Here is a 69,772-nt window from a genome sequence, read left to right as displayed (position 1 = left end):
TTGCTCCCTCCCGCCCCTACAGCTTCATCATCTGAAAAGATTACAGTCAAAACAATGGCATACACAAATAAAAGTCAAGAGTTGACATAGTAACTCCGGGATTTGGGTATCAACTGTCCGAGAAATCAGAACACCCAGGCTTCACAATGTGCCCAACATCGAGCTGTGCCAAGGGGGGCGGAAGGAAGAAGCTTTCCGTTTAAGCCTTCAGAGCATCGCTCCATCACTACGTCAATTCACAGCCACCACAGCGTGCCGATGGACATCTTTCTGTGCCAAAAGAAACAAGTGCTTTGTCCTCTTGATATCAAAGGTAGCCACCTGTAGTTACGGAACCATGCACAAGACCTTAACTCTGACCAGCAGGAAAACTTAGGACAACTGAGTGCAGATCCTGCCAATTTCTACCAGTTCCAACTGTGCTTTAAGTCTCATTGCAAAGCCTCAGTTAGAAAAAGGATCACCTCGGGGTATCCAACAAGAAGAAGAGTTGTTTTTTTTTTTTTTTTTTTTTAATATACCATAGGACTATGCAGTTCAATCATCAATCATCTTGGAAAGCTCAAGGAGGAGGTCATCCTCATCCTTCCCTGGGTCCAAGTCGAGCTCGGCTTCCAGTATGCCGTCTGAGAGTTCCCAAAGTAGCATCTCTAAATCCTCGTCTACAGATACGGGCGCGTTGCCTGTGGAACTCAGCCGGCGTGTCCTTGCTTCTTCTAGCTGGGAAGAAGCTGAAGTCGAGCTTGAGAACTCCATTGGCTCCACGGATTCTGCCTGGCTTCCAAGATGTGCTTGAGGTCTTGGCAGAGCAAGGAAGAGAACAATCAGTATATGCCATTTCTTAACGGGAAATCCCTTTTCTGCAAACCGGCTCTTAAAACCGTAGCCAACCCCTCCTGCACTTCAATCTTACCCAGGGATTGTTATTCAATTAACCCAGGGCTACATTTAGAGCCCAATATATTAGCAGGTACATTTTTCAGTTTGGGGGTTTCTCTGTGAAGCCAGAGCACCCGGAGTCTAGCAAAGATGGGAAACCAACATGGCCTCCCGGAAGCCCAGTGTCCGAGAACTACATCTCCCGGCATGCTCTGGGAAAACAATATGGACTCCCGGAAACCCGGTGGCCAAGAACTACATTTCCCAGCACTCCCCAGAAAATTGAGCCTCGCACCTTGCCGTAGGACGCCATTTTTTGCTCTGTTACATTACCGGTTTCGTGTTTATGGAGGGTTTTCCCGCCGTTTTGGGGGGTTTCCCCTCAATTTCGGGTTTTCAGCTCTCCATTTCAGAGTTCTTCCCCGCAATTTTGGGGTTCCTTCCCCTAATTTGGTGCTTCGCCCCCCCCCCCACTTTTGGGGTTCCCCCTCCATTTTGGGGATTCCCCCCAATTCCAAGCCCCCCACAATTTTGGAGGCCCCCACCATCCTTTCTTGGCCTGCCACCCTAATATTAAGGTTCTTTCCCCCAATGTTGGGGTTCTCACCACATGTTTGAGGTTCCTTCCCTTAATTTGGGGCTTAGCTCCCCGGGATCTGGGGCTTTAACCCCAATTTTGGGGGTCCCCCCCAAGTTTGGGGATTCCTCCCCAGGTCTGGGGGGGGTCCACATTCAATTCTGGAATTTCACACTTCCATTTAAGTCTTCTTCCCCCCAATTTGGGGGTTCACCCACCCAATTTTGGGGGTTCCTCCCCTAATTTGGGGGGACCCAACCAATTTTGGGGGTCCCCCCCAATTGTAGAGTCCCCCACCCTCCTTTTTTGGGTTCCCCCCTAATATTAAAGAGTTCTTCCGCCCAATTTTGGGGGACCCCACAATTTGGCCGTTCCTTCCCCTAACTTTGGGCTTCAACCCTTCGATTTTGGGGGGGGCTCCCCCCCTCTTATTTTGGCCTTCCGCCCTAATATTAGGCCTAACCCCTAAGAACCTTGACCCCTAAGCCTATGGCAACCACGGATCTAACCCTAACCCCTACCCCAACAAACCCTAGAAACCCTAACCCTAAAAACCCTTGCAGCCCTAACCCGATAAAATTTACCACACTAAACCCCTGAAGACTGTTCTGGGGGGTCCACATTCAATTCTGGAATTTCACACTTCCATTTAAGTGTTCTTCCCCCCCAATATGGGGGTTCGCCCACCCAATTTTGGGGGTTCCTCCCCTAATTGGGGGGGACACAACCAATTTTGGGGGGGACACAACCAATTTTGGGGGGGACACAACCAATTTTAGAGTCCCCCACCCTCCTTTTTTGGGTTTCCCCCAATATTAAGAGCTCTTCCGCTCAATTTTGGGGGACCCCACAATTTTGACGTTCCTTCCCCTAACTTTGGGCTTCAACCCTTCAATTTTGGGTGGGCTCCTCCCCTCTTATTTTGGCCTTCTGCCCTAATATTAGGCCTAACCCCTAAGAACCTTGACCCCTAAGCCTATGGCAACCACGGATCTAACCCTAACCCCTACCCCAACAAACCCTAGAAACCCTAACCCTAAAAACCCTTACAGCCCTAACCCGATAAAATTTACCACACTAAACCCCTGAAGACTGTTCTGGGGGGTCCACATTCAATTCTGGAATTTCACACTTCCATTTAAGTCTTCTTCCCCCCAATTTGGGGGTTCGCCCACCCAATTTTGGGGGTTCCTCCCCTAATTTGGGGGGGACACAACCGATTTTGGGGGGGACACAACCAATTTGGGGGGGTCCCCCCAATTTTAGAGTCCCCCACCCTCCTTTTTTGGGTTTCCCCCAATATTAAGAGCTCTTCCGCCCTATTTTGGGGGACCCCACAATTTTGACGTTTCTTCCCCTAAATTGGGGCTTCGACCCTTCAGTTTTGGGGGGGGCTCCCCCCTTAGTTTGGCCTTCCACCCTAATATTGGGCCTTACCCCTAAGAACCCTGACCCCTAACACTACGGCTCCCACGGATCTAACCCTAACCCCTACCCCAAAAAACCCTAGAAACCCTAACCCTAAAAACCCTTACAGTCCTAACCCGATAAAATTTACCACACTAGACCTACGCCTAAAAGCCCTAACCCTAAAAATTAAGACCCTCTAAACCCTAACCCAAAACGTAAAGATTCTCAAAGCCCTAACGCTGGAGACCCTAACCTTAAAAAAAAAAAAAAAAGACCTTAAAACCCTAACCCTAAATACCTGACCATAACTAAAACCCTAAGACCCTAACCCTAAAAACCCTATCAACACTAAAACCACAAAATACTTTAAAACCTTAACACACTAACCCCCAAACCCTAACCCTTATAACTCCAACCCTAACAACCTTAAAATCCTAACCCTAAACCCTGGAAACCCTAACCCTGAAACCCAACCCTAGTGCCTTAGCCCTGAAACCTTAAAACCCTAACACCTTATTAGAAACACTCTGTAACCAATACCATAGGCTCAGGCAAGTATCTCAGTGAGGTAGCATTTTTATTCACGATTGCAATGGCAGGCGTCCCACAAGCCACCTACTAGTTCCATAACACAGTTTATATAATTTTTTTTTTCCTCTCGGTGACCAGGACCCTCCCCAGTTTCCCCATTGACTGAGTAATCCATGTTCACGATCTATCCAGTGCTTCACAGAAAATACACAGCTGCTGGCCTGTTACTAGTCAATTTTATTTTTTTCTTGACTGTTTTCCTCTTTGAGGTGGTAATGTTTCTTACACCGTGATTTCCACCCAATTGCTCTAAGGATTCTGGTTGTCTGCATTTTACAAGGTTGTCTGTTAAGCTTTCTTATCACTGCAAGCATATATCAATACCACCTTCCTTCCCTCTAAACGATGTAACTCTGTGCAAAAACATTTTTATTCCCACAACCTTGATCCCCTTACCCTAAAATCCTTATTCTCTTTAACCGTAACAACTCTAACCACAACCCTAACCCTTCATATCAACCCCCCGACGCTAATGACACTGACTAATGATCCAAACCCCAAACCCCAGGCAACCAACAAAGAAACAGACACAAAGCTGAAAACTACAAAAAAGGCAAAACCCTGGATACAGACCCCAAATCACAAACACGCTACCAAAATGCTACAGAAAAGCCCCAGACGCAGGCCCCAAGCACTACAGCTAGGCCCCAGAAGCTCTAGACACATCCCAAAGCCAAAATGCAATCCCCAAACACTACAGAAAAGCCCCCAAACACCAGACACAGGCTGCAGAAGTCTACAAGCAGGCCCCAGCCACACCCGGATGCAGACCCCAACTGTCCACAAGCAGCTCCCAACCCACCCCCCCCATGAACTGGACCCCCCCCCACCACCACCCAGATGCATGCCCCAGGCCCCAGGCCTCAGCCCCAGCCCCCACACCCCAGACTCAGGCCCCAAAGGTGTACAACCAGCTCCCAACTGCCCCCCTCAAAGGGAGGCCCCAAAGCCTGCCAGAGGACCCTAGAGCGTACAAGCAGCTCCCAACCCCCCCGGCACAGGCCCCAACCCCCCCCCCAGACACAGGCCCCAAAGGTGTACAAGCAACTCCCCATCCTCCCCAGAGGCACGCCCCAAAGGTGTACAAACAGCCCCAACCCCCCAAGACCCAGACCCCTACAGCTTAGAAGCAGCTCCCAACCCCATGCCCCCAAGGCACATGCCCCAACCCCTCCCCCAAGGCAGGCCCTAACAGTGTACAAGCAGCTCCCACCCCCCCCCAGACGCAGGCCCCAAAGGTGTACAAGCAGGCCCCTACAGTATACAAGCAGCTCACAACCACCCCCCCCAAAGGCAGGCCCCAAGCCCCTCCAGATGCAAGCCCGAAAGGTTAAAACCAGCTCCAACCCCCTAACCCCCCCCGCCCCGCGCAGACGCAGGCCCCAAAGGTGTACAAGCAGTTCCCAACCCCTCCAAGGCAGGCCCCAAAAGTGTACAGGCAGGCCCCTACAGTGTAGAAACGCTCCAACCCCCCCCGCTTCCACCTCGAGGGAGGCCCACCCCCCCAGTATACACGAAGCTCCCAACCCCCTCTCAGAGGAATGCCTAAAAAAGTATACAAGCAGCTCCTAACCCCCCCCCCCCCCCCCCCCAAAAGAGGCAGTCCCCAAAGGTGTACAAGCAGGCCCTCAAATCCCTTAGGTGTACAAGCAGGCCCTTCAAATCCCTTAGCCCCTGCGCCAGCTTTATTGGCGAGCAGCGAGGCTGGGGGGGGAGGGGGGCAAGACAGCCTTAAATAAAATACAAATATAAAAAGTGTTATAAATGGCTGTTATAAATCCAAATAGGATTACAATCAAAGTTTACAATTTATTAAACGAATAGAGGCAAGCAAGCAGCGCTGGGTGCGCCGGGAGTCTCTGCTCCCCCAGGACGCACGCCTGTTACGTAAGGCGGCTGGTTTTGATGCTCCCAGGCTAATACATATTCATTACTACTTCGAGAAGAGGCAGGGTTATTAGAATTGGTTTCCGGAATCCGAAACCCCTCCCAGGGGCGCCTGCGTACCAGTCTCTGGTGGTCTCTCGGGGCTTGCTCGGGCTGAATGCTGGTTGTCTTCCTCTCAGGCTTTTGTCCTTCAATTGTCCTTCAGCTCCCCCTTCCTCCTCGTTTGGGAGCCTCTGCGCCGGATTTCAGAAACTCTAGCAACATCCCCTGCAGTAGTCAGCACTTTTCCCTAAAAACCCCTTTGTTCTCTTATCACCTAGACCCGGGCCTCGATGGTAACCCTTCAAATCCCTTAGTGACACGAATTGCTGGACCATTCCTTACAAAAGGAAGGATAAAATATGTAGAGGAGCAATGGCACCCGCGAAAGCCCGGCGCCGCGGGCAGAGGCAGCGAAGGTTGATGGCAGAACAGTGCTCGGTTTGAACACGGAGAGGGAAAGCGAGGGGAAGGTGGCCGAAGCCGGCCGCAGTCTCTGAGCTCTCCTCCTCCTGATTGTTTTCTCTCAAAGCCATTTCTGTCTGTGTGCGGGCACCCGGAGCCGGCAGAAGTCCCCGTGAAGTCCTTCGGCAGGACGGAGGGCTGCGTGGGCTCCAGTGAGAGAGGGAGTTAGGAGAATCTTATCAAGTAGAGATAGAGCGCTGACAGCGTTAAACTAGGATGCTACTTAGTGTCTTTGCTAACTATGGTGCATTGTGCCAATTAACTAAAGCAAGAAGCCCTGGGCCCCTTACCAAGGTCAGTCTCCTAATAAGAGAGTGAGCCTGTCTTAAGAAACTGGGAGAAACTGGTCCTGCAGATGGACAAGAGCCAAGGAGCAACTGAGTCTGTGCAAAGACAAGAGGTCAACTAGTGGTGACGAGGAAGAGTCATCAATCTTCATGCCCACGACCTCCCGTGCTGCCCAGCGCTGAATAAACATACCTGCTTTACAATCTCACTGATTGTGGAGTCCCTTTTCCGCAAGTCACTAGCAGCGGTTTCTTCCGCAGAGGTTTTCCCAGAGCCGCTTCAAAGCTTCCCTCGCGGAGCTGGGGCGTCGCAGGGGGTCGTCAAAGCACGCACACACACACACACACACACACACACACACACAGGCGTTGTTGTCCAAACAGAAAGTATTTACAACAAATTCGACAAGCGGTTTTCCTCTGCCAGCAGCAAATGCCTGAGGGCCCCTACAGCTTCACAAATCATAGCACAAAGAGCCTAAAGTTCCTCTAAAATTTAGGGAAATGATTCAAAATAGATCTGCTAGGGGAAAACGATCACTGGCGGCAGGGTACACAATACACGCGAGTCTCAGCTCTCCTCCGCAGGGTCAGTGCCCACGCCCAAGTGCGACGCTGACGGCACCCGAACATTTGCTGTAGCAGGCAGCAGAGCCAGCAGCTCAGGGGAGCAATTTTAAAAACCAGGAGGCACTTAAACCAACCCTTAATTGACCCAGTTACTGCAGGAGAGTCCCGACTACTCGCCCTGGAGTCCTACTGTCACCAGCAAAAAGCACCAACCAAAGCTTGGGGGAACTTTGGTACAGCACAAGAGAAGGGAGTGGGGGTAGCGTAGCCGTATCGCAGAGCTGCTGCTTTTCACACCATTTTATCATCCCTGATAATTGAAAGTAAGGCCAGGTGGGCTGACCCCACCACCACCACTCCTGGCAGCATGTTTGGTCCACAACGCTAGAATAATTATTTTGCTCCCTCCCGCCCCTACAGCTTCATCATCTGAAAAGATTACAGTCAAAACAATGGCATACACAAATAAAAGTCAAGAGTTGACATAGTAACTCCGGGATTTGGGTATCAACTGTCCGAGAAATCAGAACACCCAGGCTTCACAATGTGCCCAACATCGAGCTGTGCCAAGGGGGGCGGAAGGAAGAAGCTTTCCGTTTAAGCCTTCAGAGCATCGCTCCATCACTACGTCAATTCACAGCCACCACAGCGTGCCGATGGACATCTTTCTGTGCCAAAAGAAACAAGTGCTTTGTCCTCTTGATATCAAAGGTAGCCACCTGTAGTTACGGAACCATGCACAAGACCTTAACTCTGACCAGCAGGAAAACTTAGGACAACTGAGTGCAGATCCTGCCAATTTCTACCAGTTCCAACTGTGCTTTAAGTCTCATTGCAAAGCCTCAGTTAGAAAAAGGATCACCTCGGGGTATCCAACAAGAAGAAGAGTTGTTTTTTTTTTTTTTTTTTTTTAATATACCATAGGACTATGCAGTTCAATCATCAATCATCTTGGAAAGCTCAAGGAGGAGGTCATCCTCATCCTTCCCTGGGTCCAAGTCGAGCTCGGCTTCCAGTATGCCGTCTGAGAGTTCCCAAAGTAGCATCTCTAAATCCTCGTCTACAGATACGGGCGCGTTGCCTGTGGAACTCAGCCGGCGTGTCCTTGCTTCTTCTAGCTGGGAAGAAGCTGAAGTCGAGCTTGAGAACTCCATTGGCTCCACGGATTCTGCCTGGCTTCCAAGATGTGCTTGAGGTCTTGGCAGAGCAAGGAAGAGAACAATCAGTATATGCCATTTCTTAACGGGAAATCCCTTTTCTGCAAACCGGCTCTTAAAACCGTAGCCAACCCCTCCTGCACTTCAATCTTACCCAGGGATTGTTATTCAATTAACCCAGGGCTACATTTAGAGCCCAATATATTAGCAGGTACATTTTTCAGTTTGGGGGTTTCTCTGTGAAGCCAGAGCACCCGGAGTCTAGCAAAGATGGGAAACCAACATGGCCTCCCGGAAGCCCAGTGTCCGAGAACTACATCTCCCGGCATGCTCTGGGAAAACAATATGGACTCCCGGAAACCCGGTGGCCAAGAACTACATTTCCCAGCACTCCCCAGAAAATTGAGCCTCGCACCTTGCCGTAGGACGCCATTTTTTGCTCTGTTACATTACCGGTTTCGTGTTTATGGAGGGTTTTCCCGCCGTTTTGGGGGGTTTCCCCTCAATTTCGGGTTTTCAGCTCTCCATTTCAGAGTTCTTCCCCGCAATTTTGGGGTTCCTTCCCCTAATTTGGTGCTTCGCCCCCCCCCCCACTTTTGGGGTTCCCCCTCCATTTTGGGGATTCCCCCCAATTCCAAGCCCCCCACAATTTTGGAGGCCCCCACCATCCTTTCTTGGCCTGCCACCCTAATATTAAGGTTCTTTCCCCCAATGTTGGGGTTCTCACCACATGTTTGAGGTTCCTTCCCTTAATTTGGGGCTTAGCTCCCCGGGATCTGGGGCTTTAACCCCAATTTTGGGGGTCCCCCCCAAGTTTGGGGATTCCTCCCCAGGTCTGGGGGGGGTCCACATTCAATTCTGGAATTTCACACTTCCATTTAAGTCTTCTTCCCCCCAATTTGGGGGTTCACCCACCCAATTTTGGGGGTTCCTCCCCTAATTTGGGGGGACCCGACCAATTTTGGGGGTCCCCCCCAATTGTAGAGTCCCCCACCCTCCTTTTTTGGGTTCCCCCCTAATATTAAAGAGTTCTTCCGCCCAATTTTGGGGGACCCCACAATTTGGCCGTTCCTTCCCCTAACTTTGGGCTTCAACCCTTCGATTTTGGGGGGGGCTCCCCCCCTCTTATTTTGGCCTTCCGCCCTAATATTAGGCCTAACCCCTAAGAACCTTGACCCCTAACGCTATGGCAACCACGGATCTAACCCTAACCCCTACCCCAACAAACCCTAGAAACCCTAACCCTAAAAACCCTTGCAGCCCTAACCCGATAAAATTTACCACACTAAACCCCTGAAGACTGTTCTGGGGGGTCCACATTCAATTCTGGAATTTCACACTTCCATTTAAGTGTTCTTCCCCCCCAATATGGGGGTTCGCCCACCCAATTTTGGGGGTTCCTCCCCTAATTGGGGGGGACACAACCAATTTTGGGGGGGACACAACCAATTTTGGGGGGGACACAACCAATTTTAGAGTCCCCCACCCTCCTTTTTTGGGTTTCCCCCAATATTAAGAGCTCTTCCGCTCAATTTTGGGGGACCCCACAATTTTGACGTTCCTTCCCCTAACTTTGGGCTTCAACCCTTCAATTTTGGGTGGGCTCCTCCCCTCTTATTTTGGCCTTCTGCCCTAATATTAGGCCTAACCCCTAAGAACCTTGACCCCTAACCCTATGGCAACCACGGATCTAACCCTAACCCCTACCCCAACAAACCCTAGAAACCCTAACCCTAAAAACCCTTACAGCCCTAACCCGATAAAATTTACCACACTAAACCCCTGAAGACTGTTCTGGGGGGTCCACATCCAATTCTGGAATTTCACACTTCTATTTAAGTCTTCTTCCCCCCAATTTGGGGGTTCGCCCACCCAATTTTGGGGGTTCCTCCCCTAATTGGGGGGGACACAACCGATTTGGGGGGGGACACAACCAATTTGGGGGGGTCCCCCCAATTTTAGAGTCCCCCACCCTCCTTTTTTGGGTTTCCCCCAATATTAAGAGCTCTTCCGCCCTATTTTGGGGGACCCCACAATTTTGACGTTTCTTCCCCTAAATTGGGGCTTCGACCCTTCAATTTTTGGGGGGGCTCCCCCCTTAGTTTGGCCTTCCACCCTAATATTGGGCTTTACCCCTAAGAACCCTGACCCCTAACACTACGGCTCCCACGGATCTAACCCTAACCCCTACCCCAAAAAACCCTAGAAACCCTAACCCTAAAAACCCTTACAGTCCTAACCCGATAAAATTTACCACACTAGACCTACGCCTAAAAGCCCTAACCCTAAAAATTAAGACCCTCTAAACCCTAACCCAAAACGTAAAGATTCTCAAAGCCCTAACGCTGGAGACCCTAACCTTAAAAAAAAAAAAAAAAAAAGACCTTAAAACCCTAACCCTAAATACCTGACCATAACTAAAACCCTAAGACCCTAACCCTAAAAACCCTATCAACACTAAAACCACAAAATACTTTAAAACCTTAACACACTAACCCCCAAACCCTAACCCTTATAACTCCAACCCTAACAACCTTAAAATCCTAACCCTAAACCCTGGAAACCCTAACCCTGAAACCCAACCCTAGTGCCTTAGCCCTGAAACCTTAAAACCCTAACACCTTATTAGAAACACTCTGTAACCAATACCATAGGCTCAGGCAAGTATCTCAGTGAGGTAGCATTTTTATTCACGATTGCAATGGCAGGCGTCCCACAAGCCACCTACTAGTTCCATAACACAGTTTATATAATTTTTTTTTTCCTCTCGGTGACCAGGACCCTCCCCAGTTTCCCCATTGACTGAGTAATCCATGTTCACGATCTATCCAGTGCTTCACAGAAAATACACAGCTGCTGGCCTGTTACTAGTCAATTTTATTTTTTTCTTGACTGTTTTCCTCTTTGAGGTGGTAATGTTTCTTACACCGTGATTTCCACCCAATTGCTCTAAGGATTCTGGTTGTCTGCATTTTACAAGGTTGTCTGTTAAGCTTTCTTATCACTGCAAGCATATATCAATACCACCCTCCTTCCCTCTAAACGATGTAACTCTGTGCAAAAACATTTTTATTCCCACAACCTTGATCCCCTTACCCTAAAATCCTTATTCTCTTTAACCGTAACAACTCTAACCACAACCCTAACCCTTCATATCAACCCCCCGACGCTAATGACACTGACTAATGATCCAAACCCCAAACCCCAGGCAACCAACAAAGAAACAGACACAAAGCTGAAAACTACAAAAAAGGCAAAACCCTGGATACAGACCCCAAATCACAAACACGCTACCAAAATGCTACAGAAAAGCCCCAGACGCAGGCCCCAAGCACTACAGCTAGGCCCCAGAAGCTCTAGACACATCCCAAAGCCAAAATGCAATCCCCAAACACTACAGAAAAGCCCCCAAACACCAGACACAGGCTGCAGAAGTCTACAAGCAGGCCCCAGCCACACCCGGATGCAGACCCCAACTGTCCACAAGCAGCTCCCAACCCACCCCCCCCATGAACTGGACCCCCCCCCACCACCACCCAGATGCATGCCCCAGGCCCCAGGCCTCAGCCCCAGCCCCCACACCCCAGACTCAGGCCCCAAAGGTGTACAACCAGCTCCCAACTGCCCCCCTCAAAGGGAGGCCCCAAAGCCTGCCAGAGGACCCTAGAGCGTACAAGCAGCTCCCAACCCCCCCGGCACAGGCCCCAACCCCCCCCCCAGACACAGGCCCCAAAGGTGTACAAGCAACTCCCCATCCTCCCCAGAGGCACGCCCCAAAGGTGTACAAACAGCCCCAACCCCCCAAGACCCAGACCCCTACAGCTTAGAAGCAGCTCCCAACCCCATGCCCCCAAGGCACATGCCCCAACCCCTCCCCCAAGGCAGGCCCTAACAGTGTACAAGCAGCTCCCACCCCCCCCCAGACGCAGGCCCCAAAGGTGTACAAGCAGGCCCCTACAGTATACAAGCAGCTCACAACCACCCCCCCCAAAGGCAGGCCCCAAGCCCCTCCAGATGCAAGCCCGAAAGGTTAAAACCAGCTCCAACCCCCTAACCCCCCCCACCCCGCGCAGACGCAGGCCCCAAAGGTGTACAAGCAGTTCCCAACCCCTCCAAGGCAGGCCCCAAAAGTGTACAGGCAGGCCCCTACAGTGTAGAAACGCTCCAACCCCCCCCGCTTCCACCTCGAGGGAGGCCCACCCCCCCAGTATACACGAAGCTCCCAACCCCCTCTCAGAGGAATGCCTAAAAAAGTATACAAGCAGCTCCTAACCCCCCCCCCCCCCCCCAAAAGAGGCAGTCCCCAAAGGTGTACAAGCAGGCCCTCAAATCCCTTAGGTGTACAAGCAGGCCCTTCAAATCCCTTAGCCCCTGCGCCAGCTTTATTGGTGAGCAGCGAGGCTGGGGGGGGAGGGGGGCAAGACAGCCTTAAATAAAATACAAATATAAAAAGTGTTATAAATGGCTGTTATAAATCCAAATAGGATTACAATCAAAGTTTACAATTTATTAAACGAATAGAGGCAAGCAAGCAGCGCTGGGTGCGCCGGGAGTCTCTGCTCCCCCAGGACGCACGCCTGTTACGTAAGGCGGCTGGTTTTGATGCTCCCAGGCTAATACATATTCATTACTACTTCGAGAAGAGGCAGGGTTATTAGAATTGGTTTCCGGAATCCGAAACCCCTCCCAGGGGCGCCTGCGTACCAGTCTCTGGTGGTCTCTCGGGGCTTGCTCGGGCTGAATGCTGGTTGTCTTCCTCTCAGGCTTTTGTCCTTCAATTGTCCTTCAGCTCCCCCTTCCTCCTCGTTTGGGAGCCTCTGCGCCGGATTTCAGAAACTCTAGCAACATCCCCTGCAGTAGTCAGCACTTTTCCCTAAAAACCCCTTTGTTCTCTTATCACCTAGACCCGGGCCTCGATGGTAACCCTTCAAATCCCTTAGTGACACGAATTGCTGGACCATTCCTTACAAAAGGAAGGATAAAATATGTAGAGGAGCAATGGCACCCGCGAAAGCCCGGCGCCGCGGGCAGAGGCAGCGAAGGTTGACGGCAGAACAGTGCTCGGTTTGAACACGGAGAGGGAAAGCGAGGGGAAGGTGGCCGAAGCCGGCCGCAGTCTCTGAGCTCTCCTCCTCCTGATTGTTTTCTCTCAAAGCCATTTCTGTCTGTGTGCGGGCACCCGGAGCCGGCAGAAGTCCCCGTGAAGTCCTTCGGCAGGACGGAGGGCTGCGTGGGCTCCAGTGAGAGAGGGAGTTAGGAGAATCTTATCAAGTAGAGATAGAGCGCTGACAGCGTTAAACTAGGATGCTACTTAGTGTCTTTGCTAACTATGGTGCATTGTGCCAATTAACTAAAGCAAGAAGCCTTGGGCCCCTTACCAAGGTCAGTCTCCTAATAAGAGAGTGAGCCTGTCTTAAGAAACTGGGAGAAACTGGTCCTGCAGATGGACAAGAGCCAAGGAGCAACTGAGTCTGTGCAAAGACAAGAGGTCAACTAGCGGTGACGAGGAAGAGTCATCAATCTTCATGCCCACGACCTCCCGTGCTGCCCAGCGCTGAATAAACATACCTACTTTACAATCTCACTGATTGTGGAGTCCCTTTTCCGCAAGTCACTAGCAGCGGTTTCTTCCGCAGAGGTTTTCCTAGAGCCGCTTCAAAGCTTCCCTCGCGGAGCTGGGGCGTCGCAGGGGGTCGTCAAAGCACGCACACACACACACACACACACACACACACACACAGGCGTTGTTGTCCAAACAGAAAGTATTTACAACAAATTCGACAAGCGGTTTTCCTCTGCCAGCAGCAAATGCCTGAGGGCCCCTACAGCTTCACAAATCATAGCACAAAGAGCCTAAAGTTCCTCTAAAATTTAGGGAAATGATTCAAAATAGATCTGCTAGGGGAAAACGATCACTGGCGGCAGGGTACACAATACACGCGAGTCTCAGCTCTCCTCCGCAGGGTCAGTGCCCACGCCCAAGTGCGACGCTGACGGCACCCGAACATTTGCTGTAGCAGGCAGCAGAGCCAGCAGCTCAGGGGAGCAATTTTAAAAACCAGGAGGCACTTAAACCAACCCTTAATTGACCCAGTTACTGCAGGAGAGTCCCGACTACTCGCCCTGGAGTCCTACTGTCACCAGCAAAAAGCACCAACCAAAGCTTGGGGGAACTTTGGTACAGCACAAGAGAAGGGAGTGGGGGTAGCGTAGCCGTATCGCAGAGCTGCTGCTTTTCACACCATTTTATCATCCCTGATAATTGAAAGTAAGGCCAGGTGGGCTGACCCCACCACCACCACTCCTGGCAGCATGTTTGGTCCACAACGCTAGAATAATTATTTTGCTCCCTCCCGCCCCTACAGCTTCATCATCTGAAAAGATTACAGTCAAAACAATGGCATACACAAATAAAAGTCAAGAGTTGACATAGTAACTCCGGGATTTGGGTATCAACTGTCCGAGAAATCAGAACACCCAGGCTTCACAATGTGCCCAACATCGAGCTGTGCCAAGGGGGGCGGAAGGAAGAAGCTTTCCGTTTAAGCCTTCAGAGCATCGCTCCATCACTACGTCAATTCACAGCCACCACAGCGTGCCGATGGACATCTTTCTGTGCCAAAAGAAACAAGTGCTTTGTCCTCTTGATATCAAAGGTAGCCACCTGTAGTTACGGAACCATGCACAAGACCTTAACTCTGACCAGCAGGAAAACTTAGGACAACTGAGTGCAGATCCTGCCAATTTCTACCAGTTCCAACTGTGCTTTAAGTCTCATTGCAAAGCCTCAGTTAGAAAAAGGATCACCTCGGGGTATCCAACAAGAAGAAGAGTTGTTTTTTTTTTTTTTTTTTTTTAATATACCATAGGACTATGCAGTTCAATCATCAATCATCTTGGAAAGCTCAAGGAGGAGGTCATCCTCATCCTTCCCTGGGTCCAAGTCGAGCTCGGCTTCCAGTATGCCGTCTGAGAGTTCCCAAAGTAGCATCTCTAAATCCTCGTCTACAGATACGGGCGCGTTGCCTGTGGAACTCAGCCGGCGTGTCCTTGCTTCTTCTAGCTGGGAAGAAGCTGAAGTCGAGCTTGAGAACTCCATTGGCTCCACGGATTCTGCCTGGCTTCCAAGATGTGCTTCAGGTCTTGGCAGAGCAAGGAAGAGAACAATCAGTATATGCCATTTCTTAACGGGAAATCCCTTTTCTGCAAACCGGCTCTTAAAACCGTAGCCAACCCCTCCTGCACTTCAATCTTACCCAGGGATTGTTATTCAATTAACCCAGGGCTACATTTAGAGCCCAATATATTAGCAGGTACATTTTTCAGTTTGGGGGTTTCTCTGTGAAGCCAGAGCACCCGGAGTCTAGCAGAGATGGTTCAATTTTTGTAGCAAGAGGCACTTTGCCACCTTGCTTAATTTTCCTGTAAAAATGTTAAGAAGTCTCCATCTGCAAATATCTGTTTACTAAGTTAGTCATTTTTCCCACGGCACACTCAGCAGAGTTTGCTCCCCACTACAGGAAGCTGATCTGCAGCCATCACTTCCCTCTGCTCTCCCTGCACTCTTGTCACCTTGTATGTTTGTTCGGGTGGCATTCTTGAGGACCAAAAGGCAGAGGACACTACTCATCATTTATCACCTCACGAGGAAGTAGAAGAACTTCACCTCATCCTCATTTAGGTATTCAGACAGAGCAAGAAGTCACTGGAAAGCTGTACCGACTTGCAGCATTTAAAGAAAGTAAGTCTAATTAAGCATTCCTTCTAGCTGCTAGAAAGTCATTTCACGTGACTTATTCCTCTGATGGATTTGGGCTTTAATTATCTCAGAACCCTCCTTTTTTCCCCACCTGTGACAGAACTTATGTTTCACTGGGGATATACACCGATTGAGAAAAAGAACAAGTTGTGGTCATCACCTGTTTTGGGGATTTTCTTCAAGTCTGGTGGCTGGGACGTGCTCCAGCGTGGCTGGAACAGCCTAGAAAGCAGCAAAACAGTGTTTAGGACTCATGGGTAAAAGATTCCTTACTAGCTTTTTCCTCCATGCTGCTTCTCCTCTGGCATTGCGGAGCCTTAGCCAAAATACAAAACCAAGGTGCTCCTGAAGAAAGTTAATATTCACTTGGAGGTTACTAATGATCTTGTGTCTTTTAAGAACACAGCATTAATGGACAAAATCCTCCACACCAGAGAAATCACAGAATCACAGAGGACTAAGTAAATAGTGCCATTAATCTAATAAATATGGAAGGGTACTACAAGAATTCTGTAGGCAGCTACCGGATTTAAAAGGAAACAGAAGGCCTGTAGAACATTTGAGTTTTCCATCTTTTCTCCTAGAGGAGGGTATAAATTTTACAAGGGATCCATTTCTGCATTAGCCCCTGTCCTTACCATAGCTGCTTTTTTGGCTGGAGGTCCCATTGTGTCAGCGTCGGAGGCAGTCCGTGGTTTCACAGCTGCTACAGCAGAGGGAAAACTGCCAGGTGCCTTACGTTTCAGTGCCTTCTTCTTGGGGGAAGCGACTTTCCCATCCCAAGGCTTCGCAAACATGTTAAAGTTGGCTAGAGTAAAAGGAAGAGAGAACTGATACAGTCTTGCTCTGCCTCATGAAAAATCCACGTTCTCTTCCTCATTTCCACGGCCCTTCTACACAGTTAACTGTATTTGGCCAGCAGAATTACACTGCCATTGCCTGGATTCTCAGCAATATCTTCCACATAGTAAACTCCGTCTACCAACAATCCATACAAAGGAACAAAGAAAGTGAATGGCTACAGTAAATCATAATCCAGGACGAGGGAAACTCAGACACAGAGCGATCCCAAGTGCAAGCAATACTCTAAGACGTTGTATGAAGTCTAGTAAGATTCACAAATGTTGACAGCTTTTGTATTTAAAGTCTTGCTCCCTCTAGGAAAGGAAAAGCAGCAGGTATAGTAAGACAAGAGAGTGTATGCAACTGTTGTACCAGCTTCCTCTCCCCTGCAGTGATGTCCCACAAAATTTATTAAGTTGTTCTACAAAATCCAAATTTGTAGAGTCATATTCTAGTCTCCCATTCCTGACCTAACGTCTGGCTGGCAGGAGAAGAAACGAAAGAAAGCTGGGTACTTGTTTTCTTTGTGTGTTTATTTCCTCGTGTCCCGTGAGACAGAGAGAAAGGCTACAATGTGCAGTGCATGCAGCCTTTAAGCCCTCCTTATCTCCCTCACACAATCTCATTTTACAAAGTTGATATAATGTTAACAACGAGGCCTTTGATCCTCTGTCATTTTTGACAGAAACTGGCCCCCCACATTAAGATGCTGATGCATGCTTTACAAACACATACATGTGTCAAGCTAAGCAACACATGCCAAAGAGGAAGGTGAACTTGAACTCAACACAGGGAGGACTTCATACCATAAACAGATGGCAGAAAAAAACAGAATACCAAAATTAGACTAAAAAGCCCCTCAATGTGTTAATTTTCTAGTGGGAAATACAGAATACCATCACGTAATTAACGAAAACAGACATGGTTGCACGTTCTGGCCCTTCTTTGCCTTTGAACTTTGTAGCCTTAAACTCTTTTATCCTCCGCATTGAAGGAAAAAGCAAAGCAGATCCTGAGCAAATGGAACTTGCTCAATATGGGAAGCACCTCACCGGGGCAGGTATTAAAGCATCTTATTACCTGATAGCTTTGTGTTCCATAACGATTTCTGCCCGGCTGGGGCAGGTCCAGGTTGTGCTGGGGGAGCTGGCACATTTCCTCCACTCTGCTGCATCCGCAGAGCTTTCTCGCGCTTTATTTCTTCCAGGGTTTTAACACGCACTTCTCCTTCTGGCTTGGCTTTACCTGCCGGCTCCTTCGACTGCACTTTGCTGGGCCCGGAAAGAGTGAGCACGCTCTGCTTCTTGGGCTCACCCTCAATTTTTGCCCCTGCGCTGGGATCTTTGGTTTTACCATGCCATTCAGCCTGGGCTTTGGCTTGACTTTCTCGAAGAGCTCTCTCACGATGGATTTCCTCCAGTGTTTTCACATGGATCTCTCCCTTTGGCTTAGCAGCCTTCCCTGTCATCATCAAGAAATGAGAAGCACCAGCATTTAAAGAGAGTCCAACAATAGTTTAAGTCTCCAAAATTTGTCACAGTACTAAGGAAAACTAAGCCTGAGCGTTCCCAATAACCCATCTTAGGACAATAGCCTAACATTCTCCTCCTCCTCTGAGCCACTTGTTGTATTTTGAAGACCAGCCCTATCCAGAGAGAGTTGCTACACAGAAATGCTAGTTTACTTGATTACTTTTTCAGACTGCATTTCAAATTCCTGCTCCCGGCAGTGGCTCTATTCTAATTGTATATGATGGTTCACAGAAGCAGCTTAAAACCTTGACAAGGCACAAGCGGAAAATAAACACACACCTAGAGGCAGATTTCTGATAGTGGCTGTCAGAAGAGCTTCAGCACTCGAGCAAGAGGAACCAGTTCTTTGTTTTCATTTGAATTCCTTTTTAGGGCTGTATGAAAACGGTCTAAGTTCACGGAAAGGAAGAAGGAGAAAGTATATTTAATAGCCAGTTGTTACCTTTCGCAGTACTAGTCCGTTGAGAAGGTAATCCTAGTCTCTCCTTCACAGACTTGGGAACTTGAACTGCAAAACAGAAAAAGACCAAATTAGGGAGGCTGCATAAACGTCAACTTTGTGTTCACATTCGAAAACAAGGCAGGAAAGGTAACTTTGAATCCCGGTGATTAAGACCTCAGCCAACATGCAAAAAGAAACATCGCAGGAAAAGGACAAACAGAGAGCCTAAATACAAAACCCGTGAATCACATCCAGATGCCTGTTTAGTAGCTGTACCTCTCTTTGGTGCTTTGTCAGCATTTCCCGGAACCTCCACCTTCTTCCCCAGCCTTTCAGCAAGGCTGCGCTTCATGGGAAGGGCGCTTACATCAGCTTCAGACAGAGAAAACAAGGAATATTTTAAGAACATTTCTTTGCAGGAAGATTTGAGAACAGTCAACCACAAGCTTCTATTTTTCAAGCATATTTTCATAAAATTGCCTTTCAGCTGCTAAATGGTTTTTTTTGCCATTTCTGCAGTCAACACAGATCTCCACTGCAACGCATTTTCCTCTCACACGTCAAAAATACTCTTCGATGCAGTCATATAGAGAAGGCGGCACCTAAATAACAGCTCATAAAAAGTTCTTACCCACGGAGGCTTTCCGTTTTCCTTGTTTCTCAGCAAGATCTAGTCGAACCACAGGTTCCTCCCCTAAAACAAAAGTAAAATTTTTCTATTTCATAGAGACCAGTAGCCAATAGAAATAGTATACTGTTAGCCCATGTCCAAAAAAACCCAGCAAGACACTGTTTTGACAGCTAAACCACACAAACTCATATTACAACTATAATTAACTTAGAAAAAGTATCCATAGTCTCAGTGTTTGCCTCAAATTCCAGCTGAATGTAGTCGAGAATGAATCTGAGTCTGCTTGACAGCTATACTTTGTGCAGAACAGAGCTGCATAAGCAAGCAGAATATTATTAGGTACAAATGCTGAGAAATATTCCTTTCTAAGGTGAATGTCTATGAGTAAAAGTACTTCTTCACTTCTTTCCCTTTCAAAGGAATTTGCACAACTCTAAACAATATAATTTATACACAGACTCCTATCGCACTACTGTCCACACGTGCCACTGTCAGCCTCTTTAAAGCTTCAGAAATTGCTTCTTACATAGCACTGTCCTCTAGAGCTCTTTCTTCTCGTTACTCTCCTGTTTTTCAGTTATCCCCCTATTTGCATACTGACACATTTTTTTCTTTCTCCTGCTACTGCACTTAACCTGAGCACCAAAGCTTTCCAGTACAACCAGGGACTTTCAGCATAAAAGCATGTTTTGAACAGAAGGCGGCAGCACCAGGAGGCTAACAGGGGTGAATTGCCTTCCTTCTTGCTTAACCTTCCAGTTTAGGAGTAATGAAATCAAAACAAAAGCATTAATTATTACCTTCCTCTGTAGACAGTGTCACAGTTCTCACCACTGTCCGGACATTTTCCTTTTCCGGAGCAGGAAAAATCATAGAATCGACGGGAGGAAGAGAAGATCTTGAAGGACCTTCTGCTCAGAGCAAGCAAAACATAAGGAAGTTTACCAAACAGAAAAAACTATCACGAAGAACAAAAAACTGTAATTATTCATTACTGTCAAACATACAGTGACCAGAGCATGCAAATAAGAGAGGTGACTAATTTGCCTCTGGTTGCCCTTGGAATTCCCATCTAGAATACCAGCTGGCTGAGAATCAGGTTGCTCGATGCCCCCAGCTAAACATGGAAGTCTATCCCTCAAGCAGCTCCCAGCCACCATCACCTGCCATTCTGAAGCCAATCAAATTTCACTTCTTTGGCAAATAGTTGGATTCACCAAAGCATAGCCAGCTACCCGGTATTACTGGAAGAATTTTTTTTTGAAAGAAAAATCATCACACAGGATGAAGGTGAAGAGGGTAAGAAAGTAGGGAATATTAACTCACCACCGTGTCTCTTAGTTTTTTCCTTCATTTTCTGCAATTTGATTTCTTCAAGTGTTTTTATTCCAAAATTCAGACCGTCCTCTGAAAACAGAAAACAGTTAATGAGACTAAGGCTTAGAGGCACTCACTGAGGACCACAGATCCTCAGGCTTCTTAGTGCTCAGGAACTTTCAGAAGTATTTAGAATAAAGCCTGTCAACACTCCTCACAAGTGAAACAACCATAGAATCAATGGCATTTTGCCCCTCCTTTCACCCTTCAGGGTAAAAACTGTAGTTTTAATTTTAATCCATTTACGTGATATTAGATCCCTCTATCGTTAGATATGGCTTTCAACAGTGGTTGCCAGGCTGCACGTGCAGCCATTTAAACTCCATGCTGTGACCCTGTTTTGTTCTCCAAAAGGAAAGAAAAGGAGTTCAACTTTCTGACCCAATGGGCACATGATGGTATCAGGGAGAAATGAGATCATGGAAATAACCGAGTCCATTCAGCACCCCTACATTCTGTTGTGTTTTTACGCCACATTGCTTTTGAGTTAATTGTCAAGTTCTCCTTCCGATTTATCCTACTACAGGTGCTGGAATACCTTGCTTAGCAGTAGTAGCACTGGCTTTCCGAGTGGAAATCATCCGTAATCCATTTTGGCCTTCCTCAGCTGGTTGCTGGACGGGAGTTTTAGTTTCTTCTCCTTCCGCAGAAAGCTGGTCTGAAGGGGAAAAATCTATTCAGTTATGCATAGGCCAGATTGTTCGTGATTATGTAGCTCATGCAATGACACTTCAGTCCATGGTTCCTATAAAAAAGCTTTTTTTTTTTTTTTTTTTTTTTTTTTAATACAGCTACACTGACCTGATGAACTCGTAAGTAGACTACCCTAGGACAAAACATCTAGGACTCTAGATTCTCTCTGCAGCTTTAACTACTACACAACATATTACTCTTCAGACAAAAAAAAAGGAATTTCCTTCCTAGTTTCACATAGAGCTTTACACAACAGACCAACTAAAGCCAAGAGTGGTTCTAAGCTTTCCTCCAACATTTCAGGTTCTGTCCACTGACTGCCAGACAAAGCCACCAGTGACCTGACCAGACTGCCTGCCCTATCGCTAGTCAGACCTCAGGTCATCTGTGATTTATACATTGATTTACAGCACAAATTCCTTCCAAGAACCAAAGACTTACACAATCATTTACAGCACAAATTCCTTCCAAGAACCAAACCATGCTCACCATCATCATCTTCATCATCATCTGCAGCATTGATTACAACTGGAGGGTGTGTAGGGCTTGGGACATTTTCCGAGTTTTCCACTACTTCAGGCTACTTCAGCAGGTTATTTATTTATTTATTTATTTTTAACTGTATTGAACCTCTCAAGTAAGCTAGGAGCAGACTAGGAACAACTGAGGACTTGTTAGAGTGTGCCTTTTCACCTGGACTCATGTTACTTTGAATAAATTAACAAGGATAGCTGGTGATAATTTGTGATTTAAGGAAAATCCAGATACGTGAGAGAAAGAGCAGCGTTAAAGCAGTTAAATTCCTGCATTCCTAAGTGCTCTCTCTAGCCAGTTTCTGAACGCTTCTGTTCTGTAGCTAGGATTTGGTCCGCTTGACCACAAGATCACTAGTAAAACAAGGATGCCGTCCAGTCAAACCTTCAAATGAATGTAACTTACCTAAGGTCTACCGTTTGCTATCAAAGCAGGTAGCTTTGTCCTAATATTCTGTACAGTTGACCAATTTTAGCACGGAACTGAAATGCAGTCAGTTTAATGGGAGGGCTTTGGAAGCTGCCTTCAACAGTCAGTTCAGCCCTGTAGTCAGAGAGCAGATCAAGCCATGTGCAGGGTTGTGACTTCTCTCTTTAGAAAGAAAACCACTGAGCCAGACAGTTCCATGTTGAGTATCACAACAGGGAATGACATTTCTTCCCTTTGTCTTTCAGATGCAGAGCTTACTGATGGAAGCCTTCAATACTCAGACTAAACCTACCATCAAAACGGACGACCTTTTTACCATCCAAACCAACCATTTTTCCATCAAACCCAACAACTTGGGTTTTGAAACGAAACTGGTAAGCCACAAGTCTTTATTGAATCTATTTTGCAGTGAAAGGGTTTTCTCTGTAACCTGATCATTTAAACTGTTGTGCTTAAAAGAAGGTCACTTGCAAGAGCGGTTATAATCCATGCTATAAAATCGAATCATCCTCTGGAAAGGGAAAAAAGGAGCAATTATCTTGCATGCACTCTTGATAAAGGAGGAGCTACACAATGGTATATAGTTTCACACTTTGTTTTTGAGAATGTCCAGGCTTAAGTAACAGCTCTTGATGATAAATGAAAAGATTAATACGCAGTGGATTTACACAGAACATTACGTTTTTAACAATGATCGATACAGAGTATTTGTCATGCATATCACCTGTGTACACCAAGAAATACTTATTTCAATATATATCTGTACAGTATTTACATTTTATATTTAAACTCTAACTCAAAACTTTTTCCAAGAAAATACAGAAATGAAACTGGTAAGCCACAAGTCTTAATCTGCAGCATTTGGTCTACAACAGACCTGGCTTTTCCAGCAAGCGTATCTACATAGATATGTAACAAATCTTAAAAATAGGCATTGTTTTTATATATGAAGCATTATAAATGCTGCTTGGTTTATAAAGCTTCGGTTTTGTACCCGTTTAAAACTCTTCAAAATGTCAAGTGATTTAGAGCTTACTTTGTCAGAATATTTTATAATGTAAGTCAGTCCAGGGGAGTTTAACTATTATATACAGTTCTCTCCCTAGATTGCACTGGCAACGGGGCAGCAATTTAATGCTAGAAATAATATACTTCCTGCTACGATCTCCTCAGTTACATGTTACTCTAAATAATTATTTCTGCAGGGTATAAGAACTTCAAATACAGCAAACGAACTCTCAAGGCATTTCCTTTGTGCTTACAGGTAGACACCGTCGCCTGGCTGGATAAACAGATTTTCTTGAAGGTGTTATTTCAGCATATAAGAATTGATTAAAAAAAAAAAAAAAAGTGCTTCATGGCTTATTGGTTTTGTAATCTCACAGTTCTCCAGGAACACTTGATTTGCTGCATTTCACCATTACGCTCGTCAGTAGCACTGATTCTGGTTTATCACTATTTGCATTACAAATCTCCTTGTCCAAAGCCTAAACTGATGTATGCACTGCTTGAAAACAAAATCTGAAGTTGCAGAGCAGAAGACTCAAGTCATTAGGTTAGCAGCTGCGTAACCATACTGCTTTCCAAATATAAGATGTAGAGCTTATTGAGTTTCTATGAAGAGTTTAAATGGCTCCCATTAAGCAAAGATGTCCCCACACTGATACTTCCTCTTAAGCAAGGATTCTACCTCCTTTGGCTGAGGCTTGCTCCCTTACATTCGAACATTCATCCAAGTAGCCTGCAATTCCACATTCGTGGGGGAAAGTCTATAGAATAGAAAAGGTTCCTCCAGTCTCTTCCTCTCAGCCTTTTTTTGAAGCATGCAATAAAGCAAAACATTCACAGGCTGACCTTCCATGCAAAACAAGGCAACTTAGTAAGACAGGAACCGCAAAACTGATTGCTCTTTAAAGTTAAAATGAGATTTGAAATAGATCAAGTTAGCAAGTGGTGTTAAGTCTGTAAGTAAGTCTGTTTTTGCCAGTGCAGCACAGTTCCCTATCATGTAGCCAGAGCTGCTTCTGTAGCTCCAAGAAGCAAAACTGCTTTGACAAAATACTGTGTCATGAAAGCATTCGTTGGTGCGGTAGGCACAGCTCAGGTTCAACAAGTTTCTGAAAAAATGAGTACTAACAGAAGCAGCAGCGTCCAAAGAAACACTTTATGTCCCCACTGCAAAATGAGGGGCTTTACCTTGAGTGTTATGCACACTGTCAATAGAAAAGCACCGTAACAGAATCTGCCACGGCAGTTTGTATGTTACTGAAAGACCATCAGAGTGGGACTGCAGAAAGATCTTTCAGAAGTTCCAAAAAGCATGTGGGGGTGGGAGTATAGTTGTGTTAGATAACACAATCTTAGATAAAGATTTTGGTCTTAACGTAAAAGTAAGGGCGTCTACCGATTTCTTCAACTCCAACAACTGAAGCACAAGTCTGAAAAATCGCCTTTAAGAATGCAATGAAAATATTTAACTCTTCTGTATGTTCATAGTTTGTTGTCAAGCAAAGGAATGAATGCTGATGCCTTAACTATCAAGAGCTGTAGCTTACAGAAGGACTACACCTTCCTGGTTTTTTCCCTTTAAAAACGTTAAATGCATGTGAAATTATTTGGGGGTGTTTTCACATGCAAAGCCTAATGCGATGCGTGCAAGCCCTGTCATCTTCTTCCTTTAGTAGTGTCGCATTAAGGGGTGTAGCCGATTGACCGTTACGGGTGCGGTCGGCTTCAGGGTACTGAACTATCACGGCCACGGATCCACCACCAACGCAGCACGCCCTCGCTCTAGTCGCGTTCAAGGAGAACTGTCACGGCCAGGAACAATGCAATTAAGTGCAGTTTATTACGGCAACAGATACACAGGTCCTTTGGATTGCCAGTGATAAATTCACTGTCTGCAAAAGCAAGCTAGCATGCATGAAATGCACAGGTACACGGCCTAGGTATTAAGACGTTAAAAAGCATAAAGACGCTAGAGATTTCTAAGTTTCCGTGGAGACGCCTGGTATAACCAAGCGTTCAGATCTTACCTCGCAGCATCCCAGTGGGCGGGGGGGGGGGGGGGGGGATGAGAGGCTCAGCCTGTCGACTGATGTCAGAAGGTATCCTTCGTGACAGTATCTCCCCCAACATTCCCTTTCTCTTAAGCCAATTGATATTATTTTCTATCTTTTAGGTGGAGCTTGAGTGACTCCAGTCATGCGTATCTTGGTTGTGATTGGTAGAAATTACCTCGCTTGCGTTTAAAGGTACAGGCTCCGAGAAATTCAGAGGATGTGCTCAGTGAGGGGTGGTTGCACCTTGGAGGCGGGTAGCTTTTGGGATGGAGGGGTGCTTATAATGCCTAGTCATTTAAGGCAATTACTCCACAAGGAGAAGCAAGGAAGAGAAGGGATAAAAGGGAAAAAACAAGAAGGAGAAAACCAGCTCCAGACTGACCTATAGTAACCTTTTGCTCATTAAGGGTCATTAAGGGTTAACACATTAGAAATCACACCTGTCAAAATGCTAATCCTTGCTAATGTGGGATTCGGTGTGTGTCCCCCTCCTCCTGTACCCCCTCCCCCCCGGTGTTCCTCTGTAATGCGCAAGCTCAGTAGAGATAAGTTAGGTGAGCTGTAATAACCAATCAAAAGGAGCCAAAGAGAGAGTTTTCACAAATTTCCTGTGTATGAATGACAGTGATTCGAGTCAGAGGTGTGCTTGCTTCGCGAAAGATAGCCAAGTACCTGACTCTGCAGAGTTCTGTAATTAATTATGTAATTAAAAGACCTTGGTGTGCATTCCAACTCTGGGTGAATAATTGGCGCGGTGCACTGGGCACGAACCTGCGGATAACATCTGTACTCAGTGTGATGCCTACAGACAATCCTTTACTGTTGGGACCTGCATATTTTTCTGTGCGTTCAACACAAACCCTTTGGCACAACTAGTTCCCTACGTAGCTGCCAGTTCACCACTCAGTTGCACTTCTGAAGAGGAAAAGCTATTTCCATCTAATGTAGGAGCACATACTCTAAATGCAAGCTTCACTCAGCTGGTCATTTACTGCAGGACAAGATTTGAAAACTGTTGTGGAGATTCTGTTGGGTTTTCTGCTTACAGAAAAATTAAGTGCTAGATCGCCCTCTACTCCACTTTGTAGTGCTGCGTTTAATGGAGATTCAAAGAATTTCATTTGCTCCTCCGTTTATGGACAATGAGCTGAAGGAACAGGTACAGCACGTTAGCCTGGAATGCCTTCCCTCCCAACCAAAGTAAACTGGAGCTGTAACTAACACAAGCAGAAACAAGGCTTCCACGTTTTCAGCTGAATAAAGTTCCAACAAAATCATCCTCTGGGATTTGAAGCTTACTTCAAATTACATGCCAACAACTCTTTTCCCTGAAAGGTCTTGCCCAGTTCTTACGTCATAGTAAAGTGTGTACCTATAAAATTTACAGTTAACGTCTTCACTTAGTTTGTCCAATTTTTGCATTATCGCTCAGCTGTGTGCTCATTTATAAATTGATGCATGTATACAAGCTGCTGCTCAAGTCCTACGTCTTGTTTGCAATTCTTTGTTTCCTTGTTGCCAGCCTATTGTAAAGCGGATCCCTGCTGCTACTTGCTCTAGAAGAAAAGGAATCATCGGTTTGGTTACCAAATACCCGCTTCTGGAAACCAGAAGTGTTTTGGTCTCTCTTCCCTTCGAATGACTCCACACCTCTCATCAGATAATGGATTGCTGACCTAGAATCAGAGAACATCCCAAGGTGGAAAGGGCTCACAATAATGAGCGAGTCCAACTCCTGGCTCCACACAGGACCACCCCAAAAGCAGAGCCTATGTCTGAGAGCATTGTTCAAACACTTCTGGACCCCCGTCAGGCTCGGTGCCATGACCATTGCCCTGGGCAGCTGTCCCAGTGCCTGAGCGCCCTCTCAGGGCAGCACCTGAGGCGCACGGGTCTCGGCGGGGCGGCCCGGGAGGGGAGGAGGACGGCGGGGCGAAGCGGCCGCTCCCTCAGAGCTGTCTCCCCGCCGCCTCGCCCGCACGTCGGGGCTTTTTCGTGTCGGGGCTTTTTCGTGTCGCGCCCTCTGGCTCTCGCCGCGGGCGACATGCCGCTCCCCAGCGCGGACAGCTTGCGCGCGGGCCCTGCCCGCGGCGGCGGCGGGAGGGAAACCCCAACCGCAAAGCCCTCCCAGCAGGGAGAGCTCGGGGTGAGGGCCGGTCCGGCACCGACAGTAAAGACACGCCGGAGGAAACGCTCTGCTTTTAGCCGTGAGCACCGCGGCCAGGTTGAAAAGGCGTCACGCTGGAGCTCCGAGTTGGGCGGCGTTCCGAGGCCGTTGTGGCAGTTGTGGAGACGGCCTCGGCTGAGGTGGCGGCTGCTGTCGCTGCTGTCCCCTCTGTCCCCGCTGTTGCCGCTGTTCCCGGCGCCTGGAGACCCCCGGCAGCCCCCTGTGACAGGACCTGTGGCCCCGGGGAGCAGGACCTGTGGCCCCCTGTGCCCGCCGCCTCGTCGGCCATCCCGGCAGCAATCCTGCCAGCACAGAATAGCTCACTGGCTTTACGTGCGTTTCAGGGTAAAGTGACGATTAACTTCTATTTCCTGGCTTGGGTGCTGCTTTATTCTTTAACGGAGCTTCAGGTTTAAAGGTTAAACTCAGTTCTGTCAAGGTTAAACTCAGTTTCGTGAATGGCATCTTGGACAAAATCTTAAGCTGTGATTGACTCTCTGCTTAACAGAGGCCAAACGTGTACCTACTGAGAAGCAGGTCATAGGTGATAAGCCCTCACAAATTAACTTGCTATCACAAAGTGACGCCCAGAAAAAGTGTATTCAAAAGCTAGGCTCATTACAGAATCACAACAAAGCCATCATGACTGGTGCAGTAGACAGTGAGGTAGAGGGTGAGCCCTGGAAAGACAGAAGTAAAGTAGCAGCGAAATGCAGGTACCTTTGTGCACACGAAGCAGAAAAGCGCAGGCAGTAAAGTAATAGTGCTCCATTACTAGCGTGAGCAACAATTATATATAAATCGCAACCATTATCTATTAGATAATAGGTAATAATTAATAGATAATTGCAAAGCTCCAAAAATGCAATAAATAACTGATTCCCCTCAGAGAATGTCATTTGCATTTTTATATTAAAAAGACTCCAGAGTTGTAATGGATTAAAATCCTACGAAAGTGAAAGAAATGGCATCAGCCACTAGTTCTGCAGAAGCTAAAAGTAATACTGATAGAGTTTTGATGGAAATTTTTCCTTTGTGTGTTTAGTTTGGGGATTCCTTTTAAATCATTCATACCAGCAATTTAGTTCTTAAAGGCCGTTTCTTTGAGATTAAGTGACAGGACTTGTACTACTCTTTTCTTCTTGGAATGCTTCTTGGTATTCTTACGTCAGCCAGAACATTTGTCTCTGCCGCAGATGAGAACAATGACCATAGTTAACAAGCCCAAATCTTCAAAGTCTAAAAAGCCATCTTCAAGGCGGTCTGGCAAATCCGAGAAACCGAGTACTAAAAAACCGATGTCACGCACCGCAAACTGGGGCCGGATACCACCTGCAGAAGATTCAAGCCAAGTCTCTGTGGCCCAAGGATGTGGAGGTGCTATTTATTGTAGATCCTCTGAAAAATCTAAGCCTTTTGCCCAAAGAGATCTAAGTAAGTGTGCGCTTTATCCTGCCTCTGTTTTCTTCAAAACAAAAGTAGAAAGTGCAGTTCTTACTTGTTGCACTGATAGAGAACGGGACTACTGTGAATAAAGACTTCCAAAGCGATTCTCCTAAGGCAACTGAAGTGACTGACGTTACAGAAATTAATTTTGATATATTTACAGTCGACAGAGAAATATGGGGAGCATTTTGTAATGCACAGATTCATCCATATCTTTTCTGTTTTGCAAAGAAAAGTGTTTGATTGTTGCTATTCACAGGTTCCATTATTCACAGGTTTTTGAATGCTAAGATTGCTCAGGAAAAGATCTGATATTTGTAGGGGTACCGTCATTCCTAGTTATTTGTTTTTACATTGTCCTTGCATTTATTACCATATAATTTCAAGTCTAAGTTTGTGGTTGAAGTTATAATAAGGAAAAAAGCATATAATAAGGAAAAAATTAAAATGGTTGACTAAACTTTTTTTTCCCAAAACGTTGTGTTGACCAGCCAATTTGAATATGGCGGTATTAAAGGTGTCTGCAATAAGTTTTTCTGTTTTGGATTGTAGCTAGTTCCTCTAGGTGCTCCCGCAGAATAGTATTTTTACTATGCCTATATATACTTTATATATTTACTATACCTATATATACTTAATACCTTTCTTAGAAACAAACAAACAAAATCTCTTTTTAAATATAACTTTCTTGCAGTTGTTAATGATGGAATTGCTCCGCCACAAAGGATTCTTTTTCCACCTGAGAAGATACGTATGGATTGGCAAGAAACACAAAGTGTTGGAGTTGGCCTGTACAATCTTGGCAACACGTGTTTTCTTAATGCTACTCTACAGTGTTTGACCTACACCCCCCCACTTGCCAATTACATGCTTTCTCTTGAGCACAGCCAGTCATGTGAGTACTTTCTAACAGTATTTTAAATCTGTTGGATAGCTGTGAAGGTGAAAGAACAGCAGTGATTCTGTGAGACAAACTTACTTGCCTGATTTTACCTGTAGAAGCTGGCTTTGAGCATTGTATTAGCAGCGGGCTCGGAATAGCATATGGAGTGCGTTTAATGCACCATGTGTTTTTTTTGTTTGTTTGTTTGTTTGTTTTTTTAAAAGGATCTTTTCTTGCTTCATGGGAATAATGAAGTGCATTGGACAGTAATGCATTTAATGAACATTTGGCATTTGGGCTATTTGGGCTTCCTGCTGCTAGAAAGGCAATAAAATTTAGGATGTTGGCATCATAGGTCTTTAGTCTGCACAGCCGAGGTTCCATAATGCACTACAATAAAGGGTCTGTTTGTTGTTGAACCAATTAAAAAAAAAAAGAAAAAAAAAACCTAGAAAGCAATATGAGCTGTTATGAACATGACTAGATTTTTTTGTGGGACTGAATTAAAATCTAGACTGATTTTGTCCTAAATAAAATGTTGTACTATAAAGTAAATGTTGTACTAAACCTGTATGCTTTTTAGGCTGGTATCTTTGTATCGATACCTAGAAATTTAACTGTTTTCTTCCTGTATATAGAAATCGTTTCAGTTAAGAATCCTGTTGAAAAAAGGAGGGCAGAAGTACTATTACATACATTACTGTAATTTTTCCTTTCTCCCAAAGGACTCGTAGCTCTGTATCATGAAGCTCACCTGACAGCACTGTGCTGAAAATAACCCACATTCTCTTAATGCTGTATCATCAACGTCAAATATTCTTTCCTCATACATTTTGCAACCTGTGGAGTTCACATTCCTGTCAGCCTTTACAAACGTGACTTTGCAGTAGTCTTTTAGATTTCTCATCACAAAATGCACTTGAATACAGGCTTAATGGATATTTTTATTCTATAAAGTTGTGTGAAATGAAATGTTAGGAGGCTGTTGGGACAAGGAGAGTGGATATTGTATCTATAGTTTAAATGTTACTTATATGTTTGTTTGTAGTTATGTCTGTTTCGCTAGACTGGGATGCTTTCTTCTTTCACTCTTCAGGTCGTGAACAAGATTTTTGCATGATGTGCACGATGGAGACTCACATTAACCAGGCCCTGCGTTGCACTGTTGATGCCATCGAGCCTACGCGTGTTATCAATAATCTCAGTCGTAAGTGGCTTCAGATGTGTTTCTTTTTCAGCATCTTGTAATCTTCAAATAATTATTTGATGTGTATAAATGGTTTTAACACTATAAAGAAGAGAGATTTTAGAAACAGGAGAATTACTTCATTTTTAAATGAGGTAAATACTATCATCTTCTTATTTAGGAATAGGACAACATTTCCGTTTTGGCAGTCAAGAAGACGCACACGAGTTCTTGCGCTATACTGTTGATGCTATGCAGGAAGTGTGCTTGAATGGAAGCACCAAGTAAGCATAAACAAATTCACTTTTATACGTTCTCTAGCACCTTTTAGGCCTTTATTTACTATCAAAACTGAAAGTCTAGGTCATCCTTGGTTTTCATAAAACTCTTTGAAGAGTTAACTGTGTGCCTTAAATCTTCTGAGGTCTGATTATAATTTATTTCCAGATTGGACAGATCTTCTCAAGCTACCACCACCATTCATCAAATATTTGGAGGATTTCTAAGATCAAGAGGTACTTTTAAAAATATTCCTGTCCTTAGAACTGATCTGTGTCTTTTGTCGGTAGTAAAGCAGTCTGTAGTTTGTCTGAAGTAGTATCTATCGACAACTTGAATGTGGACAGTTAGTCTCCTTCACGTGTTGTTAAGCATTTATATTTTGCTTCCAGTGAAGTGCTTGAATTGCAAAGCAGTTTCGGATACGTATGAGGCATTTCTTGATATCACTTTGGATGTAAAGGTAGGAGGTTTTGTAAATATAATTCATGATGTTTAAGTACATGTATAACTTTCTAAATTAAACTTGTTTAACTTAAAAAACCAAACCACGTACAATGTTAAAATATAAGAGCTTGGTGGTGGTTAGAAAGTGGATTGGACTTTGTCCTTCTGTGGAACCCCTGTAAATAGTCTCCACGTCTGCATTGGGTTTAAGGGGAAAGAATTTTATTGCTGCACAAAGTATAATACTGTCACACTTCTTTGTTGTTCTACCTCAATATACATCTAATTGTTAGACTGCTGGATTTGTTGCCAGTATTGATGACAAAGCACACTATAGATGCTGTCTGCGTTACTGGAAAATGATTTGTTTCAAAGTAGAATGACTTCCAGGTGAGGTAAACGCTGAGCATGCTCTTTCTGCCTCCTTCTTGACAGTGCTCATAGTAGATCGCTTAAGTATGTATTAGTCAGGTTCTCTTATAAACTCCTAGTGCGTCTCTGGAATTTTGAATTTACAGTGACTTTACGCTCTTCTTTCTCGCTCCTCTAGGCGGTTTCATCTGTTACCAGAGCTCTAGAACTATTTGTGAAACCTGAAGAGCTGGATGGAGAGAATTGCTATAAATGTAGCGAGTAAGATCATTACTAATTATGTCTTAATACTAGATATTAGTTTTATATATTACATGACTTAGAGCGTAAGTTATCCTTTAACTTCATTTAGAAATAAGGAGACGCAGCTTTGTTGTTGTTGTTGTTGTTGCTTCATTTCGTAGTAGTGGTGAGCTGAAGCAAGGAGCTATGGAGAATGATTTGGAGTGGAAGGCAGCAGCAGGTTCCTGCAGGTCCCAGCGTTCACTGTGAAACAAAGTTAGATTGAGTGTCAGGGAATGTGAGCTGGCTCTGTGGTAATGAATGTTAGCAGCCTGTGCTGGCTCACTAAACAGCGTCTTGCACAGCTCTTGAACTGTGAAACCTGTCGATGTGGACTAATGCCTGAAATGAGCTCCCTTAAGCCTAACCCGTGCACAGGGAAAGCCTATTGAGTTCAGGCGCTCTCTGTGCTGATCAATATGTAAGATGTTTCTACGTATGTGAGAAACAATTGAACATTTGCATAAGATGGTTTGGCAAAACAAGCTGTTAGTCAAACATCCCCTCAGAAAAGCACAGAGTGCCCGGCTCAGTTCTGTAGGATTCATGCCTGACCCCTCTAAATGAAAAATGCAGTATCCACTTCTTGTTGTCGGATACTAAGGAAATTAGGGTGTCGAATCAAGAGCGTCCAATAGGTTATTAAAGCAATTTAATCCCAGGTTCGTCTTGGCCTGCGGATCCTAGAAAGCAACATGCAGCGTATTCAGGATTCTTATAACTGATGTCTGAGGAAGAGAAAGAACTGTAATAGCACCTCACATCTGAATTGCATGGTCTTTCCTTAATGTGCTCTTTGAGGTGTGATCGGTTCAGTCACACTTAAAGCCAGAATTTTCTGTCTTTTTGTGAGCTTAAAAGGAAAGGCCTTGCACATGTACAGTACTTTTTCCATTGCTGATAACTGTTATTAGTCTTATATATAACTCATTTTTAATATTTTTTGTTTATATTTTATAACTCCCTGGTAATACGCTTTCATGAGAGATTCCTGTTCCCGCTGTGCTCTGAGTTGTTGGTAAAACTTACCTTCTTCTCTGTATTAACAAACGTGACATGCAGTGCATGGGTTTATGAAAAGAAAAAACCAAACATATGATGCAAGTAAATATCATTCAAATAGCATAAGCATGCGTGAGACATTAAAAGGAGTTTGTTTTGGGGGCGAAAAAGAAGATGCTTTCAAACACTTGTCTCTGCTTGTTTTTAAGGTGTAAAAAGATGGTTCCTGCATCCAAGAGATTTACCGTACACCGTTCTTCCAACGTTCTCACAATATCACTGAAAAGATTTGCAGATTTCACAGGTGGAAAGATCAACAAGGTATATTAAGAATATACCTTAAGAATATAGAGAAATGGTCTGCTTTTATTTTCATTTTCTCTTTTTTTCACTTTTCTCTTAATATCAGTAAAGTTCCTGCTTGACAAGAAGCATAAACTTTCCTCTGAGAAGGCTAATTCATCAGGAAACAGTTGTCTGCAACTTCTAGTATTAAACGTTGCTTATGGGAAGACTTATTTTTAGTGAATCAAGAGATATATTCATATAATTCCAGTCTCTGTTTTTTGGAAGTGTTTTTCTCTGGCTAGTCTGCGAAGTACTCTGATATAATTTTTCTATCTTCTTGGTCTCTCTTTAGGAGGTAAAATATCCTGAATATTTGGACCTCCGAGCCTACATGTCTCAATCAAGTGGAGAACCACTCCTCTATGCCTTATATGCGGTGCTGGTGCATCCTGGAATCAACTGTCGCACAGGACACTATGTATGCTACATGAAGGTAGAAGTCAACATCATTTCTAACAGGGTAAAAGGTTGTGCTGGCAAACCAGTTAAAGTGTTACTAGTAGTACTGTTTCTAGGCAAAAAGATTTTCTGAAATAATCCCAAACTTGAAAATGGGATCTTGTATAAAATCTTAAGCTGTGATTGACTCTCTGCTTAAGAGAGGCCAAACGTGTACCTACTGAGAAGCTAGGTGATAAGTGTTTTTGTACACTTATAAGTGGTCATTTTGTAAAGAGACTGCTGAAAAATCTGAACACTGCTGCTGCAGAACTCTGAATGGGGGGCTAGCAACTGTTTTAACTGATCTGGAATCTTGAGTTTACTTTTCAGTGGACAGGAGGAGAGTCTCTCAAGGCAAACAGAAATAACACCCGATACTCATGTCAACATAAATTTATGCTCAGTGTAGGTGTAGGAACAGCGTCGGTATGTATATGGAACATCGGGAGAGGAAACTATATCGGTATTTACAGCTTTTCTACTTCCTTGTCAGAGAGACGTTATCTCCAAATTAGAAATTGATGTATTTTGAATAAGGGCTGGTGGATCGGATTTATTCTTACTAGTGTTAATATTTGCTCTTGATTAGTACTTAATATCTGGTAACGCATCAATCAATCGTCAAAAATAAACTTAAAAATGTGTAAGGCTTATCTCGTTGGTCAATACAAAGACCAAGGTCTTTTCTCTTTTCTCTTTTTTTTTTTTTTCCCAGTATTGTTTTTCTGTTTTCCTTCTCACTGCAGTCTTGATTTTGTTTCTTGTCCCTTAAGTATGTTTTCAATGTGTTGTTGAAACATTTTCCCTTTCAATCCGAAAAAAGGAGCTGTCACTGGTGTCTGCAAGTTGAAGACTGGAGCTTATCCGAAAATCACTGAGCCCAAGAGCTGTCACCTTAGTCTTCCAATAGGACGGGGATGTCTTCATTTCTCAGTTAAATGCATTTTTCAGGTTTGTGTATTATTTTCTCAGGAACGGAAAGTGTGCGCACAATTTGCCAGTTGTGGGACTAGGAGTTCTCTTATTTCCTGTGCTTTGTTTAATCTGTCTTAAGTTTAATGGATAGCAATCAAGGTGTACTAGAAATCTGAAAACACTTTATGCTTTGTTCTCTCAGTCATTTTGGTATAACAAACTAGCTTATGGTTTAAACCCTCCATTAGGTTAGCATTTTCCCTAAACGTAACAAGTCCCTGTGTGCTACAGGAAGACAGTAACAAAAAATTAAGTATAGATATTCATCCTGTCATTATTCAGCTTCTGCCTATGGACACACAATTACGCTTATTTAAAGCGGTATCCTCTTGAAACCTAATCAGCATGTTAGAAAGGACTTAGTTATCGGCTTTTGTCCTGGAGGGCTGAGGTTTGGTCTGTTTTGTTTTACATTCAGCATTTCCTTTTCTAGCTTCCATTCCCCTGTTGTTTTGCATGAGGAAAACATGCAGCTTTACAAAGTAGAACGGAAAGAGATGCTTTTCAGTCTAACTTTTCAGTTTTTTGTAGGAGTTTTAAATGTGGTGGGTGCAAAACAGCATAAGTACTGCTGCCAAAGTTATATTCAAACAAGCATTTCTTGGAGAAGCAGAAGAAGCCCAGGGAGAAATAAATTTACAAACATGCTCTTCATGCTCTCCTTTCCCAAGATTTCTCTGAGATATATCCCATAGTCTGTGGGTTTTGAGGTATGTGGTTCCCAGGAGTGAAAAGGAGGGCCAAACAGCTCTCCTCTTGGATCTCAACGTGCCAGGGCTTTAGTGTACTGCCACTTATGGCTCCGCTTTTCACCTGGAAAAAGCGACCTCATGCTGTAAACTGAGGAGCCCTGCAATTGTTCTACTTGTTGTTCACTTGTGGTCACTTTGAAAAATACCAGCTAAATTACTGGCAAGACTGCACCCGTTCTTAAAAACAAACAACCCCCCCAAATCATCTGTTTTCCTCTTACAGGTAATTGAAGTAATCCCCAAAGAAGACAGTTCACTATCCATAGGCAAGTTTTATTTTTAAACATTTTCTACATTTTATACCTAGCCACAACTTAACAACCAGTTAACAGTTGGTGACAATCCTGTTCAGTGTTGAAAATGTCATTCTGGCATAGGAAACAAAGGACTTCATCTTCTTGCTTTACAGCTGAATGTCTTCTACATAATGTTTGGAGAAGTGAAATCTTGCAAGAGGTTTTCAAAAATTCTGCCCGGTTTGGATGATGAAGTAAATTGCCATAGTCAGTAGATTCTAGCACTGACAAGTTCCTTCAAGCTAAAGAGGGAGTGCGATTGTTGCAAAGCATGTCTGTATTTTGAGACAGGGACGACCACAAGTTTTAATCTTAAAATACGACATGGAGGGGAGGCTGGTTGTTCACACATTCTTGCAAACATTAATACAATCTGTCCCATTATCAAGAACAAAATTAGGGACTGAACGGAGGTCTTTCAAATACCAGTGTTGCAAAAATAGACTTTTTATGCTACTAATGTCAAAAGAATCCTGATTGTACTAAACTGTAAGTGTCTCTTCTAGCTGATAAATCAGGAACAGCACAGAAGAAAATGCGTCTGCTCTAATGCTCTTTGGGCTTCGGTGAATTCTCTGGCCAGCAGATGGCGAACTCGCTTTTTCTAAACCAGTCAAAAGTATAGGGAGAAAGTAAATGTCTTGCACACATTACACAAGTCCAGGGCATTGGGATCACTGGGCTACATGAGTGAAAGAGATGCACCCCAACAGTACCCCACTTAGATACGCTGCTTGAAACATAAGCAGGATAGGAGGGCTGTGCAAAGCAATTTTGGTAAATTGAGAAATTCATGTATTTCATCAAGCCTGAAGATACTAATTAGTTTCATGTGGGGGAAGGTCAGTCTTTCAAAGAAAAGAAAAAACGTCTCTTAAGCAGGATTTTCTGAATGGTGGAATCTAATCTGAAAAAAGGCTACTTCAGCAGGTTATTTATTTATTTATTTATTTTTAACTGTATTGAACCTCTCAAGTAAGCTAGGAGCAGACTAGGAACAACTGAGCACTTGTTAGAGTGTGCCTTTCACCTGGACTCATGTTACTTTGAATAAATTAACAAGGATAGCTAGTGATAATTTGTGATTTAAGGAAATTCCAGATACGTGAGAGAAAGAGCAGCGTTAAAGCAGTTAAATTCCTGCTCTCTCTAATAAGTGCTCTCTCTAGCCAGTTTCTGAACGCTTCTGTTCTGTGGCTAGGATTTGGTCAGCTTGACCACAAGATCACTAGTAAAACAAGGATGCCGTCCAGTCAAACCTTCAAATGAATGTAACTTACCTAAGGTCTACCATTTGCTATCAAAGCAGGTAGCTTTGTCCTAATATTCTGTACAGTTGACCAATTTTAGCACGGAACTGAAATGCAGTCAGTTTAATGGGAGGGCTTTGGAAGCTGCCTTCAACAGTCAGTTCAGCCCTGTAGTCAGAGAGCAGATCAAGCCATGTGCAGGGTTGTGACTTCTCTCTTTAGAAAGAAAACCACTGAGCCAGACAGTTCCATGTTGAGTATCACAACAGGGAATGACATTTCTTCCCTTTGTCTTTCAGATGCAGAGCTTACTGATGGAAGCCTTCAATACTCAGACTAAACCTACCATCAAAACGGACGACCTTTTTACCATCCAAACCAACCATTTTTCCATCAAACCCAACAACTTGGGTTTTGAAACGAAACTGGTAAGCCACAAGTCCTTATTGAATCTATTTTTCAGTGAAAGGGTTTTCTCTGTAACCTGATCATTTAAACTGTTGTGCTTAAAAGAAGGTCACTTGCAAGAGCGGTTATAATCCATGCTAATCCATGCTCCGTGCTGTTCCTTACAGTCAGCACACCAGGTTCCCCCAGTGCGGTAACATGTAAGGGTGGAAGCCTAGGGAACACTCAGGTAATGCTGCTATAGCATACCCTGAAAGCCTCCTCAATGCTCTACAGTTTCTTTAAAATGTGAATGTTAGTTTAATTTTCCTAGTCACTTTAAGCAATTACTCCACAAGACCTTATTGTTCTCCACAACTCCCTCTTAGAGGTTGTAGCAGCGTGGGGGTTGGTCTTTCTCCCAAGCAGCAAGCAACAGGAGAAGAGGAATTGGCCTCAAGTTTCACCCAGGAAGGCATGGGGTGGATATGAGGAAAAAATTCTTCCCTGAAAGGATTGTGAGTCCTTGGAAGAGGCTGCCCAGGGAAGGAGTTGAATCACCGTCCCTGCAGCTCTGCAAAAGACGTGTAGATGTGGTGCTTGGGGACGTGGTTTAGTGGTAGACTTGGCAGGGCTGGGTTAGCGCTTGGACTTGATGACCTCAGAGCTCTTTTCCAGCCTAAAGGATTTGACAATTCTATGGTAATAAGCACAAGTGCTGAGACACAGAGCTGACCAAGCAAACATAGAGACAAGGACAAGACATGAACCATGAGGATTCTTAACAGAAGAGTAGAGAAAGCAGCTAGAAATAGAAGATCTTTTTAGAAGAGAACTTTCCAAGCTAGAGAAAGAGGAAAGCATATGTGTGTAACTTCAAACTTGAACAAGAAAGGAAAAGCATGCTAAACACTGACAAGAAAAACACAAAGAAATATAAACACCAACACTTCAGACTAAAACTTCAAGAATGATTTGGCATTTGTTATCTTGTTGAGGTTTACGGAAGTTGCCAGAAATATTTTTTTTCTGGGGGTGAATCTGATAAATTATCTTAAATTTAACTGTCACTGACAAACCTGTGAGTCCGAGGAAATAGATACTGAGTGGAGTCCCAGTAGGCAGGAGGGCAGCGGTGGCTGTGTCACCCAGGTGTCACAATGGGCAGCGGTGGCTGTGTCATCCAGGCGTCACAGTGGGGCCGTGACATGGCAGCCCAGTCAGGATAAAAGGCCCCTGGTTGCAGGCAGGCCCCAGTCGGGATGGAAGCCCCTGGCAGCAGGCAGCAGAGGGCAGAGCAGGGCAGGACAGGGAGGTGAGTGCGCGATGGAGCAGGGGCTGAAGTGCAGTGCGAGCCTGAATGGTCCAGGAACCAATGTGGGGAGGAGATGCTTGTGTGCTCATCCCAGTGCAGAGATGATGCCTGGGTGCCTGAGAAGGTGCCCGCGGGACTCAGGAGCTGCTTTCTTGCTTGATGGAAGTTCTTGGCTATGGCAAGAAGAATCTGGGTGCTCCCCAGGCTTCTTAGCTGCTGTGTCCAGATACTCCCTGGCTGTGCAGGGAGATGCTTGGTTTCTCCAAGAAGACAGCTGGGTGATGCAGAGATTTTTTTGGATGTCTCAGGAAGATGGATTGGTGATCCTGGCTGTTTCTTGGTGGCTCCAGAGAAATGCTTGAGTGCTATTTGGGGATGCTTGTGTACCCTAGGAGATGTGGTTGTGTGCCCAAGGGAGAGGCTAGTTTGATCCAGGGTAAAGCTGTGTTTCTCCAGGGAGGATTTTGGGTGCTCCAGGGAGATGGTTGGGTGCTTTTTGTGTGATGCTTGGCTCCAGGGAGATGATGGAGTGCTGTGGGGAGATGCTTAGTTCCTGCTCTTTGGTATCTGTGTCCCCTGGGGGGGTGCGTGCATGAGCACGGGGACATACTTGAATGACCCTGGTAGGTACTTGTGCAGCCCTCAGAAGCTCTTGGGTGCCAAGGGAGGTGCTTCCCATGTCCAGTGGGATGTTTGTGTGCCCCAGGTGGTGTTTTGGTGCCCTGGGGAGATGCTTGGGTTCTCCAGTCAGATGTAGGACTGTGGTGGGAAGGTTCCTGTGTGAGGTGCAATGAGGTGCTTGGGTATTGCAGGGAGGTGCTTCTGTGCTGCAGGGAGATGCTTGGGTGCCTGGGGCAGAGCTTTGTGTGATTAGGGGATAGATTTTTGTGCTCTAAGGTGCAGCCAAACATTCCCCAGACCATTCCCCATCTTGGGAGCACCCAAGCATCTCCCCAGAGCACCCAACCATATTGTACTAGGAGTACCCAAGCAGCTCCCCAGAGTACACGAGCATGTCCAAGGAGCATTCAGGCACCTCCCTAGAGAAGACATGAACCTCCCTAGGGAAAGAACCAGTCTCCCTTGGGAATACAAGCATCTTCCTGGAGCACTCTCCACGACACCCAAGCCTCTCGCCAAGGAACATAAGCACCTCTTGAAATCACCGAGATTTTCCCCAGGGCACACAAGCCTTGTGTTGGAGTAGACAAGCATCTCCCCAGGACACCTAAGCACTACATTCTACCTGTGAGGCATCATCCAAGAGCATTCCAGCACCTTCCAGGAGATCCCAACATCACCCTGAGCTCACAAGGTTCTGCCTGGCTCAGCCAGGCATCTCTCTGGAGCACCCAAGCATCATTGTAGGGCATCCAAACATGACCCTTTTAAGGACCCAAGCATTTTGGGTAGACCTGTGCGGTGCCAGGGGTTGGACTTGATCATCCTTATGGGTCCCTTCCAACTCGGGCTATTCTATGATTCTACGATTCCCCAGCAGCAGCAAAGCATTTCCCCAGGAACACGGCTATTTCCCTGAGGCACACAAGCATAACCCCCCGAGAACGCAAGCATCTTCCTGGAGAACCCATGCATCTCCCCACAGCACTCAGGCACCCCACTGCAGCATTATTGAAACATCTCCCCAGGGAACCCAAGCACATCCCAAGGTACTTTGACATCCGTCCAGAGCTCCCAAGCAAGTTCTTTCAGCATCTCGGTCGTTCAAAAAGCACCTCTGTGAAGCATGCAGAGACCTCTGTGGAGTACCCTAACTTGTCCCTGGGGTAGGAGAGGTAGATACCCAGGATCCCCAAGCATCACTCTGGTACACCCATCACATCCTTGGTACGCAAAAGCACCTCCCCGTGCTGCACAAGCAATTTGCTGAGGCAGCCAAAGATCTCCCCAGAGCACCCAGTCACCTGCGTGGGATATTCAAAAAGCAAAGCGCGGACAGAAAAGCAAAGCAAAAAAGGTCCAAAAATAAAACAAAGCAATGCAATGAATATGTACCTATAAAAAAAAAAAAAAAAAAAGGACAAAAAAACCCAAGGAAAGCAGGGCCAGGAAAAGCAAAGTAAAGCATGTCCAGGAAAGGCAAAGCAGTGCAAGGCAGAGCAAAGAAAAGCAGAGCAGAGAAAGTAAAGCAAAGCCATGGCAGGAATACAAAGCAAAGCAAACCAAAGGAAAGCACGGCCTGAAAAAGCATGGTCAGGAAAGGCAACGCAGAGCAAGGCAAAGCGAAGCAGTGCAAAGCGAAGCAGTGTAAACTTGTACAAGGAAAGTCCCAGCAGTGCCAGGAAACGTATAGCAAAGTAAAGAAAGCAGTTTGAGGCAAGGCAAAGCAGAGCAGAGACAGTAAAACCAAGAGGTGCCAGGAATAGGAAGCGAAGCAAAGCACGACAAAAGAAAGTGTGGCCTGAAAAAGCAAAAGAAAACATGGCCAGTGGAGGCAAAGCAGAGCAAGGCAAAGCAAAGCAAAGCAAAGTAGCACGAGGAAAAGCAAAGCATTGCCAGGAAAGACAAAGCAAACAAAGCAAAGCAAAGCAATCTGAGGCAAAGCAAAGCAAAGCAGGGGCAGGAACAGCAGAGGAAAGCAGAGAAGGAAAACCAAAAGTGTGCCCGGAAGAGCAGAGCAGAGCAAAGCAAAGCAGAGCAAGGAAAAACAAAGAGAAGCGAAGCAAATGTAAGGAGCTGGCGGCCAGCCCTCCTGCCGGTTCCCAGTGTCTGCGGGGCAAAGACCGCAAGGCCCTCATGCCGGGTAGAGCTGGCGGCCAGACTCGGACGGTGGCTATACCCTGCTCGCCCGCTCCCCGGCCTCCTTGACACCTCATAGTCCGCCGTGGCAGTGGGCAAGAACCATGTCTTGCTTTACCTGGGTTTATATTTACTTATTTATTGATTGATTGATTGATTTATTGTTGCCTTTCTTCCACTGTACTTATCGTCGTTGAAAACCTCACCCAACACCGTCCCCGGAAGGGTAACTGTGGGGACCGCCTAGCGGCAGGCCACACGGCTGTGGCCACAGAACTGACAATGTCGGGTGGCCAGGCCTGCTGCCCCCACCCTCGAGTTGCGAGGGGACAGTGTCCGGGCTGCGGGGAGGCCCAGCTGTGTGCCTGAGGGTTTATGCGGTCCTAAATATACCGATCGCCTCATTGGCAAAATCGTCGGGACGGTCTGCAAAAGGAAGCCTAGCGCAGCACAGGAGAGCAGAGCAATGAAGAGGAAAGCCGAGCAAGGCAAAGCAAAGCAGTGCAAACTTGTACAAGGAAAGTCCCAGCAGTGCCAGGAAAGGTAGAGCAAAGTAACGAAAGCGGTTTGAGGAGGCAAGGCAAAGCACAGCAGGGGTAGGAAAAGCAAAGCAGAGCATAGAAGGTAAAACCAAGAGGCGCCAGGAATACGAAGCAAAGGAAAACAAAGGAAAGCATGGCCTGAAAAAGCATGGCCAGGAAAGGCAAAGCAGAGCAAGGCAAAGCAAAGCAGTGTAAACTGGTACAAGGAAAGTCCCAGCAGTGCCAGGAAAGGTAGAGCAAAGTAACGAAAGCAGTTTGAGGCAAGGCAAAGCACAGCAGGCGTAGGAAAAGCAAAGCAGAACAGAGAAGGTAAAGCAAAGCCGTGGCAGGAATACAAAGCAAAGCAAAACAAAGGAAAGCATGGCCTGAAAAAGCATGGCCAGGAAAGGCAACGCAGAGCAAGGCAAAGCAAAGCAGTGCAAACTCGTACAAGGAAAGACCCAGCAGTGCCAGGAAACGTAGAGCAAAGTAACGAAAGCAGTTGGAGGCAAGGCAAAGCAGAGCAGAGAAAGTAAAACCAAGAGGTGCCAGGAATACAAAGCGAAGCGAAGCAAGACAAAGGAAAGCATGGCCTGAAAAAGCATGGCCAGGAAAAGCAAAGCGCGGCCAGGAAGACCAAAGCAAAAAGGTCCAAAAATAAAACAAAGCAATGCAATGAATATGTATCTATATTAAAATAAAACAAACAAACAAACAAACAAAAAAAACAAACGCAAAAAAAAGACCAAGCAAAGCAGGGCCAGGAAAAGCAAAGTAAAGCGTGTCCAGGAAAGGCAAAGCAGTGCAAGGCAGAGCAAAGCAAAGGAAAGTAGCACAAGGAAAAACAAAGCAGGGCCAGGAAAGGTAGAGCAAAGGAAAGAAAGAAATTGAGGCGAGGCAAAGCACAGCAGGGGTAGGAAAAGCAAAGCAGAGCAGAGAAGGTAAAGCAAAGCCGTGGCAGGAATACAAAGCGAAGCAAAACAAAGGAAAGCATGGCCTGAAAAAGCATGGCCAGGAAAGGCAACGCAGAGCAAGGCAAAGCAAAGCAGTGCAAACTCGTACAAGGAAAGTCCCAGCAGTGCCAGGAAACGTAGAGCAAAGTAAAGAAAGCAGTTGGAGGCAAGGCAAAGCAGAGCAGAGAAAGTAAAGCCTAGAGGTGCCAGGAATACAAAGCGAAGCGAAGCAAGACAAAGGAAAGCGTGGCCTGAAAAAGCAAAAGAAAACATGGCCAGTGGAGGCAAAGCAGTGCAAGGCAAAGCAAAGCAGTGCAAACTTGTACAAGGAAAGTCCCAGCAGGGCCAGGAAACGTAGAGCAAAGTAACGAAAGCAGTTTGAGGCAAGGCAAAGCACAGCAGGGGTAGGAAAAGCAAAGCAGAGCAGAGAAGGTAAAGCAAAGCCGTGGCAGGAATACAAAGCAAAGCAAAACAAAGGAAAGCGTGGCCTGAAAAACAAAAGAAAACATGGCCAGTGGAGGCAAAGCAGAGCAAGACAAAGCAAAGCAAAGCAAAGTGAAGTAGCACGAGGAAAAGCAAAGCATTGCCAGGAAAGACAAAGCAAACAAAGCAAAGCAAAGCAATCTGAGGCAAAGCAAAGCAAAGCACAGCAGGGGCAGGAACAGCAGAGGAAAGTAGAGAAGGAAAACCAAAAGTGTGCCCGGAAGAGCAGAGCAGAGCAAAGCAAAGCAGAGCAAGGAAAAACAAAGAGAAGCGAAGCAAATGTAAGGAGCTGGCGGCCAGCCCTCCTGCCGGTTCCCAGTGTCTGCGGGGCAAAGACCGCAAGGCCCTCATGCCGGGTAGAGCTGGCGGCCAGACTCGGACGGTGGCTGTACCCTGCTCGCCCGCTCCCCGGCCTCCCTGGCACCTCATAGTCCGCCGTGACAGCGGGCAAGAACCATGTCTTGCTTTACCTGGTTTTATCTTTATTTATTTATTTATTTATTTATTTATTGTTGGCTTCCATCCAATGTAGTTGTGGGAATCATGTAGTTACTTACCGTCGTTGAAAACCTCACCCAGTGGCAAGAACCATGTCTTGCTTTACCTTTTTTTTTTTTTTTCTTTTTTCTTTTTTCCCTGCATTTATTTATTTATTTATTGTTGCCTTCCATCCAATGTAGTTGTGGGAATCACATATTTACTGATCGTCGTTCAAAACCTCACCCAACGCCGTCCCCAGACGAATAGCAGAGGGGCCCGCCTAGCGGCAGGACACACGGCTGGGGACACAGAAATGACCGTGTCGGGTGGCTGGGCCTGCTGCCCCCACCCTCGAGTTGCGAGGGGACAGTGTCCGGGCTGCGGGGAGGCCCAGCTGTGTGTCTGAGGGTTTATGCGTTCCGAAATATACCGATAGCCTCATCGGCAAAATCGTCGGGACGGTCTGCAAAAGGAAGCCTAGCGCAGCACAGGAGAGCAGAGCAATGAAGAGGAAAGCCGAGCAAGGCAAAGCAAAGCAGTGCAAACTTGTACAAGGAAAGTCCCAGCAGTGCCAGGAAAGGTAGAGCAAAGTAACGAAAGCGGTTTGAGGAGGCAAGGCAAAGCACAGCAGGGGTAGGAAAAGCAAAGCAGAGCATAGAAGGTAAAACCAAGAGGCGCCAGGAATACGAAGCAAAGGAAAACAAAGGAAAGCATGGCCTGAAAAAGCATGGCCAGGAAAGGCAAAGCAGAGCAAGGCAAAGCAAAGCAGTGTAAACTGGTACAAGGAAAGTCCCAGCAGTGCCAGGAAAGGTAGAGCAAAGTAACGAAAGCAGTTTGAGGCAAGGCAAAGCACAGCAGGGGTAGGAAAAGCAAAGCAGAGCAGAGAAGGTAAAGGAAAGCCGTGGCAGGAATATGAAGCAAAGGAAAACAAAGGAAAGCATGGCCTGAAAAAGCATGGCCAGGAAAGGCAAAGCAGAGCAAGGCAAAGCAAAGCAGTGCAAACTGGTACAAGGAAAGTCCCAGCAGTGCCAGGAAAGGTAGAGCAAAGTAACGAAAGCAGTTGGAGGCAAGGCAAAGCAGAGCAGAGAAAGTAAAACCAAGAGGTGCCAGGAATACAAAGCGAAGCGAAGCAAGACAAAGGAAAGCATGGCCTGAAAAAGCATGGCCAGGAAAAGCAAAGCGCGGCCAGGAAGACCAAAGCAAAAAGGTCCAAAAATAAAACAAAGCAATGCAATGAATATGTATCTATATTAAAATAAAACAAACAAACAAACAAACAAAAAAAACAAACGCAAAAAAAAGACCAAGCAAAGCAGGGCCAGGAAAAGCAAAGTAAAGCGTGTCCAGGAAAGGCAAAGCAGTGCAAGGCAGAGCAAAGCAAAGGAAAGTAGCACAAGGAAAAACAAAGCAGGGCCAGGAAAGGTAGAGCAAAGGAAAGAAAGAAATTGAGGCGAGGCAAAGCACAGCAGGGGTAGGAAAAGCAAAGCAGAGCAGAGAAGGTAAAGCAAAGCCGTGGCAGGAATACAAAGCGAAGCAAAACAAAGGAAAGCATGGCCTGAAAAAACATGGCCAGGAAAGGCAACGCAGAGCAAGGCAAAGCAAAGCAGTGCAAACTCGTACAAGGAAAGTCCCAGCAGTGCCAGGAAACGTAGAGCAAAGTAACGAAAGCAGTTGGAGGCAAGGCAAAGCAGAGCAGAGAAAGTAAAGCCTAGAGGTGCCAGGAATACAAAGCGAAGCGAAGCAAGACAAAGGAAAGCGTGGCCTGAAAAAGCAAAAGAAAACATGGCCAGGAAAGGCAAAGCAGAGCAAGGCAAAGCAAAGCAGTGCAAACTCGAACAAGGAAAGTCCCAGCAGGGCCAGGAAACGTAGAGCAAAGTAACGAAAGCAGTTTGAGGCAAGGCAAAGCAGAGCAGGGGTAGGACAAGCAGAGCAGAGAAAGTAAAACCAAGAGGTGCCAGGAATACAAAGCGAAGCAAGACAAAGGAAAGCGTGGCCTGAAAAAGCATGGCCAGGAAAGGCAACGCAGAGCAAGGCAAAGCGAAGCAGTGCAAACTTGTACAAGGAAAGTCCCAGCAGTGCCAGGAAACATAGAGCAAAGTAAAGAAAGCAGTTTGAGGAGGCAAGACAAAGCACAGCAGGGGTAGGAAAAGCAAAGCAGAGCAGAGAAGATAAAGCAAAGCCGTGGCAAGTATACGAAGCAAAGGAAAACAAAGGAAAGCGTGGCCTGAAAAAGCATGGCCAGGAAAAGCAAAGCGCGGCCAGGAAAACCAAAGCCAAAAGGTCCAAAAATAAAACAAAGCAATGCAATGAATATGTATCTATATTAAAAAAATAAAATAAAATAAAATAAAAGGCAAAAAAAAACAACAAGCAAAGCAGGGCCAGGAAAAGCAAAGTAAAGCGTGTCCAGGAAAGGCAAAGCAGTGCAAGGCAAAGCAAAGCAAAGGAAAGTAGCACAAGGAAAAGCAAAGCAGTGCCAGGAAATGTAGATCAAAAGAAAGAAAGCAGTTTGAGGAGGCAAGGCAAAGCACAGCAGGGGTAGGAAAAGAAAGCAACGTAGAGAAGGAAAAGCAAAGCCGTGCCAGGAATACAAAGCAAAGCAAAACAAAGGAAAGCGTGGCCTGAAAAAGCATGGCCCGGAAAGGCAACGCAGAGCAAGGCAAAGCGAAGCAGTGCAAACTCGTACAAGGAAAGTCCCAGCAGTGCCAGGAAACGTAGAGCAAAGTAAAGAAAGCAGTTTGAGGCAAGGCAAAGCACAGCAGGGGTAGGAAAAGCAAAGCAGAGCAGAGAAGGTAAAGCAAAGCCGTGGCAGGAATACGAAGCAAAGGAAAACAAAGGAAAGCATGGCCTGAAAAAGCATGGCCAGGAAAGGCAAAGCAGAGCAAGGCAAAGCAAAGCAGTGCAAACTCGTACAAGGAAAGTCCCAGCAGGGCCAGGAAACGTAGAGCAAAGTAACGAAAGCAGGTTGAGGCGAGGCAAAGAAGAGCAGAGAAAGTAAAACCAAGAGGTGCCAGGAATACAAAGCGAAGCGAAGCAAGACAAAGGAAAGCATGGCCTGAAAAAGCATGGCCAGGAAAAGCAAAGCGCGGCCAGGAAGACCAAAGCAAAAAGGTCCAAAAATAAAACAAAGCAATGCAATGAAAATGTATCTATATTAAAATAAAACAAACAAACAAACAAACAAAACAAAAAATCGCAAAAAAAAGACCAAGCAAAGCAGGGCCAGGAAAAGCAAAGAAAAGCGTGTCCAGGAAAGGCAAAGCGGTGCAAGGCAGAGCAAAGCAAAGGAAAGTAGCACAAGGAAAAGCAAAGCAGGGCCAGGAAATATAGAGCAAAAGAAAGAAAGCAGTTTGAGGAGGCAAGGCAAAGCACAGCAGGGGTAGGAAAAACAGAGCAGAGCAGAGAAAGTAAAACCAAGAGGTGCCTGGAATAAAAAGCAAAGCAAAACAAAGGAAAGCGTGGCCGGAAAAAGCACGGCCAGGAAAGGCAAAGCAGAGCAAGGCAAAGCAAAGCAGTGCAAACTCGTACAAGGAAAGTCCCAGCAGTGCCAGGAAACGTAGAGCAAAGTAAAGAAAGCAGTTGGAGGCAAGGCAAAGCAGAGCAGAGAAAGTAAAGCCTAGAGGTGCCAGGAATACAAAGCGAAGCGAAGCAAGACAAAGGAAAGCGTGGCCTGAAAAAGCAAAAGAAAACATGGCCAGTGGAGGCAAAGCAGTGCAAGGCAAAGCAAAGCAGTGCAAACTTGTACAAGCAAAGTCCCAGCAGGGCCAGGAAACGTAGAGCAAAGTAAAGAAAGCAGTTTGAGGCAAGGCAAAGCACAGCAGGGGTAGGAAAAGCAAAGCAGAGCAGAGAAGGTAAAGCAAAGCCGTGGCAGGAATACAAAGCAAAGCAAAACAAAGGAAAGCGTGGCCTGAAAAACAAAAGAAAACATGGCCAGTGGAGGCAAAGCAGAGCAAGACAAAGCAAAGCAAAGCAAAGTGAAGTAGCACGAGGAAAAGCAAAGCATTGCCAGGAAAGACAAAGCAAACAAAGCAAAGCAAAGCAATCTGAGGCAAAGCACAGCAGGGGCAGGAACAGCAGAGGAAAGTAGAGAAGGAAAACCAAAAGTGTGCCCGGAAGAGCAGAGCAGAGCAAAGCAAAGCAGAGCAAGGAAAAACAAAGAGAAGCGAAGCAAATGTAAGGAGCTGGCGGCCAGCCCTCCTGCCGGTTCCCAGTGTCTGCGGGGCAAAGACCGCAAGGCCCTCATGCCGGGTAGAGCTGGCGGCCAGACTCGGACGGTGGCTGTACCCTGCTCGCCCGCTCCCCGGCCTCCCTGACACCTCATAGTCCGCCGTGACAGCGGGCAAGAACCATGTCTTGCTTTACCTGGTTTTATCTTTATTTATTTATTTATTTATTTATTTATTGTTGGCTTCCATCCAATGTAGTTGTGGGAATCATGTAGTTACTTACCGTTGTTGAAAACCTCACCCAACGCCGTCCCCAGACAAATAGCAGTGGGGCCCGCCTAGCGGCAGGCCACACGGCTGGGGCCACAGAACTGACCATGTCGGGTGGCCGGGCCTGCTGCCCCCACCCTCGAGTTGCGAGGGGACAGTGTCCGGGCTGCGGGGAGGCCCAGCTGTGTGTCTGAGGGTTTATGCGTTCCGAAATATACCGATAGCCTCATCGGCAAAATCGTCGGGACAGTCTGCAAAGGAAGCCTAGCGCAGCACAGGAGAGCAGAGAAATGAAGAGGAAAGCAGAGCAAGGCAAAGCAAAGCAGTGCAAACTGGTACAAGGAAAGTCCCAGCAGTGCCAGGAAACGTAGAGCAGAGTAAAGAAAGCAGTTTGAGGCGAGGCAAAGCACAGCAGGAGTAGGAAAAGCAAAGCACAGCAGAGAAGGTAAAGCAAAGCTGTGGCAGGAAAACAAAGCGAAGCAAGACAAAGGAAAGCGTGGCCTGAAAAAGCAAAAGAAAACATGGCCAGTGGAGGCAAAGCAGTGCAAGGCAAAGCAAAGCAGTGCAAACTTGTACAAGGAAAGTCCCAGCAGGGCCAGGAAACGTAGAGCAAAGTAACGAAAGCAGTTTGAGGCAAGGCAAAGCAGAGCAGGGGTAGGACAAGCAGAGCAGAGAAAGTAAAACCAAGAGGTGCCAGGAATACAAAGCGAAGCAAGACAAAGGAAAGCGTGGCCTGAAAAAGCATGGCCAGGAAAGGCAACGCAGAGCAAGGCAAAGCGAAGCAGTGCAAACTTGTACAAGGAAAGTCCCAGCAGTGCCAGGAAACATAGAGCAAAGTAAAGAAAGCAGTTTGAGGAGGCAAGACAAAGCACAGCAGGGGTAGGAAAAGCAAAGCAGAGCAGAGAAGGTAAAGCAAAGCCGTGGCAAGTATACGAAGCAAAGGAAAACAAAGGAAAGCGTGGCCTGAAAAAGCATGGCCAGGAAAAGCAAAGCGCGGCGAGGAAAACCAAAGCCAAAAGGTCCAAAAATAAAACAAAGCAATGCAATGAATATGTATCTAAAGTAAAAAAAATAAAATAAAATAAAAGGCAAAAAAAACCAACAAGCAAAGCAGGGCCAGGAAAAGCAAAGTAAAGCGTGTCCAGGAAAGGCAAAGCAGTGCAAGGCAGAGCAAAGCAAAGGAAAGTAGCACAAGGAAAAGCAAAGCAGTGCCAGGAAATGTAGAGCAAAAGAAAGAAAGCAGTTTGAGGAGGCAAGGCAAAGCACAGCAGGGGTAGGAAAAGAAAGCAACGTAGAGAAGGAAAAGCAAAGCAGTGCCAGGAATACAAAGCAAAGCAAAACAAAGGAAAGCATGGCCTGAAAAAGCATGGCCCGGAAAGGCAACGCAGAGCAAGACAAAGCGAAGCAGTGCAAACTCGTACAAGGAAAGTCCCAGCAGGGCCAGGAAACGTAGAGCAAAGTAAAGAAAGCAGTTTGAGGTGAGACAAAGCACAGCAGGGGTAGGAAAAGCAAAGCAGAGCAGAGAAGGTAAAGCAAAGCCGTGGCAGGAATACGAAGCAAAGGAAAACAAAGGAAAGCATGGCCTGAAAAAGCATGGCCAGGAAAGGCAAAGCAGAGCAAGGCAAAGCAAAGCAGTGCAAACTCGTACAAGGAAAGTCCCAGCAGGGCCAGGAAAGGTAGAGCAAAGTAACGAAAGCAGTTGGAGGCGAGGCAAAGCAGAGCAGGGAAAGTAGAACCAAGAGGTGCCAGGAATACAAAGCGAAGCGAAGCAAGACAAAGGAAAGCATGGCCTGAAAAAGCATGGCCAGGAAAAGCAAAGCGCGGCCAGGAAGACCAAAGCAAAAAGGTCCAAAAATAAAACAAAGCAATGCAATGAAAATGTATCTATATTAAAATAAAACAAACAAACAAACAAACAAACAAAACAAAAAAACGCAAAAAAAAAGACCAAGCAAAGCAGGGCCAGGAAAAGCAAAGAAAAGCGTGTCCAGGAAAGGCAAAGCAGTGCAAGGCAGAGCAAAGCAAAGGAAAGTAGCACAAGGAAAAGCAAAGCAGGGCCAGGAAATGTAGAGCAAAAGAAAGAAAGCAGTTTGAGGAGGCAAAGCAAAGCACAGCAGGGGTAGGAAAAACAGAGCAGAGCAGAGAAAGTAAAACCAAGAGGTGCCTGGAATAAAAAGCAAAGCAAAACAAAGGAAAGCGTGGCCGGAAAAAGCACGGCCAGAAAAGGCAAAGCAGAGCAAGGCAAAGCAAAGCAGTGCAAACTCGTACAAGGAAAGTCCCAGCAGGGCCAGGAAAGGTAGAGCAAAGTAACGAAAGCAGTTTGAGGCGAGGCAAAGCAGAGCAGAGAAAGTAAAACCAAGAGGTGCCAGGAATACAAAGCGAAGCGAAGCAAGACAAAGGAAAGCATGGCCTGAAAAAGCATGGCCAGGAAAAGCAAAGCGCGGCCAGGAAGACCAAAGCAAAAAGGTCCAAAAATAAAACAAAGCAATGCAATGAAAATGTATCTATATTAAAATAAAACAAACAAACAAACAAACAAACAAAACAAAAAAACGCAAAAAAAAGACCAAGCAAAGCAGGGCCAGGAAAAGCAAAGAAAAGCATGTCCAGGAAAGGCAAAGCGGTGCAAGGCAGAGCAAAGCAAAGGAAAGTAGCACAAGGAAAAGCAAAGCAGGGCCAGGAAATGTAGAGCAAAAGAAAGAAAGCAGTTTGAGGAGGCAAGGCAAAGCACAGCAGGGGTAGGAAAAACAGAGCAGAGCAGAGAAAGTAAAACCAAGAGGTGCCTGGAATAAAAAGAAAAGCAAAACAAAGGAAAGCGTGGCTGGAAAAAGCACGGCCAGGAAAGGCAAAGCAGAGCAAGGCAAAGCAAAGCAGTGCAAACTCGTACAAGGAAAGTCCCAGCAGTGCCAGGAAACGTAGAGCAAAGTAAAGAAAGCAGTTTGAGGCAAGGCAAAGCACAGCAGGGGTAGGAAAAGCAAAGCAGAGCAGAGAAGGTAAAACCAAGAGGTGCCAAGAATACGAAGCAAAGGAAAACAAAGGAAAGCGTGGCCTGAAAAAGCATGGCCAGGAAAGGCAACGCAGAGCAAGGCAAAGCAAAGCAGTGCAAACTCGAACAAGGAAAGTCCCAGCAGTGCCAGGAAACGTAGAGCAAAGTAACGAAAGCAGTTTGAGGCAAGGCAAAGCACAGCAGGGGTAGGAAAAGCAAAGCAGAGCAGAGAAGGTAAAGCAAAGCCGTGGCAGGAATACAAAGCAAAGCAAAACAAAGGAAAGCATGGCCTGAAAAAGCAAAAGAAAACATGGCCAGTGGAGGCAAAGCAGAGCAAGGCAAAGCAAAGCAAAGCAAAGCGAAGTAGCACGAGGAAAAGCAAAGCATTGCCTGGAAAGACAAAGCAAACAAAGCAAAGCAAAGCAATCTGAGGCAAAGCACAGCAGGGGCAGGAACAGCAGAGGAAAGTAGAGAAGGAAAACCAAAAGTGTGCCCGGAAGAGCAGAGCAGAGCAAAGCAAAGCAGAGCAAGGAAAAAGAAAGAGAAGCGAAGCAAATGTAAGGAGCTGGCGGCCAGCCCTCCTGCCGGTTCCCAGTGTCTGCGGGGCAAAGACCGCAAGGCCCTCATGCCGGGTAGAGCTGGCGGCCAGACTCGGACGGTGGCTGTACCCTGCTCGCCCGCTCCCCGGCCTCCCTGACACCTCATAGTCCGCCGTGACAGCGGGCAAGAACCATGTCTTGCTTTACCTGGTTTTATCTTTATTTATTTATTTATTTATTTATTTATTTATTGTTGGCTTCCATCCAATGTAGTTGTGGGAATCATGTAGTTACTTACCGTCGTTGAAAACCTCACCCAACGCCGTCCCCAGACAAATAGCAGTGGGGCCCGCCTAGCGGCAGGCCACACGGCTGGGGCCACAGAACTGACCATGTCAGGTGGCCGGGCCTGCTGCCCCCACCCTCGAGTTGCGAGGGGACAGTGTCCGGGCTGCGGGGAGGCCCAGCTGTGTGTCTGAGGGTTTATGCGTTCCGAAATATACCGATAGCCTCATCGGCAAAATCGTCGGGACAGTCTGCAAAGGAAGCCTAGCGCAGCACAGGAGAGCAGAGAAATGAAGAGGAAAGCAGAGCAAGGCAAAGCAAAGCAGTGCAAACTGGTACAAGGAAAGTCCCAGCAGTGCCAGGAAACGTAGAGCAGAGTAAAGAAAGCAGTTTGAGGCGAGGCAAAGCACAGCAGGTGTAGGAAAAGCAAAGCACAGCAGAGAAGGTAAAGCAAAGCTGTGGCAGGAAAACAAAGCGAAGCAAGACAAAGGAAAGCGTGGCCTGAAAAAGCAAAAGAAAACATGGCCAGTGGAGGCAAAGCAGTGCAAGGCAAAGCAAAGCAGTGCAAACTGTACAAGGAAAGTCCCAGCAGGGCCAGGAAACGTAGAGCAAAGTAACGAAAGCAGTTTGAGGCAAGGCAAAGCAGAGCAGGGGTAGGACAAGCAGAGCAGAGAAAGTAAAACCAAGAGGTGCCAGGAATACAAAGCGAAGCAAGACAAAGGAAAGCGTGGCCTGAAAAAGCATGGCCAGGAAAGGCAACGCAGAGCAAGGCAAAGCGAAGCAGTGCAAACTTGTACAAGGAAAGTCCCAGCAGTGCCAGGAAACATAAAGCAAAGTAAAGAAAGCAGTTTGAGGAGGCAAGACAAAGCACAGCAGGGGTAGGAAAAGCAAAGCAGAGCAGAGAAGGTAAAGCAAAGCCGTGGCAAGTATACGAAGCAAAGGAAAACAAAGGAAAGCGTGGCCTGAAAAAGCATGGCCAGGAAAAGCAAAGCGCGGCGAGGAAAACCAAAGCAAAAAGGTCCAAAAATAAAACAAAGCAATGCAATGAATATGTATCTAAAGTAAAAAAAAATAAAATAAAATAAAAGGCAAAAAAAACCAACAAGCAAAGCAGGGCCAGGAAAAGCAAAGTAAAGCGTGTCCAGGAAAGGCAAAGCAGTGCAAGGCAGAGCAAAGCAAAGGAAAGTAGCACAAGGAAAAGCAAAGCAGTGCCAGGAAATGTAGAGCAAAAGAAAGAAAGCAGTTTGAGGAGGCAAGGCAAAGCACAGCAGGGGTAGGAAAAGAAAGCAACGTAGAGAAGGAAAAGCAAAGCAGTGCCAGGAATACAAAGCAAAGCAAAACAAAGGAAAGCATGGCCTGAAAAAGCATGGCCCGGAAAGGCAACGCAGAGCAAGGCAAAGCGAAGCAGTGCAAACTGGTACAAGGAAAGTCCCAGCAGGGCCAGGAAACGTAGAGCAAAGTAAAGAAAGCAGTTTGAGGTGAGACAAAGCACAGCAGGGGTAGGAAAAGCAAAGCAGAGCAGAGAAGGTAAAGCAAAGCCGTGGCAGGAATACGAAGCAAAGGAAAACAAAGGAAAGCATGGCCTGAAAAAGCATGGCCAGGAAAGGCAAAGCAGAGCAAGGCAAAGCAAAGCAGTGCAAACTCGTACAAGGAAAGTCCCAGCAGGGCCAGGAAACGTAGAGCAAAGTAATGAAAGCAGTTTGAGGCGAGGCAAAGCAGAGCAGAGAAAGTAGAACCAAGAGGTGCCAGGAATACAAAGCGAAGCGAAGCAAGACAAAGGAAAGCATGGCCTGAAAAAGCATGGCCAGGAAAAGCAAAGCGCGGCCAGGAAGACCAAAGCAAAAAGGTCCAAAAATAAAACAAAGCAATGCAATGAAAATGTATCTATATTAAAATAAAACAAACAAACAAACAAACAAACAAAACAAAAAAACGCAAAAAAAAAGACCAAGCAAAGCAGGGCCAGGAAAAGCAAAGAAAAGCGTGTCCAGGAAAGGCAAAGCGGTGCAAGGCAGAGCAAAGCAAAGGAAAGTAGCAGAAGGAAAAGCAAAGCAGGGACAGGAAATGTAGAGCAAAAGAAAGAAAGCAGTTTGAGGAGGCAAAGCAAAGCACAGCAGGGGTAGGAAAAACAGAGCAGAGCAGAGAAAGTAAAACCAAGAGGTGCCTGGAATAAAAAGCAAAGCAAAACAAAGGAAAGCGTGGCCGGAAAAAGCACGGCCAGGAAAGGCAAAGCAGAGCAAGGCAAAGCAAAGCAGTGCAAACTCGTACAAGGAAAGTCCCAGCAGGGCCAGGAAAGGTAGAGCAAAGTAACGAAAGCAGTTGGAGGCAAGGCAAAGCAGAGCAGAGAAAGTAAAACCTAGAGGTGCCAGGAATACAAAGCGAAGCGAAGCAAGACAAAGGAAAGCGTGGCCTGAAAAAGCAAAAGAAAACATGGCCAGTGGAGGCAAAGCAGAGCAAGGCAAAGCAAAGCAGTGCAAACTCGTACAAGGAAAGTCCCAGCAGTGCCAGGAAACGTAGAGCAAAGTAAAGAAAGCAGTTTGAGGCAAGGCAAAGCACAGCAGGGGCAGGAAAAGCAAAGCAGAGCAGAGAAGGTAAAACCAAGAGGTGCCAAGAATACGAAGCAAAAAAAAGACCAAGCAAAGCAGGGCCAGGAAAAGCAAAGTAAAGCGTGTCCAGGAAAGGCAAAGCAGTGCAAGGCAGAGCAAAGCAAAGGAAAGTAGCACAAGGAAAAGCAAAGCAGTACCAGGAAATGTAGAGCAAAAGAAAGAAAGCAGTTTGAGGAGGCAAGGCAAAGCACAGCAGGCGTAGGAAAAGCAAAGCAGAGCAGAGAAGGTAAAGCAAAGCCGTGGCAGGAATACAAAGCGAAGCAAAACAAAGGAAAGCGTGGCCTGAAAAAGCATGGCCCGGAAAGGCAACCCAGAGCAAGGCAAAGCAAAGCAGTGCAAACTGGTACAAGGAAAGTCTCAGCAGTGCCAGGAAACGTAGAGCAAAGTAAAGAAAGCAGTTTGAGGCGAGGCAAAGCACAGCAGGGGTAGGAAAAGCAGAGCAGAGAAAGTAAAACCAAGAGGCGCCAGGAATACAAAGCGAAGCAAGACAAAGGAAAGCATGGCCTGAAAAAGCATGGCCAGGAAAGGCAAAGCAGAGCAAGGCAAAGCAAAGCAGTGCAAACTCGTACAAGGAAAGTCCCAGCAGGGCCAGGAAAGGTAGAGCAAAGTAACGAAAGCAGTTGGAGGCAAGGCAAAGCAGAACAGAGAAAGTAAAACCTAGAGGTGCCAGGAATACAAAGCGAAGCGAAGCAAGACAAAGGAAAGCGTGGCCTGAAAAAGCAAAAGAAAACATGGCCAGTGGAGGCAAAGCAGAGCAAGGCAAAGCAAAGCAGTGCAAACTCGTACAAGGAAAGTCCCAGCAGTGCCAGGAAACGTAGAGCAAAGTAAAGAAAGCAGTTTGAGGCAAGGCAAAGCACAGCAGGGGCAGGAAAAGCAAAGCAGAGCAGAGAAGGTAAAACCAAGAGGTGCCAAGAATACGAAGCAAAAAAAAGACCAAGCAAAGCAGGGCCAGGAAAAGCAAAGTAAAGCGTGTCCAGGAAAGGCAAAGCAGTGCAAGGCAGAGCAAAGCAAAAGAAAGCAGTTTGAGGAGGCAAGGCAAAGCACAGCAGGGGTAGGAAAAGAAAGCAACGTAGAGAAGGAAAAGCAAAGCAGTGCCAGGAATACAAAGCAAAGCAAAACAAAGGAAAGCATGGCCTGAAAAAGCATGGCCCGGAAAGGCAACGCAGAGCAAGGCAAAGCGAAGCAGTGCAAACTCGTACAAGGAAAGTCCCAGCAGGGCCAGGAAACGTAGAGCAAAGTAAAGAAAGCAGTTTGAGGTGAGACAAAGCACAGCAGGGGTAGGAAAAGCAAAGCAGAGCAGAGAAGGTAAAGCAAAGCCGTGGCAGGAATACGAAGCAAAGGAAAACAAAGGAAAGCATGGCCTGAAAAAGCATGGCCAGGAAAGGCAAAGCAGAGCAAGGCAAAGCAAAGCAGTGCAAACTCGTACAAGGAAAGTCCCAGCAGGGCCAGGAAACGTAGAGCAAGGTAACGAAAGCAGTTTGAGGCGAGGCAAAGCAGAGCAGAGAAAGTAGAACCAAGAGGTGCCAGGAATACAAAGCGAAGCGAAGCAAGACAAAGGAAAGCATGGCCTGAAAAAGCATGGCCAGGAAAAGCAAAGCGCGGCCAGGAAGACCAAAGCAAAAAGGTCCAAAAATAAAACAAAGCAATGCAATGAAAATGTATCTATATTAAAATAAAACAAACAAACAAACAAACAAACAAAACAAAAAAACGCAAAAAAAAAGACCAAGCAAAGCAGGGCCAGGAAAAGCAAAGAAAAGCGTGTCCAGGAAAGGCAAAGCGGTGCAAGGCAGAGCAAAGCAAAGGAAAGTAGCACAAGGAAAAGCAAAGCAGGGCCAGGAAATGTAGAGCAAAAGAAAGAAAGCAGTTTGAGGAGGCAAAGCAAAGCACAGCAGGGGTAGGAAAAACAGAGCAGAGCAGAGAAAGTAAAACCAAGAGGTGCCTGGAATAAAAAGCAAAGCAAAACAAAGGAAAGCGTGGCCGGAAAAAGCACGGCCAGGAAAGGCAAAGCAGAGCAAGGCAAAGCAAAGCAGTGCAAACTCGTACAAGGAAAGTCCCAGCAGGGCCAGGAAAGGTAGAGCAAAGTAACGAAAGCAGTTGGAGGCAAGGCAAAGCAGAACAGAGAAAGTAAAACCTAGAGGTGCCAGGAATACAAAGCGAAGCGAAGCAAGACAAAGGAAAGCGTGGCCTGAAAAAGCAAAAGAAAACATGGCCAGTGGAGGCAAAGCAGAGCAAGGCAAAGCAAAGCCGTGCAAACTCGTACAAGGAAAGTCCCAGCAGTGCCAGGAAACGTAGAGCAAAGTAAAGAAAGCAGTTTGAGGCAAGGCAAAGCACAGCAGGGGCAGGAAAAGCAAAGCAGAGCAGAGAAGGTAAAACCAAGAGGTGCCAAGAATACGAAGCAAAAAAAAGACCAAGCAAAGCAGGGCCAGGAAAAGCAAAGTAAAGCGTGTCCAGGAAAGGCAAAGCAGTGCAAGGCAGAGCAAAGCAAAGGAAAGTAGCACAAGGAAAAGCAAAGCAGTACCAGGAAATGTAGAGCAAAAGAAAGAAAGCAGTTTGAGGAGGCAAGGCAAAGCACAGCAGGCGTAGGAAAAGCAAAGCAGAGCAGAGAAGGTAAAGCAAAGCCGTGGCAGGAATACAAAGCGAAGCAAAACAAAGGAAAGCGTGGCCTGAAAAAGCATGGCCCGGAAAGGCAACCCAGAGCAAGGCAAAGCAAAGCAGTGCAAACTGGTACAAGGAAAGTCTCAGCAGTGCCAGGAAACGTAGAGCAAAGTAAAGAAAGCAGTTTGAGGCGAGGCAAAGCACAGCAGGGGTAGGAAAAGCAGAGCAGAGAAAGTAAAACCAAGAGGCGCCAGGAATACAAAGCGAAGCAAGACAAAGGAAAGCATGGCCTGAAAAAGCATGGCCAGGAAAGGCAAAGCAGAGCAAGGCAAAGCAAAGCAGTGCAAACTCGTACAAGGAAAGTCCCAGCAGGGCCAGGAAAGGTAGAGCAAAGTAACGAAAGCAGTTGGAGGCAAGGCAAAGCAGAACAGAGAAAGTAAAACCTAGAGGTGCCAGGAATACAAAGCGAAGCGAAGCAAGACAAAGGAAAGCGTGGCCTGAAAAAGCAAAAGAAAACATGGCCAGTGGAGGCAAAGCAGTGCAAGGCAAAGCAAAGCAGTGCAAACTTGTACAAGGAAAGTCCCAGCAGGGCCAGGAAACGTAGAGCAAAGTAAAGAAAGCAGTTTGAGGCAAGGCAAAGCACAGCAGGCGTAGGAAAAGCAGAGCAGAGAAAGTAAAACCAAGAGGCGCCAGGAATACAAAGCGAAGCAAGACAAAGGAAAGCATGGCCTGAAAAAGCATGGCCAGGAAAGGCAACGCAGAGCAAGGCAAAGCAAAGCAGTGCAAACTTGAACAAGGAAAGTCCCAGCAGTGCCAGGAAACGTAGAGCAAAGTAACGAAAGCAGTTTGAGGCAAGGCAAAGCACAGCAGGGGTAGGAAAAGCAAAGCAGAGCAGAGAAGGTAAAGCAAAGCCGTGGCAGGAATACAAAGCAAAGCAAAACAAAGGAAAGCGTGGCCTGAAAAGCAAAAGAAAACATGGCCAGTGGAGGCAAAGCCGAGCAAGGCAAAGCAAAGCCCTGCTAGGGAAAAGAATGCGGCATAAGGAAAAGAAATGACAAGCAGGGCCAGGCAAAGCAAAGCGCGGCCAGGAAAACCAAAGCAAAGAGGTCCAAAAATAAAACAAAGCAATGCAATGAATGTGTAACTATATTAAAAAAACAAACAAACAAACAAAAAAAATGCAAAAAAAAGACCAAGCAAAGCAGGGCCAGGAAAAGCAAAGTAAAGCGTGTCCAGGAAAGGCAAAGGAGTGCAAGGCAGAGCAAAGCAAAGGAAAGTAGCACAAGGAAAAGCAAAGCAGTACCAGGAAATGTAGAGCAAAAGAAAGAAAGCAGTTAGAGGAGGCAAGGCAAAGCACAGCAGGCGTAGGAAAAGCAAAGCAGAGCAGAGAAGGTAAAGCAAAGCCGTGGCAGGAATACAAAGCGAAGCAAAACAAAGGAAAGCGTGGCCTGAAAAAGCATGGCCCGGAAAGGCAACCCAGAGCAAGGCAAAGCAAAGCAGTGCAAACTGGTACAAGGAAAGTCTCAGCAGTGCCAGGAAACGTAGAGCAAAGTAAAGAAAGCAGTTGGAGGCGAGGCAAAGCACAGCAGGGGTAGGAAAAGCAAAGCAGAGCAGAGAAGGTAAAGCAAAGCCGTGGCAGGAATACAAAGCAAAGCAAAACAAAGGAAAGCGTGGCCTGAAAAACAAAAGAAAACATGGCCAGTGGAGGCAAAGCAGAGCAAGACAAAGCAAAGCAAAGCAAAGTGAAGTAGCACGAGGAAAAGCAAAGCATTGCCAGGAAAGACAAAGCAAACAAAGCAAAGCAAAGCAATCTGAGGCAAAGCACAGCAGGGGCAGGAACAGCAGAGGAAAGTAGAGAAGGAAAACCAAAAGTGTGCCCGGAAGAGCAGAGCAGAGCAAAGCAAAGCAGAGCAAGGAAAAAGAAAGAGAAGCGAAGCAAATGTAAGGAGCTGGCGGCCAGCCCTCCTGCCGGTTCCCAGTGTCTGCGGGGCAAAGACCGCAAGGCCCTCATGCCGGGTAGAGCTGGCGGCCAGACTCGGACGGTGGCTGTACCCTGTTCGCCCGCTCCCCGGCCTCCCTGACACCTCATAGTCCGCCGTGACAGCGGGCAAGAACCATGTCTTGCTTTACCTGGTTTTATCTTTATTTATTTATTTATTTATTTATTTATTTATTTATTTATTGTTGGCTTCCATCCAATGTAGTTGTGGGAATCATGTAGTTACTTACCGTTGTTGAAAACCTCACCCAACGCCGTCCCCAGACGAATAGCAGTGGGGCCCGCCTAGCGGCAGGCCACACGGCTGGGGCCACAGAACTGACCATGTCGGGTGGCCGGGCCTGCTGCCCCCACCCTCGAGTTGCGAGGGGACAGTGTCCGGGCTGCGGGGAGGCCCAGCTGTGTGTCTGAGGGTTTCTGCGTTCCGAAATATACCGATAGCCTCATCGGCAAAATCGTCGGGACGGTCTGCAAAGGAAGCCTAGCGCAGCACAGGAGAGCAGAGAAATGAAGAGGAAAGCAGAGCAAGGCAAAGCAAAGCAGTGCAAACTGGTACAAGGAAAGTCCCAGCAGTGCCAGAAAACGTAGAGCAAAGTAAAGAAAGCAGTTGGAGGCAAGGCAAAGCAGAGCAGAGAAAGTAAAGCCTAGAGGTGCCAGGAATACAAAGCGAAGCGAAGCAAGACAAAGGAAAGCGTGGCCTGAAAAAGCAAAAGAAAACATGGCCAGTGGAGGCAAAGCAGTGCAAGGCAAAGCAAAGCAGTGCAAACTTGTACAAGGAAAGTCCCAGCAGGGCCAGGAAACGTATAGCAAAGTAACGAAAGCAGTTTGAGGCAAGGCAAAGCAGAGCAGGGGTAGGAAAAGCAGAGCAGAGCAGGGAAAGTAAAACCAAGAGGTGCCAGGAATACGAAGCAAAGCAAGACAAAGGAAAGCGTGGCCCGAAAAAGCATGGCCAGGAAAGGCAACGCAGAGCAAGGCAAAGCAAAGCAGTGCAAACTTGTACAAGGAAAGTCCCAGCAGTGCCAGGAAACGTAGAGCAAAGGAAAGAAAGCAGTTTGAGGCAAGGCAAAGCACATCAGCGGTAGGACAAGCAGAGCAGAGCAGAGAAGGTAAAACCAAGAGGTGCCAGGAATACGAAGCGAAGCAAGACAAAGGAAAGCGTGGCCGGAAAAAGCATGGCCAGGAAAGGCAACGCAGAGCAAGGCAAAACAAAGCAGTGCAAACTTGTACAAGGAATGTCCCAGCAGTGCCAGGAAACGTAGAGCAAAGTAAAGAAAGCAGTTGGAGGCAAGGCAAAGCAGAGCAGGGGTAGGAAAAGCAAAGCGGAGCAGAGAAGGTAAAGCAAAGCCGTGGCAGGAATACAAAGCAAAGCAAAACAAAGGAAAGCGTGGCCTGAAAAGCAAAAGAAAACATGGCCAGTGGAGGCAAAGCCGAGCAAGGCAAAGCAAAGCCCTGCTAGGGAAAAGAATGCAGCATAAGGAAAAGAAATGACAAGCAGGGCCAGGCAAAGCAAAGCGCGGCCAGGAAAACCAAAGCAAAGAGGTCCAAAAATAAAACAAAGCAATGCAATGAATGTGTAACTATATTAAAAAAACAAACAAACAAACAAACAAAATGCAAAAAAAAGACCAAGCAAAGCAGGGCCAGGAAAAGCAAAGTAAAGCGTGTCCAGGAAAGGCAAAGCAGTGCAAGGCAGAGCAAAGCAAAGGAAAGTAGCACAAGGAAAAGCAAAGCAGTACCAGGAAATGTAGAGCAAAAGAAAGAAAGCAGTTAGAGGAGGCAAGGCAAAGCACAGCAGGCGTAGGAAAAGCAAAGCAGAGCAGAGAAGGTAAAGCAAAGCCGTGGCAGGAATACAAAGCGAAGCAAAACAAAGGAAAGCGTGGCCTGAAAAAGCATGGCCCGGAAAGGCAACCCAGAGCAAGGCAAAGCAAAGCAGTGCAAACTGGTACAAGGAAAGTCTCAGCAGTGCCAGGAAACGTAGAGCAAAGTAAAGAAAGCAGTTTGAGGCGAGGCAAAGCACAGCAGGGGTAGGAAAAGCAAAGCAGAGCAGAGAAGGTAAAGCAAAGCCGTGGCAGGAATACAAAGCAAAGCAAAACAAAGGAAAGCGTGGCCTGAAAAACAAAAGAAAACATGGCCAGTGGAGGCAAAGCAGAGCAAGACAAAGCAAAGCAAAGCAAAGCGAAGTAGCACGAGGAAAAGCAAAGCATTGCCAGGAAAGACAAAGCAAACAAAGCAAAGCAAAGCAATCTGAGGCAAAGCACAGCAGGGGCAGGAACAGCAGAGGAAAGTAGAGAAGGAAAACCAAAAGTGTGCCCGGAAGAGCAGAGCAGAGCAAAGCAAAGCAGAGCAAGGAAAAAGAAAGAGAAGCGAAGCAAATGTAAGGAGCTGGCGGCCAGCCCTCCTGCCGGTTCCCAGTGTCTGCGGGGCAAAGACCGCAAGGCCCTCATGCTGGGTAGAGCTGGCGGCCAGACTCGGACGGTGGCTGTACCCTGCTCGCCCGCTCCCCGGCCTCCCTGACACCTCATAGTCCGCCGTGACAGCGGGCAAGAACCATGTCTTGCTTTACCTGGTTTTATCTTTATTTATTTATTTATTTATTTATTTATTTATTTATTTATTGTTGGCTTCCATCCAATGTAGTTGTGGGAATCATGTAGTTACTTACCGTCGTTGAAAACCTCACCCAATGCCGTCCCCAGACAAATAGCAGTGGGGCCCGCCTAGCGGCAGGCCACACGGCTGGGGCCACAGAACTGACCATGTCGGGTGGCCGGGCCTGCTGCCCCCACCCTCGAGTTGCGAGGGGACAGTGTCCGGGCTGTGGGGAGGCCCAGCTGTGTGTCTGAGGGTTTCTGCGTTCCGAAATATACCGATAGCCTCATCGGCAAAATCGTCGGGACGGTCTGCAAAGGAAGCCTAGCGCAGCACAGGAGAGCAGAGAAATGAAGAGGAAAGCAGAGCAAGGCAAAGCAAAGCAGTGCAAACTGGTACAAGGAAAGTCCCAGCAGTGCCAGAAAACGTAGAGCAAAGTAAAGAAAGCAGTTGGAGGCAAGGCAAAGCAGAGCAGAGAAAGTAAAGCCTAGAGGTGCCAGGAATACAAAGCGAAGCGAAGCAAGACAAAGGAAAGCGTGGCCTGAGAAAGCAAAAGAAAACATGGCCAGTGGAGGCAAAGCAGTGCAAGGCAAAGCAAAGCAGTGCAAACTTGTACAAGGAAAGTCCCAGCAGGGCCAGGAAACGTATAGCAAAGTAACGAAAGCAGTTTGAGGCAAGGCAAAGCAGAGCAGGGGTAGGAAAAGCAGAGCAGAGCAGGGAAAGTAAAACCAAGAGGTGCCAGGAATACGAAGCGAAGCAAGACAAAGGAAAGCGTGGCCCGAAAAAGCATGGCCAGGAAAGGCAACGCAGAGCAAGGCAAAGCAAAGCAGTGCAAACTTGTACAAGGAAAGTCCCAGCAGTGCCAGGAAACGTAGAGCAAAGGAAAGAAAGCAGTTGGAGGCAAGGCAAAGCACATCAGCGGTAGGACAAGCAGAGCAGAGCAGAGAAGGTAAAACCAAGAGGTGCCAGGAATACGAAGCGAAGCAAGACAAAGGAAAGCGTGGCCGGAAAAAGCATGGCCAGGAAAGGCAATGCAGAGCAAGGCAAAACAAAGCAGTGCAAACTTGTACAAGGAATGTCCCAGCAGTGCCAGGAAACGTAGAGCAAAGTAAAGAAAGCAGTTGGAGGCAAGGCAAAGCAGAGCAGGGGTAGGAAAAGCAAAGCGGAGCAGAGAAGGTAAAGCAAAGCCGTGGCAGGAATACAAAGCAAAGCAAAACAAAGGAAAGCGTGGCCTGAAAAGCAAAAGAAAACATGGCCAGTGGAGGCAAAGCCGAGCAAGGCAAAGCAAAGCCCTGCTAGGGAAAAGAATGCGGCATAAGGAAAAGAAATGACAAGCAGGGCCAGGCAAAGCAAAGCGCGGCCAGGAAAACCAAAGCAAAGAGGTCCAAAAATAAAACAAAGCAATGCAATGAATGTGTAACTATATTAAAAAAACAAACAAACAAACAAACAAAATGCAAAAAAAAGACCAAGCAAAGCAGGGCCAGGAAAAGCAAAGTAAAGCGTGTCCAGGAAAGGCAAAGCAGTGCAAGGCAGAGCAAAGCAAAGGAAAGTAGCACAAGGAAAAGCAAAGCAGTACCAGGAAATGTAGAGCAAAAGAAAGAAAGCAGTTAGAGGAGGCAAGGCAAAGCACAGCAGGCGTAGGAAAAGCAAAGCAGAGCAGAGAAGGTAAAGCAAAGCCGTGGCAGGAATACAAAGCGAAGCAAAACAAAGGAAAGCGTGGCCTGAAAAAGCATGGCCCGGAAAGGCAACCCAGAGCAAGGCAAAGCAAAGCAGTGCAAACTGGTACAAGGAAAGTCTCAGCAGTGCCAGGAAACGTAGAGCAAAGTAAAGAAAGCAGTTTGAGGCGAGGCAAAGCACAGCAGGGGTAGGAAAAGCAAAGCAGAGCAGAGAAGGTAAAGCAAAGCCGTGGCAGGAATACAAAGCAAAGCAAAACAAAGGAAAGCGTGGCCTGAAAAACAAAAGAAAACATGGCCAGTGGAGGCAAAGCAGAGCAAGACAAAGCAAAGCAAAGCAAAGCGAAGTAGCACGAGGAAAAGCAAAGCATTGCCAGGAAAGACAAAGCAAACAAAGCAAAGCAAAGCAATCTGAGGCAAAGCACAGCAGGGGCAGGAACAGCAGAGGAAAGTAGAGAAGGAAAACCAAAAGTGTGCCCGGAAGAGCAGAGCAGAGCAAAGCAAAGCAGAGCAAGGAAAAAGAAAGAGAAGCGAAGCAAATGTAAGGAGCTGGCGGCCAGCCCTCCTGCCGGTTCCCAGTGTCTGCGGGGCAAAGACCGCAAGGCCCTCATGCTGGGTAGAGCTGGCGGCCAGACTCGGACGGTGGCTGTACCCTGCTCGCCCGCTCCCCGGCCTCCCTGACACCTCATAGTCCGCCGTGACAGCGGGCAAGAACCATGTCTTGCTTTACCTGGTTTTATCTTTATTTATTTATTTATTTATTTATTTATTTATTTATTTATTGTTGGCTTCCATCCAATGTAGTTGTGGGAATCATGTAGTTACTTACCGTCGTTGAAAACCTCACCCAATGCCGTCCCCAGACAAATAGCAGTGGGGCCCGCCTAGCGGCAGGCCACACGGCTGGGGCCACAGAACTGACCATGTCGGGTGGCCGGGCCTGCTGCCCCCACCCTCGAGTTGCGAGGGGACAGTGTCCGGGCTGCGGGGAGGCCCAGCTGTGTGTCTGAGGGTTTCTGCGTTCCGAAATATACCGATAGCCTCATCGGCAAAATCGTCGGGACGGTCTGCAAAGGAAGCCTAGCGCAGCACAGGAGAGCAGAGAAATGAAGAGGAAAGCAGAGCAAGGCAAAGCAAAGCAGTGCAAACTGGTACAAGGAAAGTCCCAGCAGTGCCAGGAAACGTAGAGCAAAGTAAAGAAAGCAGTTGGAGGCAAGGCAAAGCAGAGCAGAGAAAGTAAAGCCTAGAGGTGCCAGGAATACAAAGCGAAGCGAAGCAAGACAAAGGAAAGCATGGCCTGAAAAAGCAAAAGAAAACATGGCCAGTGGAGGCAAAGCAGTGCAAGGCAAAGCAAAGCAGTGCAAACTTGTACAAGCAAAGTCCCAGCAGTGCCAGGAAACGTAGAGCAAAGTAAAGAAAGCAGTTTGAGGCAAGGCAAAGCACAGCAGGGGTAGGAAAAGCAGAGCAGAGAAAGTAAAACCAAGAGGCGCCAGGAATACAAAGCGAAGCAAGACAAAGGAAAGCATGGCCTGAAAAAGCATGGCCAGGAAAGGCAACGCAGAGGAAGGCAAAGCAAAGCAGTGCAAACACGTGCAAGGAAAGTCCCAGCAGGGCCAGGAAACGTAGAGCAACGTAAAGAAAACAGTTTGAGGCAAGGCAAAGCAGAACAGAGAAAGTAAAACCTAGAGGTGCCAGGAATACAAAGCGAAGTGAAGCAAGACAAAGGAAAGCGTGGCCTGAAAAAGCAAAAGAAAACATAGCCAGTGGAGGCAAAGCAGTGCAAGGCAAAGCAAAGCAGTGCAAACTTGTACAAGGAAAGTCCCTGCAGGGCCAGGAAACGTATAGCAAAGTAACGAAAGCAGTTTGAGGCAAGGCAAAGCAGAGCAGGGGTAGGAAAAGCAGAGAAGAGCAGGGAAAGTAAAACCAAGAGGTGCCAGGAATACGAAGCGAAGCAAGACAAAGGAAAGCGTGGCCCGAAAAAGCATGGCCAGGAAAGGCAACGCAGAGCAAGGCAAAGCAAAGCAGTGCAAACTTGTACAAGGAAAGTCCCAGCAGTGCCAGGAAACGTAGAGCAAAGTAAAGAAAGCAGTTGGAGGCAAGGCAAAGCAGAGCAGGGGTAGGAAAAGCAAAGCGGAGCAGAGAAGGTAAAGCAAAGCCGTGGCAGGAATACAAAGCAAAGCAAAACAAAGGAAAGCGTGGCCTGAAAAGCAAAAGAAAACATGGCCAGTGGAGGCAAAGCCGAGCAAGGCAAAGCAAAGCCCTGCTAGGGAAAAGAATGCGGCATAAGGAAAAGAAATGACAAGCAGGGCCAGGCAAAGCAAAGCGCGGCCAGGAAAACCAAAGCAAAGAGGTCCAAAAATAAAACAAAGCAATGCAATGAATGTGTAACTATATTAAAAAAACAAACAAACAAACAAACAAAATGCAAAAAAAAGACCAAGCAAAGCAGGGCCAGGAAAAGCAAAGTAAAGCGTGTCCAGGAAAGGCAAAGCAGTGCAAGGCAGAGCAAAGCAAAGGAAAGTAGCACAAGGAAAAGCAAAGCAGTACCAGGAAATGTAGAGCAAAAGAAAGAAAGCAGTTAGAGGAGGCAAGGCAAAGCACAGCAGGCGTAGGAAAAGCAAAGCAGAGCAGAGAAGGTAAAGCAAAGCCGTGGCAGGAATACAAAGCGAAGCAAAACAAAGGAAAGCGTGGCCTGAAAAAGCATGGCCCGGAAAGGCAACCCAGAGCAAGGCAAAGCAAAGCAGTGCAAACTGGTACAAGGAAAGTCTCAGCAGTGCCAGGAAACGTAGAGCAAAGTAAAGAAAGCAGTTTGAGGCGAGGCAAAGCACAGCAGGGGTAGGAAAAGCAAAGCAGAGCAGAGAAGGTAAAGCAAAGCCGTGGCAGGAATACAAAGCAAAGCAAAACAAAGGAAAGCGTGGCCTGAAAAACAAAAGAAAACATGGCCAGTGGAGGCAAAGCAGAGCAAGACAAAGCAAAGCAAAGCAAAGTGAAGTAGCACGAGGAAAAGCAAAGCATTGCCAGGAAAGACAAAGCAAACAAAGCAAAGCAAAGCAATCTGAGGCAAAGCACAGCAGGGGCAGGAACAGCAGAGGAAAGTAGAGAAGGAAAACCAAAAGTGTGCCCGGAAGAGCAGAGCAGAGCAAAGCAAAGCAGAGCAAGGAAAAACAAAGAGAAGCGAAGCAAATGTAAGGAGCTGGCGGCCAGCCCTCCTGCCGGTTCCCAGTGTCTGCGGGGCAAAGACCGCAAGGCCCTCATGCCGGGTAGAGCTGGCGGCCAGACTCGGACGGTGGCTGTACCCTGTTCGCCCGCTCCCCGGCCTCCCTGACACCTCATAGTCCGCCGTGACAGCGGGCAAGAACCATGTCTTGCTTTACCTGGTTTTATCTTTATTTATTTATTTATTTATTTATTTATTTATTTATTTATTTATTTATTGTTGGCTTCCATCCAATGTAGTTGTGGGAATCATGTAGTTACTTACCGTCGTTGAAAACCTCACCCAATGCCGTCCCCAGACGAATAGCAGTGGGGCCCGCCTAGCGGCAGGCCACACGGCTGGGGCCACAGAACTGACCATGTCGGGTGGCCGGGCCTGCTGCCCCCACCCTCGAGTTGCGAGGGGACAGTGTCCGGGCTGCGGGGAGGCCCAGCTGTGTGTCTGAGGGTTTCTGCGTTCCGAAATATACCGATAGCCTCATCGGCAAAATCGTCGGGACGGTCTGCAAAGGAAGCCTAGCGCAGCACAGGAGAGCAGAGAAATGAAGAGGAAAGCAGAGCAAGGCAAAGCAAAGCAGTGCAAACTGGTACAAGGAAAGTCCCAGCAGTGCCAGGAAACGTAGAGCAAAGTAAAGAAAGCAGTTGGAGGCAAGGCAAAGCAGAGCAGAGAAAGTAAAGCCTAGAGGTGCCAGGAATACAAAGCGAAGCGAAGCAAGACAAAGGAAAGCGTGGCCTGAAAAAGCAAAAGAAAACATGGCCAGTGGAGGCAAAGCAGTGCAAGGCAAAGCAAAGCAGTGCAAACTTGTACAAGCAAAGTCCCAGCAGGGCCAGGAAACGTAGAGCAAAGTAACGAAAGCAGTTTGAGGCAAGGCAAAGCAGAGCAGGGGTAGGAAAAGCAGAGCAGAGCAGGGAAAGTAAAACCAAGAGGTGCCAGGAATACAAAGCGAAGCAAGACAAAGGAAAGCGTGGCCCGAAAAAGCATGGCCAGGAAAGGCAACGCAGAGCAAGGCAAAGCAAAGCAGTGCAAACTTGTACAAGGAAAGTCCCAGCAGTGCCAGGAAACGTAGAGCAAAGTAAAGAAAGCAGTTTGAGGCGAGGCAAAGCACATCAGCGGTAGGACAAGCAGAGCAGAGCAGAGAAGGTAAAACCAAGAGGTGCCAGGAATACGAAGCGAAGCATGACAAAGGAAAGCGTGGCCGGAAAAAGCATGGCCAGGAAAGGCAACGCAGAGCAAGGCAAAGCAAAGCAGTGCAAACTTGTACAAGGAAAGTCCCAGCAGTGCCAGGAAACGTAGAGCAAAGTAAAGAAAGCAGTTGGAGGCAAGGCAAAGCACAGCAGGGGTAGGAAAAGCAGAGCAGAGAAAGTAAAACCAAGAGGCGCCAGGAATACAAAGCGAAGCAAGACAAAGGAAAGCATGGCCTGAAAAAGCATGGCCAGGAAAGGCAACGCAGAGGAAGGCAAAGCAAAGCAGTGCAAACTCGTGCAAGGAAAGTCCCAGCAGGGCCAGGAAACGTAGAGCAACGTAAAGAAAACAGTTTGAGGCAAGGCAAAGCAGAACAGAGAAAGTAAAACCTAGAGGTGCCAGGAATACAAAGCGAAGTGAAGCAAGACAAAGGAAAGCGTGGCCTGAAAAAGCAAAAGAAAACATAGCCAGTGGAGGCAAAGCAGTGCAAGGCAAAGCAAAGCAGTGCAAACTTGTACAAGGAAAGTCCCTGCAGGGCCAGGAAACGTATAGCAAAGTAACGAAAGCAGTTTGAGGCAAGGCAAAGCAGAGCAGGGGTAGGAAAAGCAGAGCAGAGCAGGGAAAGTAAAACCAAGAGGTGCCAGGAATACGAAGCGAAGCAAGACAAAGGAAAGCGTGGCCCGAAAAAGCATGGCCAGGAAAGGCAACGCAGAGCAAGGCAAAGCAAAGCAGTGCAAACTTGTACAAGGAAAGTCCCAGCAGTGCCAGGAAACGTAGAGCAAAGTAAAGAAAGCAGTTGGAGGCAAGGCAAAGCAGAGCAGGGGTAGGAAAAGCAAAGCGGAGCAGAGAAGGTAAAGCAAAGCCGTGGCAGGAATACAAAGCAAAGCAAAACAAAGGAAAGCGTGGCCTGAAAAGCAAAAGAAAACATGGCCAGTGGAGGCAAAGCCGAGCAAGGCAAAGCAAAGCCCTGCTAGGGAAAAGAATGCGGCATAAGGAAAAGAAATGACAAGCAGGGCCAGGCAAAGCAAAGCGCGGCCAGGAAAACCAAAGCAAAGAGGTCCAAAAATAAAACAAAGCAATGCAATGAATGTGTAACTATATTAAAAAAACAAACAAACAAACAAACAAAATGCAAAAAAAAGACCAAGCAAAGCAGGGCCAGGAAAAGCAAAGTAAAGCGTGTCCAGGAAAGGCAAAGCAGTGCAAGGCAGAGCAAAGCAAAGGAAAGTAGCACAAGGAAAAGCAAAGCAGTACCAGGAAATGTAGAGCAAAAGAAAGAAAGCAGTTAGAGGAGGCAAGGCAAAGCACAGCAGGCGTAGGAAAAGCAAAGCAGAGCAGAGAAGGTAAAGCAAAGCCGTGGCAGGAATACAAAGCGAAGCAAAACAAAGGAAAGCGTGGCCTGAAAAAGCATGGCCCGGAAAGGCAACCCAGAGCAAGGCAAAGCAAAGCAGTGCAAACTGGTACAAGGAA

The 69,772-nt window shown here is 46.7% G+C and overlaps 1 protein-coding gene and 1 long non-coding RNA gene across 2 annotated transcripts; one reads left to right on the top strand and one right to left on the bottom strand.

Moving 5' to 3' along the window:
• Positions 1 to 14,905: 14,905 nt before the first annotated feature.
• Positions 14,906 to 21,878, bottom strand: LOC136791254 (uncharacterized). Its single transcript, XR_010832869.1, has 3 exons — positions 20,985 to 21,878; positions 15,782 to 20,476; positions 14,906 to 15,004 (listed from the first exon to the last, which is right to left on the bottom strand). It is a non-coding gene; the product is annotated as an uncharacterized lncRNA (long non-coding RNA).
• Positions 21,879 to 27,193: 5,315 nt separating this feature from the next.
• On the top strand, positions 27,194 to 34,769 carry LOC136791257 (ubiquitin carboxyl-terminal hydrolase 42-like). Its single transcript, XM_067000634.1, has 11 exons — positions 27,194 to 27,676; positions 28,528 to 28,765; positions 29,472 to 29,672; positions 30,757 to 30,867; positions 31,028 to 31,130; positions 31,294 to 31,361; positions 31,518 to 31,588; positions 32,123 to 32,205; positions 33,438 to 33,549; positions 33,869 to 34,036; positions 34,764 to 34,769. The coding sequence occupies exons 1-11, from the start codon at positions 27,209 to 27,211 to the stop codon at positions 34,767 to 34,769; spliced, it is 1,629 nt and encodes a 542-aa protein (XP_066856735.1). The 5' UTR covers positions 27,194 to 27,208.
• Positions 34,770 to 69,772: the final 35,003 nt, after the last annotated feature.

The sequence above is a fragment of the Anser cygnoides genome, chromosome 7 (assembly GCF_040182565.1).
Source record: "Anser cygnoides isolate HZ-2024a breed goose chromosome 7, Taihu_goose_T2T_genome, whole genome shotgun sequence".
Taxonomy (NCBI): Eukaryota; Metazoa; Chordata; class Aves; order Anseriformes; family Anatidae; genus Anser; species Anser cygnoides.
This window is presented reverse-complemented; position numbering and strand designations above follow the sequence as displayed.

What these genes read in the sequence shown, in the direction of transcription:
- LOC136791257 (XM_067000634.1), top strand. Translation starts at nt 27,209, where the DNA reads ATGCCGCTCCCCAGCGCGGACAGCTTGCGCGCGGGCCCTGCCCGCGGC. An exon ending in ATATCACTTTGGATGTAAAG is followed by an intron (nt 31,589 to 32,122) that starts GTAGGAGGTTTT and finishes TCGCTCCTCTAG; the next exon opens with GCGGTTTCATCTGTTACCAG. An exon ending in CAGGTGGAAAGATCAACAAG is followed by an intron (nt 33,550 to 33,868) that starts GTATATTAAGAA and finishes GTCTCTCTTTAG; the next exon opens with GAGGTAAAATATCCTGAATA.